The 72,089-nt window shown below is 39.8% G+C and overlaps 1 protein-coding gene and 1 non-coding gene across 2 annotated transcripts; both read right to left on the bottom strand.

Moving 5' to 3' along the window:
• Positions 1-26,007: 26,007 nt before the first annotated feature.
• Positions 26,008-26,080, bottom strand: TRNAE-CUC (transfer RNA glutamic acid (anticodon CUC)). Its single transcript has one exon. It is a non-coding gene; the product is annotated as a tRNA-Glu (tRNA).
• A 19,291-nt stretch (positions 26,081-45,371) lies between these two features.
• On the bottom strand, positions 45,372-62,647 carry MAP9 (microtubule associated protein 9). Its single transcript, XM_064710802.1, is given in 13 exon segments — positions 45,372-47,032; positions 52,840-52,972; positions 53,699-53,844; positions 54,293-54,454; positions 55,135-55,224; positions 56,310-56,475; positions 56,958-57,013; positions 57,849-58,045; positions 59,646-60,044; positions 61,286-61,403; positions 62,168-62,249; positions 62,287-62,519; positions 62,521-62,647. Coding segments are annotated over 13 exon segments (1,998 nt in total). The 5' UTR covers positions 62,614-62,647; the 3' UTR covers positions 45,372-46,909.
• Positions 62,648-72,089: the final 9,442 nt, after the last annotated feature.

Below are 72,089 nucleotides of genomic sequence, written 5' to 3'. Positions count from 1 at the left end.
AGGAGGACTAGAATAAAATTGTGTTAAGAGTATATGCTTTATAGGGGAAAGACCAAAAGTAAAGAAAGTGTGGAAAGAGATTCACTGCTTATCAAGCTGGGAGGAAGATAAAATGTGAAAACAATTGAGTGTCTGAAAGATTAGAGTATTGTCAATATTAAGAATGTGGATTAAAAAGATTAGCATAATTGACACTAATTTCACATTGTGTAAATTTGGAGTGTAAAGAATTTCAAGAGGCTATAAATGGTAAACCAGTGCTGTTAAAAGAAAAAGCATTGTCTTTCTGCCTATGTTTACTTTTCAAATAGGTTACATCAAGACATTTTCAGTGAAACACTGAGATTTTGATTAAAGCAATTTTTATAAGCTGAGGTCATTTTCTATTAAAAGAAAAAATCTAATTTTCACTGAAAACAATCTTGGGCTTTCATTATTTACAATGAAAATTATAGAGCCTCTTCAGAAAAAGAGACATATTCTGATGCAGATACCTTTGGATATCCTAGAAAGAGGCCTGCAAGTGTATTCGTGATGAAATAGCAAAGACAGGAATTGAGAGAAATGAAAGCAGCCTTGGAAAGGACATCTGTGGAAACAAAGAAAAATGAGTGTTTTAAAAAAATATTTATGCTAGGCTGATTCAAATCACATTGTGAGGCTGGTGAGTCATGGAAAGCAAGAAAATAATAGGATTAAACAGAGGGCTGCCTTGCTAGATGGCGGAAGCTCATACCCTCCACCACCCTTCCCAAAGTGATGTCCCTCAGCTCCTGGGTGACCAGGTGAGGAGGAGCCATCCCCTAGCGAGGGGCAAGCTGAGCTCTCCTCCAAGGCTGTGCTGAGGCAGAAGAGGCAATTAATGCAGGGCATTGCATGCATGTGAGCTGCCCATTTGCTTGCATCTGTTTGCCGTAATAAGCGAGCGGTGAGCGCTGGCTCCATGTACCCAACCACAGGAGCTGAAAGGACAGCACTGAGAGAAAGATTTGCAGTTAAATTGCCTGAGCAGACTAAACACAGAAAGAACATTTTAAATTAGCTGGGTTCAAATGTCGGCTCACTTCAGAAATTAGAATTAATCTGATCTATCGCTGTCTTGCGCATCTGTCAGCATGAGAAAATCACTAACTGGCAAGGAAACAGAACTGGCTGTCCAGAGCAGCAGAGCCATCAGATTTCAGGAAGCTTTTTACTTCTCTTACGGAGGGAAACTAGGGGGGAAAAGGAAATTAACTTTAAAGAGGAAACTCCTCTACCATAATGATAAGAAAGGGAACTCAAATAGCATAGAGAGAGAATATAACCATTATTAATAAGAATAGTCATCATTTACATAAAATAATTACATTCTTGTAACTGCTGCCTGTGGATTAATCCCTGGGAATACAAACATGGAATTACTCATTATATATTCCATATAGTCATTGCTAATTCATGCTTCTTTATTTTGATCAAGAACATATATTTTCTTTATTTTCTTCAAGAACATTTCCCAGTGAAGGCATGGGTCAGGGTAAGGAGAGCCCATGGTGCCCAGCTCCAGCGTGAATCACAGGGTTCATGGTTTATTCCTACCCTGTGTCAGACTGAGGGCACATATCTCAAGAGTGGCCAGAAGTACAGCACCATGGGAACACTGCTGTTTTTTCCTCTTGCTGCTGTCTGGGATGTGAACTGTTCTATTAAGTGAGGCTATGTCAAAGACTTCCATGTCAGCCCCAGGTAACTTCTTGTCTGATTCCCAAATCCAGCTGTGAGCTCAACAAGGAGCCTTCAAAAGCTGTTTCCCTTTTTCTAACAAAAAAGAATCGCTCAGAAAATGAGGCTGATGTGTGCTGGGCTGTCAGCAAGCTGCCTGGGGAGTGACACGCTGCCAGCAGTCGGCTGGCCAGACGGTCACTCTGGACACAAGCAGGAGATTATTTCTTTCCTTTATTTGTCTGAAGCTAACTTGCTGCTCAGATCTTAATTGCTCAGTGGAAAAAAGGTACGCAAGGCTCTTTTTCCCTTTCATCACAGGTAGATCAGATATATCCTGTGGTGTCTAAGCAGATGAGGAGGAAACAAAAGTGTCTGCTGGCCTGGATCCCCTTGAGGTTTTTGGCCAGGGTACAGAGAGTGATGCTGGTAGGGAGTAAATTTATGCCAAGTCCATGTGAAATGGCACAGAGGTCTAACCTCAGACATAGTACAGATTATTGGACTTCATTACTTTAAAGGTATTTTCCAATCTAAATTATCCATATACCAGCCTGGGAGTAGCAGCAATTCCCTCCCCTTGTCTTTATGAACTATTTTTCTAACTTCCCACTCATTCCTCAAGAAGCAAAGGGAAGAAGTCATTGCTGCTGAGGTGCCCCCAACCAGAGAGCCAGACCAAGAGGAGTGGGACCATCCAACATGTGAGGTGTGCAACCAGGATAGACCAATCTAGTTGTTGTTATAGACCAATATATTTAATTTATTCTTCTTGCCTTCCCCTCTGCAGTATGTGCTTACAGAAAGTAATCAATGAAAGAACAGTGGCTCCAATTACAGCCTGTTTCCCAACTTGCCCCAGGGTAATACTTAGACTGAAACAAATGGCAAAACTGTAGCTTCCCCTCAGTCTTTAAAGAACCCATCTTTTCTCACATTCAGACTAAGTATAAACTGCAATCCAGGACAATTTGGTGATGGTAGCTGATTGTCTTCAAGTGATTTTTAGCTGCTGTGCTGCATTATCACTATTTTGCATCTTGTGGCATGGAGTTAATTCTACATTATCCATGGTGTTTGGGGACAGAACAATGAGATGTGTATAGGACAAAGCAAAGCAGAAGGACATCTCCATATCAGGCTTGTGCACCAAGAAGAGAAAAGAAAGGTCAGCAGCTCTGTAGTGTATTCCAACTCCAGCAGGGGCTGATGAGAGCTGGCACACACACAAAACCTTGTGCAGTATTATGCCAAAGTATCGGTTTCTGGAAGGACAAAGATAATTCACCAGAGACCTTTACCAGTTGACTGTTTTCCTTTCTCCTTCCGTAGCCAATCACAGGATGCTCATCATTTAGCCTCCTCCCTCCTTCCCTGGTGCCTCCAGCCACGATTCCACACGATGAGCAGCAGGCGCTCATTGCGGCTCCAGCCGTGACCCCACACCTGGGTGCTTGTCCCCAGTTCCCTGCTCTGGGGCTGCCAGACAAGAGGAACCCACCTGGGGTGAGGGATCCCCCACAGCAGAGCTGATATCTTTATTCAGCATTGGTCATTTCCCCAGTCCTGTCCCTGGAGCATGGTGTATAACATTTTTGCTGTCCAGGAAGATCATGCTGTGTTCAGCATATGCCCAGTGACTTCTAGAAACAAGAAATCTTGTAAAATATTAGATATTATCATGGGACCGGCCTGAGTTATAGCAATATAAACATGCAATGATGGCTAAATTTATTTTCCAGTTTACATTAAAATCCAAACTAGCAGCTTTTTAATTTCTGCTAACTTTCAACTAACATAAAAATAATTAAATTTTTATTGTGCCCTGTTCATGAAAAATGAAAGTGCATAGTTTATGTACCAGTACTTTCAAAGCAAGCTTTCTCCAGAAGTGAACATTTGTAACTGAAGAGTTTAAATTTACAGAACTGATCTACAGCAATAACTAATCCAAGTACTTTAAAGGATGAAAAATTGCAGGGAAGAATTTGTCATCAGTAAACCTGGATGACTAAGCTACTAAGAATCTTGATTGTCATGTTCCCTAATGAGAAAATGACTCGTTTGTGGAACAAGTCCTTCATTATAGATTATTTCTTCAGCTGTGGTATTTTCTGCCTGCACTGCAGTCAGCTGTGGTCAGAATACCATGATGCCACAACCCCAAATAGCTTTGTGCAGAGACATACTAACTGCTAGTTCTGAGGTGACATTACTTTTTAACAGTGAAAAAAACCCTCAGATTGGTTAACAATGCATTTTATGGTTCATTCAGAAACAATTGCTTCCCATGCCATGGTCTCCAGTTGCTACTTTTTAAAATTAGCAACATGCAATTATCTCACATACCATATACTAAATCACAAGAAAATTATACAAATTAGAAGTACATTAGTTGAGAGGGTGGTTTGTTAGCCATAAACATTCAAATTGGTAATACTTGAGTTCTAATTGTTAACTTATGTGTTTCAATTCCCTTTATTATTGTGCTTTAACACGTTCATTTTGTCACCTCTGGGTGTTTGTTTTCTCTCCAGGGATGATTAATAATTTAAGCCAATCATGATACATAAGCCTTGAAAGGTTCACAGCTTTATATGAGCATGTGAGATTTAGAGGCACATTTAATGCTAATACAAATTATCAGCACATTATTCCCTCACAGCTTGCTACTCTCTGCCTTTCTCAGCTACTCATATTTCTAGAAGAATCTCTTCTAGCTCAATCCCTTGGTCATACAGTCACTCAGTGTTACTAGGATTTCATCTCTAACTCCAAACAAGAAAACAAGATTATTTTTTCTTTAACTCTAGTGATTTTTAAAATTTTTGCTTGATTATGCCAATTGTTATTTTTCTATAAAAAGAAGTAATTACTTCAAGGTGAAGAATTTGTAAAGGACAAGCTTTAAATGCAGGCAACAGTGCATCCCCAGAGATGATTCACTGTAACTTGAAGGGGAACTAAGAACCTGAATGCTGAGAAAGTTAATGGATTCATGTAGCCTGAGAATGGCCACAGACACAAGGAAAGGCTTTTCATAGACTACAGAAAAGTGAATAAATGGCTCATCCTTAATTACTGAAGTCCTCAGAAGCAGTAGTGCCAAGAAGAATATGAATCAGTCCACAAATTTGAAAAAACAAGCAAACAAACCCCAAAACCCCCACCAAACAAAGCCACCTCCACCCCAAAATCTCCAAACCTGCTTTTCTTCTTAGGATCAGGTTAGTCCAGTAGCAGACCTCTGGAACAAGAGGTAGAATTTAACGAGGAAACACCATAAGAACACTTAAAAACAGCATAAGAAACACATGGCTGGACACACTTAGGGGGCTGGTTTGGGTATTGACACAGGAGCACAGTAAAATGAGGACATTGTTGAAAAAATGTAACTGGTGACAAATGACTTGTGCTGCTTGAGCAGGAGCACTCAAGTGATTCACATAAGAAAAATTGTATCAGAGATCTCTGGGACATTCAGCAAAAATAAAGGCAAATGAAAAAATAACAGTGTTGTTTTAAAATTTATTTTATGCTTAAAACCCCAAACACTGTTCATAAGAAGATTTGTTAGTTGGAAAAACAATGAATCAAAAATGGTATTGAGTTGTAGAAGTTAAGGATGCAACTGTGCTATAAATACTCTCCAGGAAATAGGTTTACAAGGCTTATCTCAATGCAAAGAAGCACTTTCATTTACATAAGTGTATATGACCCCTCAGCCATTGCCTCTGGACATATTTTTCAGGTGTGTGGAAGCAGTAACCAATGTTATACTTGGTCTATTTTGTTCCCTTGAGTATGTGGATTTGCTGACCACTCTGTTCTGTCTGTAGGGTTTTTTCCTAAGTCTTGGGGGAAAAAATTTAAACATATAAGAAACTCAGAGCACTGAGGAAAATGAAAAACTTCAGTGTCTCCTGGTGATAAATATGGAAAGAGCAGAAATGAGCAGATGGCAGACTGTACACCATCATCCTTGCAGAGTATATACATATATTAAAAATATCCTTATCTCCGTAACAAAATTAAATCTGTAGCATAACTCAAATATTCTCTCCCCTAAAGATTATCTTGTTTGTTGATCCTGCAGAAACTCAGAATCTCTCTTCAGAAACAGACTGGGAATTTTTTTTAAAGTACATCATATTTTTAAATTATTAGGTGGATCACAATTTTCTTTCAGATTTAGACAACAGTTATTTTATGCTACTAATGCAGTGCAAAGACAAACCAAGTAAGCTTCAGCTGTTTACCAGTTAACTCTATCGAATATAATTAATCATCACTTTAATTCATGTGTTTAAATGGATAGAATTTTATGGTTTTACCTAATTTTCTAGTCATTGTGAAGTCTGTTATAAAGTTATGATATTTGTTTTACATTCATCTTAGCTTGGTTTATCAGTAATAGGAAATGGAACAGTGAAGCAATCTGTCTTAAAATGAAGCAAAATTTCTCCACTCTAGCTACAGTTTCAACAGGACAAACACTATCCAAAAAAGCAGTTAGGCAGCTAAAATAAATTTTAAAATTATCTGGTGGAGGTTCCTGATAGAATGGTCACAGCATTACTCTGAGAATAAAGGAACACAGAACACAGTGGGACTATGTGTAAAGCTATAAAATCCAGTCTTTCTCTTCACATTTGCATCTGGTGTCTTGGGATCTGCTATTAGATCTAAGACTTGAAATGCTAGTAAGTAATAGGAATGTTCCTAACAGAAATTATTATTGGATGAGCACAACACTGTACCCTCATATCAAAAGCAGATTTTCAAAATCCCCTCATGATATTTATGATGACCAAAATATACTTAAGCACACAACCTCACCTTTTCTTTCCAGCGATTAGGTTACCATGAAAATGTCCCTCTCAAAGCTGGAATGACAAAGCTGTGCTAAACTAGATTTTAATAGTAGAGTCTACTTATGTCTTGTTTTGCTAAGTAAGCATTTTTTTGGAACTAAAGTTAAAACCTGAAGCAGTTGTGAGATATTTAATAACTGATGCTTTTCTACTGCCTGTTTCCAAATAAAATCTTTGTGGCAAGATGCATAATCTAGCTGGTTTAGAGTCTAAATTATTCTAACATTCAGCAGAATAATAACCATTTTATCTACAGAAAAGCAATATCCAATGTATTTTTCATAGCAAAATGAGTGCAGAAAGGACAACTGTAAGAGTAAGATCCATCTCTTTAGATGCAGTACAAGACTTCAAAAGTAAAATGTGCTAAATTTTCTATTATCTGAATTCTTCTGTGGTCACAGATGTTCTCTCCACTTTCATTTTATTTATTGATGAGAGACAATCACATATTTAGCCCAGTCACTTTATTGCCTTGTTTTTATCATGAAAAATATGCTCATCTGAAGTGATTGTTTTTGAGTCTTGCCAAAAGCTGTTCCATGAAATTAGAAATAATATAAAAACCTTACTTGACCTGTCCTTCTTGAGTTATTTCATATGCAAAAGACAAAGCATAACTAGCTTTATGCTTACTATAGTGGCATGTCTCAAAGTAAGAGCTGTAGGGCTGAGTGGAGGGGCAGGATCACCTCCCTTATCTGCTGGCAATGCTGTTCCTTATGCATGTTCTCTGTTCTTCAGAAGGGTTGCCAGACAGCCAGGTGATGGGTATCATGTTAGGGAAGCTCCAAGTAAGTGTTCAAATTTATGTAGGCTTTGTTGTGCTTATAATGGGGGCTATTTATTCCAGCAGTGCTTTTATTCTGTAACCTCCTGTAATATTCTTTAATTCCCATTTCAACTTCATAATATGGAAATGCAGCCAAATTAAAACCTCACCATTAATTTTCCTCACTGAAGGAAACATGTTCTAGATAAATAGATTAGTACAAATTGAAAGTTAGCAGTGGTGCTGAAGGAGCACAACAGACCATTTTTGCAATGCTCCTAGCAATACTAATAGTAAATTCTTATTTAGAGACTTTAGTAAAAAGTCCAGGAACAGCTGGATCCTGAAGTGTAGAAACAAAATGATTTTCCAAAAATATTAAAAGAGATATACTAATGTATGAAGGAATGACAAAAACAACAGGTTCTGTGTTCCTGATAGCTTCAAAATGGTGGTTTTTGCCACATTCTGTGATTCAGAAAAGCACCTGAATGTAGCCAAAGATTGCAGGAGTTGATTAAAGGAAGCTGCTGCAGCAGTGTTTCATATACAGTCTGTTGATTGTTTCAGCAATGCTAAGGCATCCTTTGAATTCTGAAAGATTGGAAGTGCTGGGCTTGAGAGCTATATTTTATCAGGCAGAACTGTGAACTCTAAGTCTGTTGAAAAATGCATCGTCTCAGAGTCAAATGGCAGAGAAAGAAACAATCTCCTGCTCTTGGAGCTCACGGCTCCGGCTCCCCGTGGAAATGGGCAGCCAGATTATTTCTGAGTCAGGTGCTAATGCAAGAGGAACTATCCCCATAGGACCCTTAAACTGACATAGTAAGTAAAAAAAATGTTACTAGAAGAAGACTTCTGTGTGGGCCACCCACTGAAGAAGTAAATCTATTTTACTTACATGCCCCATACCGTATATTAAGAGCATCGCTTGAAGAATAGCAAGCAAATTTGAAGAATAAATAGGACTCATCACAAATTATATGATATGTCTAAGGAAATTACTATGTTCCCTTCAATCCTTAAGCTGTGTCTCAGTAGTTATTGAAAATTGCTATTCTTGAAAAGGGGAAAAAATATAGAATAATTTTCAACTCCCAAGTGGAGCTATAATTTGCTGAGATTGATTACTCTTAAATATAAAACTTAAAATTAAGTGGTCTAAGAACACAGTGAAGACTTGACTTTTTCTGTACAGAATATAAAAATGCCTCCAAGTCTATTAATATATTTTATGGCGTTAATGCATAAATATTCTGAAATGACCATTTTTCTTATGGCTTCTTAATGTTAACAATGTGTGAGCATCTGGATTAGAGCCAGGTCAATGTCAAAGTGTGTTTTAGAAAATTTTCATTTCACTAAAATGATCTGAAAGCACAATTTGGTGTTAAGTCCTTCAGAATTTAGACCATATATGTGTGCACCTATGCCAAGGTCTTGGGGAAAAATAATTGGTAAGAAGAAAGTTTTACAGACTTTTCTAGTGCTTGAAAACATCTATAATTGTACAAAAATGAAAGAATAGTATTCAGTTGCAAATGGTCTCTGAACAAAAAAATCAGTAAAAAAAATTATGTCAATTTAGTTTGGTCTCTAAGTACAGAGAAGAAAAACTGAGAAAAAAGAGGCCTCAGTAGCTTTTCAAGTACTATTACTCAGAAGATCACATCTAGAGTCAACTTCTTATACTTGAAAGAAACAGTTGCAAGTGAAAATTTGTTTTCAACAAGAAAGCTATTCATTTTACAAAAAACACAAACTCCACGGTTGAATTAAAGTAGCTCAAAAGATCCAGTCAAACAACTTAATATCAATTTCCTCTGGGCCTTCTCACTAGAGTTTGGTTGTTGGGTGGCAGAGGTCAGGGGCAGAAAGTGAGAAACTGTGTTTAGCTATCATTGAAGTTTCCTGAACAGAAGAAATCCATGAATGTTGAGGGATGTGACCACAACATCCAGAATAATGATTTCCCACATCAGCTATTGTAAAGAAAGTTATCTCAATAGTATCAGACTATTCTAAAGAATACCTCTAGTCTCTACTGTGGATTGATGAAAATATATTCACAGATTTTTCCTTTCCAGGGGGAGACAAGACCAGTATCAAGTTCAACCTTGATTCAACAAAGACACAGTTTTGGTTGCTTTGTTTTGGTCTTTTTCAAATGGCAAGTACCTTTGAACAGCAATAAAATCTTATCTTGATGAATATGTTTATTCTCAGGTAATATGCTGGATGCCCAGCCATTGTTCTGCTTCCACGCTCTGATCAAACCAGTCTGTCTTTTAAAACAATTTCATTTCATACTGTTTCTCAAAAGCTTTGCAAAATTAGTGTCATTAAAGTAAGCACATTGCATTGTTCTCATTGCTACTTACAAAAGGCACCCTTAAATTACCTTGCCCTACCTTCATATTGCTTGATCCTGCAGAAACAAGATATCCCACAAGCCAACAACTGGTCCCTGAGTTGTTGTTCTATCACTTTGGACTCTTGGGCATGTCTGGGTATGCATTGGTTACTGCACACTTCAATGAAGAGAAAAATGGGGCTCAGTCCCTACCATAACCTTGCTGGCAGGTTCTGCCCAAACAGAGAGTAGTTTTATCCTGGAACAAACAAGTGTCAAAGCAGGACGCTACAGTCATTTATCTAATCACTCCATGCAAGTGACAGCCTAGAAAATCTCCTCCAAGGCAGGGAGATTCCTCCATTGCTGGGCAAAACAAAGCATCATGTTATTTCCTTACTTAAGTAAGAAATGCAAGAAAAATGGGATTTCAACCAGCTGCGTTCACAGCTCTGCACACTTGTCAAACCAGCCTGCAGATGCTGGGAGGCAAGAAAGCCAGAGTGCAAGCTCAAATGCAAATAAATAATGTACTTGCGGGACCACCACTTGTGGTGGTCCCAGCTACATTAACACTCAACAAATGTGCACAAAACTTAGCTTTGGCATGCTATTTTCCCTCCTTTTTAAATGCCCATTTTATTAACTGGGAGGTTACAAGTGAAAGAAAAAGCAGGTTCTTAGGCAGCCACAGAGTGATTGCCATACCCATAGTTGTGTCTCACACTTGAGAGGGGGAAGCCTCGTGTCAGCAGGTACAGAAGCAGCACTTGTTTTAAGCACACTGTGAAATCATCAGCCAATGATCCTTGTTCAAAGATTTTTCTTCTCGGTCATTATCAGTACTTTTCACAAAGTGACCTTAGATGAACTACAGTCAGTTTGAGTTTCCTCACTGAAAAACCAATGATCTCCCATAGTAAGGGTACATTTCATTTTTCTTCAAAAGAAATAAGGAATGCACTGCTCCTCAGGACAGGAATTCTTTTGAATACCATGGTTCCACAACATATTTCAGTGCTCATTGTAAATAAATCAAATGCCTGAAGTCAAATATATCAAAAAGCACTCCAAGTTGGGATAAATTTATCTGCCTCAAATTTTTTCCAAAATAAAAAGCAACTCTTTCGGAAGTACCTTGTTTTCATCTGCTCCAGAGTACTATTGTAGTAATTAGTGAAATCAACTTGTTTTTGAGACCAAACTCTTTTTGGTCTCTTCTAACCTCCAGGGCAAAGGGAGGCATTTTGGGCTAATCTGTTCAGTGCAGACAAGATGAACACACAGCATTTTCGAGGTAGCTTTGACAGGAACTCAGTGTCTGATGGGAGAAAGCACTCAGAGCACTCAGCACTTCTGCACAGCTTTGGAAAACCCATGTCTAGAATTAGGGTCTAGGAATGCATTTATTTTCTTTCCCTCAGAAAACCAAATATAATCTAACCAGAAAAAATGCTACAGTCCTATGTCTTTTAGTAAAAGATGCTGTGATGCACAGAAGGGCTACTATATTTTTTCCTGGCAAAAGTTCCTTTAATGTCTTACTGGCCAGAAACAGGAGGAAGCCACTAAATCATTCTCACAGAAAAGTTATGAAAGCTTTTCCATTCCAACATCTAATTAGCTTTGGAAAAATTCGGTGCAGTGAAGTATGCAGCAAATAGAGTGCAAGGTAAAAACATCCTGTCTATGGTGGAAAAACAAGGTTGACAAATTTACACTCTCAACACATAATGCCACCACCAAAAGAGATTGGTATTTATTGTTTTCATGACAACAGATATTGAGATTGCCCCTGTATCTATACACAGCACTGCTCAGGGAATGATGTTAGAGGAGACTGCAGAGCACAGGGAAAAACCCTTTAGTCCATGAGAAAAAAAGGAAGGTGAGTGAAGGAAGACAACATTAGTCATAATTACTGAATATAAAATTTTTCAGTAAAGTTTGAGGGAATTTTTGAGTAAGTTGAGAAAAAATTTGAGAGGACAAAGTGAAAGATGTGAGCAAAGCAAGGTGGCAAATGTGTGCATGGGAAAGGTGGAAGACTGCTAACAAGGCAGCAATTCTTGTGAGCCTGCAGAGGTGATTCTGGCTTTGAGACTCACTTTTCTGGGCAGAAAACTAATTACATTCCTCATGCATTTGTCTTGTTTTGGCAGAGGTCAGTTGAGGGACCACTGCAACCCAGCTGGGTATCTCTACACTACAAAGCCACTTGAAGGAAGCTCCAGTGTCACTGAAAGAGGAGAATCCCACTGGAAATGTTGGGGCTGTGATAAGCAGTAACAAACAATCAGCAGCAGGCTCGTCAATGTGCAGGCTCCAGATGAGGAGGAAATTTCATCCCAGAACAGGCTATCATGGCAGCAGCTTCCCTGGGCCTGTCAGCAGCAACAGCTCTGCATGGGACACAGCCAGCCAAGGGCGGCAGACCAGAGCTGCCTGCAGGAAAACAGAGCTGGCCCTTGGGGTGTGTGGGAGGCAGCACTAAATGGCATGTCCATTCAAACTCACCTTGCTGGATGCCACAGCCACCAGAAAAAATGAATGCTTGGGATTAGTGCCAATTGCATAAAGAGACAGTGTCTGCACTTACACAAGCTGTAGAGATAAATCCTGATTTCTTTCATTTTGGCCATGACTATTTCCTCTCCATCTGTTCCCCAAGGTATAAGCCATTTTTCTGGAGAAGTGCTGGTCCACTGTGGGTATGAGATGGCATCACTGATGGCCCAAGTGACAGTGCTGCTCAGTCAGCAACAAACAGTATGGGAACAAATGATCTCAACAACCCCATCAGTGATGATGTGAACCAGATGAAAGTGTTAGGTAGTATGCTCATCTGCTTTCCTTTTTTCTTTAGATTTCTGACAGCACAAACAGAAAGGACAAGTAGAGTGCAAGTGCACCCACTGCACACTCTTTACAAAAGTTTATAAGAACCTCATCAAAATGTGCCTGTAAAAGACACCATTAAGGTGACTGGAGCAGAAAAAGGGAATATTCTGAGGTTGTTGTGTTTGATTCATGCATTAGACAGCATAAGGTCAGGAGAGTTCATGCCATTGTGGATCAGTCTATCAATGTCAATTAGTTACTAGTCAAAGCAGACGTAGCTTGTGCCTATATGTTTTGTCTCTGCTCAAACTCTTATCATTTGCATGGACTGAAAATTATAGATATGAAATTTTACCTTATAACTTTTTTGCATTATACACACACCACTAAAGCCTTATCTTAAATTAGCAGGTCTCTAACCCTTAAGGGAAATTCATTGCTTGAACTCTGCCTTTATACCGCTGTTAAATAAATTTTCCTTTGACAAACTGAAATAACTCTGAAGTCTGCTGGCATTGTAATTCATATGTGATTTTTATGCCTTCTGAAGTTATCCTCTCAAGGTTTTTGTCTCTTGCTGAAGGGAAAATTCACACTTCTCACCAAAGAGTCTCTTCAAACTGAAAAACCAACGATGCTTGAATTAGGGGACCCATAACATACATCAGACAATTCCTGAACAATCTAGGACTAGATTTGTTTCATATGGATATAGTTACTGTATTCATTCCATAGAACTCTAAACAATTACTAACACTGCAGTCCAATGCTCTACATCACTGACACTTGTCAGTGTTGCTGAGCTGTGAGTTGCCTTCCTAGGCACCACTGAAAAAGGAAGATGAACAAGAGATTAATCCGTAAATTAATCCAGGCAACCAAATACAAGTGTCTCCTTAAAGACTAAAGACCTGCTCTTATGCTTCCACCTCTGTCTCAAAATCCAACTACAAACAGGTTCCCCACTATTTGATTTAGAGGGATTAACAACTGAGTGACTTTATAATTCACTTCAAGAAGACTGGGAAAACAGATCAATAAATCTTGTCTTTTATCCACCCTCTTGTTCTGCACTCTGTTCTGCACCTATGAATGATTAGCATGAAGTGTAAAATAGTTCCCTGAGGGTTGCTACTGGCAAGTCTCATTCATTTCCCATAGGTGAGCCCCTGAATCTTTGAGGGAAAAAAAGTTATTTATGTGTAGTGGGGCATTAAGAACAAGTACTGCACATGTACTAAAAATGCAAATCACACCCCTGAATCTTTAAGCTTGGCCACATTTGACAGCAGCAGCATGAAAAGGAGCATATTTGCAATGCTGCTATGACCTTTCAGCTGTCTTGGTCGTCTTGATCATATATCAGCTTCCAGTCACTTGCAGCAGTGTGGGAAGAGCTGACATCAGCTGAGGACCTTTGGGAAAGTTATATTAACTGTAATTATTACTGCAGTATACAAAATGAAACTCTCTCCTCTTATCACCAGATGCCAGACTGGGTTACTGGCTTAATCATAGGGTCTGTCAAGAGGACTGCATAGCAGACCTTAGGGAGTGAGAAAAAAGCTTTATGGGCTGCTTCTTCCCTGATTTGTTAGATGCTTATACAGGCAGTCCAGGTAGTTTAGCTGCCAATGACAAGGATTGCCTGAGGCATCAGAGAGGAGCACAAATTAGGACCATCTCATTTTTACAAGGATTTTCTTCAGTGTCTAGGCTCCAAACAGCAGCTTTTCTAATAATGGAGGCTACGTCTCCCCATGTGACAACATTTGTGGGTTTTATCTGTAAACAAATTGGAACAACTGCAGGAACAGCAATTCCTTCCATACCTGCAAATGCTGGCATGAGGATGACTTTTATAAGCCAACTCCTTAGTGAGGCGTAGGGAACTTATTCATCCTAACTTCCAATATCTGGTAGTTGCAACTCTTTTATGCTTTTAATTTCTTTTCTCCTTTTTGGATGAGGACAACTGTGGTACATAAGCACAAACTAAGTTTTACCAACTTTTTCTAGTGATAATGAGATAAAATGTGTCCAAAACCTTGCCACATTGTGAAGCTGCCTGTGAATGTGATGAAGCATTAAGTGAAGATACCACTACAGATCTTTTGATCAATAACAAAACCCTTTAGTGAATCTCAAATCAACAAATATTTTTTGTTAAAATCTGCCAGGGGAAAAAAAACATTTTTGTTGTACTATATCTACAGAAATGTTTTCTCTCTCCATAAGATCTCCTTGGGAAAAGTTTCAATATCCACTCATTACTGTAGGCATGTTTATTTATACCAATCCAGGGCAGATAAAGAGAAGATGGGCAACAGCAGAGCAAGAAAACACTTTAGCAGAATATCTAAAGTTTAAGAGTAGTGACTGGCATTTATTCTAAAAGCAAAAGACACTTTTTTAGCAGGACTGATCAACACTGGGTACTTAATCAGAATTAATGGCTAGCACAGAGTATTTTTTGTTAATATCGTTTCAGATTGTATGTTGAGAACTGTTATAGAGGATTACTGGGTCAAAAAAAGACTTGCTCACTTGCTTGAACAGTCCCTCAAAGTTGCTCTCCATTTCAGCTGGTCTGTGCTACCATGTCACAGCTGGCATGGGTGACCTGTGTGTTTCTATTTTTGCCCTTCCCTGCTGCTCCAAAAATTCCACTTATACACAGACTCAGTTCTGGTCAGATATTTAGGCTGCAGGACTTCAAGGACTTCATCTAAACTACCCTCTCAGCCCTACTGAATTTTTAGTTCTACATTGGTGAACATAGCTACTTTTTTTTTTTTTTTTGTTTCTATTCATAAGCAGTATCAGCTGCTTTTAATAAGGAAATAGTTATTTTCTGAGTACAGAATTTTGTTCAAAAAAATCCAGAGCCCTGAGCTCTGAGCTCGTGGCTGAGACTGGATCAGGAATTTTCAAGAACACACTCATGTGAAGAAATTGCACAAAGAATGTGCAATTTACCTGTAGTATGTTTTGAGAGATAGTAATATAAAATAAATACCTACAATTGTTCATTGTTCCTGTATTCCCTTTTTGCTCTTGAGCAGTTGTAAGAGCAGTTTGAAAGAAAAGCAATTTGGTGAACCTGGAGCTGAATTAAACTTAGAATTGAGAAAAATGGATTACTATATGAAATGCAGAATACCCCCTAGAGAAGTAGTGAATGTAAAACTATTGTTTCAAGCTTCACATTATAAATGCTAGCAGCAAACCTTGCAGCCACTTGCTTGAAACAGTCCAGAAAGATTCTTTCACTTTCTGAGGCAGGGTCAGAAGGTAAGGAGGTCTACTTCCAAAACTCTAGGACTATTGTACACAATAGGGGGTTATGATATTACAGAGCATTCTGCTGCACCAAATGAAAAGTCAATTGACATTCACTCCCTAGTCAGAAAATAGTTCAGAACAGACTGACCAGGTAACAACAAAGAACATGAAACAGAAACACAGCATTTCATTGCACAGGAAGACATTTGAAATTTCACACACTGTTCTCATCTTTAACTTGGAAGGCTGTGACAAAGAGCAGGCTATTAAAAATAAGTGTGTAGTGCTAGGGTTTTACATTTAATTAAAAACCCTGAAAAAGGACACTCAGATTTTGATTTTCATGGTACTGTGCTCATGTCCGTGAAAATGCTATAAACAGGTTGGATTTCCAAACATGAAGAACCAATTGGTATTCATAATTCATACATTTTTTGAGGCTTCTAGCTTCTGTATTCAAATGAATTTAGATGAAGGCCAGTATTAGGAACATTTCAGCAATAATCCTAATTTATTAGAGGATCCTTATTGTCAGGTATGTGCAGCAGGATGCTCTGCCCTGGGTTGTGGGCAAGCAGGTTGGACAATGCTCTATTTACAAGGCTGTTGGAGGTGGACTGACAGGGGCATCATGCTGGTTCTGGTGTTGAATTATGCTAAAGGCAGTCTGGCACAACAACCCCAAATTAACATTTGGGCAAGGATTTGGCAGATAAACTGCTAAGCTGATCTGGAGACATATGACTGGCATATGACTATAGAAGTCCAGTCCACTTTCATATGGTCAGGTTCTTCTAACACATCCCTTCCTGGAGTGTGTATGAAGATTCCTCCTTTGGGTGGGGATGCCCCTCAAAATTTCTCCTCAAGGCTGAGCAAAATAGGTGTCTTTTGGTGGCCCTAGATGTTGGCATGGATGAGTTACATCAATCCCTACTGTAGTAAGTGTTTCTTTTTGCTAGCTCTATTACAATTGCTTTAATATGATTACTTTGATAATGTGCACTTCCTGTAATACTTTACTTTTCTGTACTGTCTAGTAAATAATTCTGATTAAGATCTTTTTGTCTAATCATTGACCATAATAAATCATTATTTTTTATTTGAATATATCTGATTTGCCATCATTAATCCAGAAGCTGTACAAAGGTTCAATCACAATCTATAATTTCTTAGACTTGAACTGTTGAGACTCTGAATTTAAGACTGGGTCCAGCCCTTCCTAGGCTCCTCTCAGAGAAGGAGTTTAGAAAGCAAGGGGGTCCTTTCTGCACCTTGTGACTCAGAGGGAAGGCTTCTCTAACAAACTTTGTCTGGAGCTCCCACTCTCTCCCATGACACTGTGTTCCCTAGCACGAGGTTAGCTGGCATGCTGAGAGCAGTGGAGTGTCTCCCTGCTCTGAAAAAACACAGATTAAGTGCTATTCAGTAAAGATTTAGACACCTCTGAAGTGTCTACAGAGGAATGCAAATTTTCAGTTTCATGCTCTATTTTAAAAATCAGAACCATTTCATTTTCATCTCACCTTCAGTGACCTACATATCTTCTCATCACTCAAAACTGCAAATTTCTCAGCTACATTTCTCCTGGAAAAACAAAGAATAGAATGAGCCTGGTTTTATAAGCCATGTAGAGACATGCAGGAGAACTCTTCCAGACAATAAGTATTTCATAAAACCAAATCTAGCTGGAGGTAAGAAGCTGGAAAAATTTCTTCTCACTAGATAAAATGTCAAGCCATAGAAGAGACCAGAATCTCTGTATAACAAAAAAATGGTGTTCTTGTGTAAATATGCAGCTCCAGTTAAATCCCATTTAAAGATACTTGGAGTCTGGCTGACTAAGCACTGGGCTGATTATATCTTCAGCGCTTATTGGACAGAAGAAAACATTTATTATTCAGTTACAAAGGAATATATCTTCAGATGTGAAAAACAGATCACTGATGTGCAGAGTGCCTGTGTGCTCAGGGAATAAATGCCCACATTGGCACATTCCCATCTGCCTGCTCCCTATTGTCACTAGAGCCTTGCACTGACCATTCCACACATGACCATGATGCACAGGATGCATCCCTGAGGGTGCCAACAGCCTCACCAATTCCACACCAGTTTGGGCTGGAGGAATTCTTTATATCCACAGGACCACAGATTACTTCAGACTTCTTCCTGTGTCCCTTTTGAATCTGCAGGCACAAATGAGCATTTGTATTTTACATATGATGTAAAATACAGACATCACGTACCATGTCTGTATTTTAAACTGTTGAAATCGAGGAATATGTGGGCTTTTTTCCACTGAAATTTATTGTCAAGACCCTGAAATGTTTGTTTCCTTTATATTTCAAGAATGGAAACACATGTGAGAGAGAGCAGTATGAAAACTGTAGCTCTGACTGAAACTTGGCTGCACTTACATAGATTGTAGGTGTCTTGCTATGTAGCAAGACCTTTATCTTCATGTTTTCTTGACAGTCATTGTAGCACATTTCTTCCACAGAACACATGTGATCTGTAAACACTCCAGTGAGTCTGTTGGTGCTATTGAGTATCTATGAGTAACTGAAACGATGCATTTAATTTTTATTTTCTAGAATCACTTCAATGATTGATCTCACCTTCCTTGACTTTAACATTTTTGGGATTATTTCTTTGCCTTGATAAAGGCCAAAGTAAAATTCATTATGATCTACATCCCATCAGTAGTCTTGGGCAGAACAAGATATCAGAGTCAGCTGTTAACACTAAGTAGAAGTTCACATTCCTCAAAAGATGTGCATGAGTGTTCACAAGCTACTAAAACTTAGTGAACTTATTCTCAAACAGCCCCAGATGGGTTAGCTCACAATAAGTACCTTGTCATTCTAGTTACAAATTTGTGCCTGAGACCATTGTGCCACTGGCTTTGCCTGAAAGTACAAAGCAGATTGTACTGACAGAGCTCTGGCAGCAGCATTGGACCTACTCTTGTGCGAGGTGTGTGTCTGTCTAGACAGAAGTGGAGCACACAGCAGTTCAGCTACGCACATGCAATGAACAGAAAACACTGCCTCAACACTGCTACAGTGTCTGATTTTAGTCTCAATACAAGGCATTTTTTGGAAAGACTAAAAGCATCTCACTGAAGATGAAGAACCATCCTCCGTTATCCTCTGTCATTCCCACACAAAGAGTTCCTGCTCTCTTGCCTATTAGAACAAAAACTATAAAAGCTCAGTAAAGATTACATGCTTCTGAAATATTACCACTGCTAAACATTTGACCAGACGACAGAAATAAATAGACACAAGTTCAAATACTATAAACAGGGTGCCAAGCATGTTTTGACCCAGCATGTGATGTTAATAGAGTTGACGCAGGTTCTGTATTATTTAAAGCATGATATCAGACACTAAGATATAAAACTGTAAGGGCTTTATCTGCTATTGTTACAAATGAAATCCAAGATGACTGAGAGGGAAAGTGATCAGAGAGAGTGTTTCTTTTTTCAGCTTATTTACTCAGTATGCTTGACAATACTTTCTGTACAGTCAGATTCTTCACGCTGGAAAAGATGAGCTTGTACAGATGCACAATCATTATGATAAAGTTTCAGCCAACACAGCTTAGGCTCTGTGCATAACTCCTGCTCTCTTTTTATTTGCCTCCAACCCCATTTAAGGACATGATTCCAAGTAGCCTGAAGTCACATTAATTTGGTCATGCTCTAGTCCTGAATGCTGAACTGGTGGAATTCATGCAAATTTGCTATAGGGGTGAGGTTAAAACATGACAGCTGTTAAAAACATAACAGCTGTTACTCACTAGTTTTCCATGAAGGAATTTCACTCCACTTTAAATTCATGGATGAATAGGGTTCCTCAAGCCAAAATCTTGCCTGTAAGAGCCTTTGGAGAACCAGCAAACCCTCAAGAAAATGCCCAACTTCACCTCGTCACACAAATGACCCCAGTAGCACTTACCACAGAAACCAACGTGTCTCCAGGCAGAACACATTGCTCTCATTTTGGGAGTTCTCCTGATTTTGGGGGTTCTCCTGATGTGACCAGTCAGAACCATGGCTTTTCACAGGCTGCTCTCTCCCCTCTGGGTGGCCAGAAACCCCCCTGTGCTCTGCCACTGCCTGCATTTCTAGCTCCACTCCTTGCATGCCACAAAGCAGCTTGCACTGACTTCAGACCCAGAGCTCTCTTGCTCCACTCACACCTTGCTGGCCCACTTTGACTTGCTCATGGGTTTAAAAAGTAGCTTTTCTGGTAGCAATGAACTGTTGGCACACCAATCCAGCCTAAATTCAGCTCACAAATAATTTAGGCGAAAACTTGTTCCCATTTCATATTAATTTTCCTTGAAATCTGTATTATGCCACTTTGTTCCTTGGCAATACACCAGGAAAGATGCCCAGTACCTGTGGGAGTAAAGGCAGCCAAGTAGCTGTTGTTGGAAACCACAAGCTTTTTCTCAATAACACAGCAACCCACACTTGTTCATCTAATAAAAATCTCACTAACTGTCAGCTCTGACAGATAAATTATCAATAGGTCTGAGTAGATTTATCTGCAATAAAGGGTTTTAATATTTTCCATTTAAATCACAATATTAATACTTAGAACCACAGGAAGGAAAAGTACAAAATTCAAATAATTACCTTTAAAATGAAGGGGCAAGGAGAACCAGTTCTTGAGTTTTATTACTAAAACCTAAAAAATACTAGAGGTATTTCTATAGCATGACATCATGGAGGATAAGACCCACGAGAATTTGCTGTTTTGAATCTCCCAGCCTTCTGCCTGTTTTTTTAAGAAAAATAAAACTAAAATATATGAATTCACTAATGTCACTACTCTTTTATGAAAATGTGTTCCAATGGTAAAAAGGTCTGTCTTACATGCATTTTAAGAAACATATTTTACTACTCTGCTACTGTTGTATTCATGCACCTTATTCACCAATTTATGTCCATACTTGCAACATTAAACATTATATTCTCTCAAGAGAGAAAAAGCAGAGTTCACTTTCTTGAGTCATTAATCCCAGGTCTTGACCAGTTACTCTCTTCAAAAAGACAAGATTTATATTAGCTTCAAGTAATTCGTTACTGCAATGCCTAATAGCAGGTGACCCTGGTTTCTCTTCTCAAACATAAATCCTGACTCTAGAAGGAACAATGAAAATCTCAGAAGTCGCTACTTGCAAGCAAGAAACTTCTCTCAGTAAAATACTTTACCCCACATGAACTTAGAAATGAAGCATGGAGAAATAATGTGATTATGATAGAACACTTACTCAGTTGCTTCATAATCACTTAGACAGTTCCCAGAGAACATTTAAAAAAAACATTGTTAATAAAGCCCCCAAAAAACAACTAGAAATATTCATTACCCTGCTAGAAAAAAAAAAAGTTTCACTTTTGGAACTTCTAATTGTTCTTGTTAAACATTGTAGAAGAGGACAGGAGAAAGCTGTGTAACTTTCCCCTTTGAAAGTTTCAGAGGTTACAATAACGTTTGTGATTATGTATTTTACTAATATTAGAAATATTACCCTAATATTGGGTAACTCATTAGTACCACCAGATATCTAGGCATTTTTATAGATGCACCTCTACTGGGAAGCAAAAAAATTCTTCTGTTAATTTTCAAAGCACAATCAATGAACCTGTCAACTGTAATGCAATCCATGAAGATATTTAAATTCAGAGCATCTACTTACACACCCTTAGTGTCTTTGGAAGATAGCACAGTGATCACACAGTTATTTAAACAACTGCTCACCTGCCTCATCGCCAATAGCTCAATGCCTGTGCATTTTGATTCTGTAATTCTATAACGTTTCCTAAAAGCAGTCTGTGGCCAAATTTTCCAGCTGTGGTACCATTAAAAATGTTTGAATCACCTGTTTCAGATGAAGTCCAGCAAAGTGTTGCACTTGGTTACATCAGCTGGCAATCTAACCAGCTTTAGTCAATACCTACACTTCTAGTTAGAATTGTTATGCCATAGTGATTGGGCCTTCGTTAAAGGTCAAGATTTGGTGTGTGCTAGTCTTAAAAAGGAAAGGAATCTGATGAGCCAGTGCTGGCTTTGCAATAAGAGTTCTGCTATCACTCACTGCTGATGATTTCATCAAGAAAACAAATTCCTCAGAAATAGTTTTCCCAGTCTGTCTACCATTGTGGTACATTGATGAAAATATTTTCATCAGCATTCTCTATGGAAGCCTCATTTCTAGCTAAACTTGTTTATGACAAAACCAAGGTTTGCTTTCTGCTCTTCCACAGGAGGAATTCAGTGCAAATAGATGGCAAAGGATGACAAATGGCACTGGGTAGCCAAAGCCCAGCATTCAAAGAGCAGGATCAGACAGAACACTGATTCTTAGCACCCACATAAACACAGTGAGAATACAAAGAGAGTGATCAACAAGCCAAAAGGCTAAAATAGCTGCACATACTTTTCTGTGTATGCCCCTTAAACTGGTGGTTACTCTCAGCCTACCTGAGAACAAGTGCACTGCAGATTGCTGCAAAAGACATTCCTCACAGTTTTGTTCTATTCACTCACCTATGGAAATCTCAGGCTAGGATGATTGCTTTGTCTTGGCCTTTATGGCTACTGCTTGTCTGTGTTCATAGGTAAAAAATAGTACACTTAACAAATATATACATCCAAAAGACTTTATCAGATAAATCTGAGCAAGAGTACGTTTCTTTCCATTCCTCACATTATGTTAAGGGAAAGAGCAATTTAAGCAGCTTGTGATATTGATATGGTTTAGAGATAATATTCCTAACTTCCTACTGAATAAGCTACTTTATTAACCCACTTTGACCTGAGTAGTTACTGATGCTATAGAACTTGAATGTATGACATTATATTACTGGTGCCACTCCTCATTCAGTAGAAATCTTCCTACCACTTTGGGCTGCCTTTTTCAGGCCTTGCTTCATCCCTTAGAAATTTTTTTCAGTTCCCCCAAAATGAAAGGATCAGTATTAGATACAGACAATGATAACTGCAGAAAAAATGTTAGTAAGTCACCATCTCCCTGACCCTCTCTTTCCAAAACAGCAGATTCTATGCTTTGAAAAACTATTTATTACCTAAAGAGTGAGTTATTATTTCACTGCATTAGTCATTGGACACAGGTTAGAATGCAGGAATGTGGCACCTCTGGATGAGAAGGTATTTAGACATCTACAGAGATTTCTTCAAGTTTTTATAATGACCCAGTTTTTCTACAAAAGTAGAGCATACAGATTTAGTATTAGTGAGGACTGAGCAACACAATCACCTTAAGCAAAGTGTTTGATCTTGATACAATACGTGTATATTTTGAAAGGAGAAAAAATTTGCTTAAATATTTAAAGCGATTCATGTATAACTGCTGGAATTTAAGCTTTCAAGCAGACATTGTCAGAAATATTGTGCCACAATTATATCCCTTTCCAGCACTAACTCCCTTTTTGTACTGGTTCTTAAAGTGTTTTACCTATATTTGGGTCCATTGTTTTCAATTTGCTTCAGGTTTGTTCCATTTCCCTAGGGAAAAAATTAGTGGACCTAGCACATAACTTGCCCGCATAATTCAATAACATCTTAGCATATTTTACTATGGAAAAGGCTTCACAGAAATTGTAATGGCAGAAATGGACCCCACAATATTAGTTAACCTATCTTCTGGCCCAGAGGGAGAATTGTCATCCCTAAAATTACTCATAGACTCACAAAATATTCTGAGCTGGAAGGGATCCATTTGCATCATCAAAGCCTAGCTCTTGGCCCTGCACAGGGGAGCCTCAAGAATCACACTCTGTGCCTATTCCTTGAGTCTGTTTTTAAACAAACTTCCCAGACTGAAATGCTCTAATCTCACCATTACCCATCCAACATCAGTGTTAGAGTGCTTTTCTTATTTTTCCTAGTGAAGTCTGCTTGCTATCATTGAAGTCCCTTACTACTTGCCCTAACTGCAGCACGTGGCAGGGAATTTAATTCTGTTTATGACACTGTTTGATGTAAGTAAAGACTTTGATCTCCTCAGTATTCTCATCACTAAATTTGAAGTTACTGTTCTCTCACCATTCTGGGTCCTGACATTTGATGTACATCCCTCCTGGTCTGCAGAATTCTGTGCTAAATAGGGTTGGATACTCCTATTTCAAGACTCTGTTTTTGATGATGCATCCACTCTGGTGTGTGTCACTCCAGCAGCATGACATATTGAGTCATATTTAGTTTGCAATCCTCTATAATGCTTAAATCCTTTCCTGCAATTCTGCTGCTCAGGCAGTCTTGCCCCTCTAAAGTTGGCATTCATTTCAAATGAACTGTTAGATAATTCCTCAAGAGTCTGATAACCTGATCATGTCTGATCATGTTTACAGCCTTTTGAATAAATACATTCTGCGTAGGTAGAACATTATTCCTACATTGAAATCACTGATAAATGTAATGAATAGTGCTAGACTCAAGAAAGGTCTTTGAATCATGCTTGATATATATTTTTTTGCCTTTTGATTTGATATTAAAGCACTAATTTTCTATTCTAGAGTAGATTTTTCTTACCAATTCTGCATTTTCTGATAGTCTCACCCACTACATATTTCCTAGTTCTTAGATACAGTCAAGGAGCATAAAAATCTGTAAAAGTCAAATTATTTGACTTCTATTGCTTCTCCCTTATTCATTCTGTCAGAGAAAAAAATTAAATCAGTTTGACATGACTTGTTCCTTGTACATCCATGCTGGTTCTTACTCATCTCCTTATCATTTTCTAGGTGCCTATAAATTGCTTTTTCTGAGTATATTCTGGTCCTTTTTTCAGGCTCAAAGTTGCAATGACATCTGCTGAATTCTGTGGCTGATATTTTTTGCTGTCTGTCGTGGTTTGACCAGGAAGGAGTGGGAATTCTGGGAAGCTGTGGTCAAACCAATGAAGGTTTTGGGTTTGAGACTGGCGTCCGGTGTGGCCAGTGGGGTTTGGACACACCTCCGAGAATACACAGGGGTTAAAAGCAAGGCACTGCCCTTGGCACTTCCTCTTTTGGACATCGCGGCGAAGAGTTCAGATCTCTCTCCCCCGCCCAGCCTGCTGCTGCTGGGCGGGGGAGGGGCCGGCCATGCGGTAGGCCCGGGGCCTGGACAGAGATGGGGTTGAGGGGGCTTCGGGGGGGGCTTCGAGGATGGAAGGGTGGAAGATCCCAGAGAGTCAGCCCTCGGGCAGCCAGCCCCCCCCCCAGGAGAGCAGCCAGCCAGGAGGAGAAGGAGGGAGAGTGCCCGGCCGGAGCGGCAGCGTGTGGGCAGCGTGCGTGGGAGTCGCTCCGGACCGACAGAGACTGAAAACTTTTAACCCTTTCTTGCATGATTGGGGCCTTGCAAAAATGCTAATCCTCCTCGAAGCTGAATAAGAAGGGAGATGAGAGATGAGATGACCTGGCCCGAAGAATGTGGAGATGATTGGATGGGGAGAGATGATTTGGAGTGGCCTTTTGGCTGGACTTTTCTCGTGGCTATGGACTCAGTTGTTCCTGTGACACAGACTGCATTTAGGGGGAGGCAGTGCCTCAAAACCAGGAAGGTTCTTCGTGAGGACCCCCCGGCCCCAGGGGGTTGGAAAAATATGGGGGGACAGATGTCCCAAAGGCAGAGACTGTGCCTTTTTGGAGTGAGACAAGGCATCCTTGAAAGACAACCCTAAAAGCAGCTCTGGCCATGCGCAGTGGTGAGAGCACTGGGCATGGAAGGAAAATGTCACAAGCGGCAGAAGGACTTTTTTTTTCCGGGCGGTGCCGAAGTGACAAAGAAGCACACGAGGTTTCAGTGTGTTTCCCGGAGAAGCCTATGGAACGAGAAGGACTCCTTTCCTCTTCATGAACTGCAGTTTGAGTATACTAACGTGTGGGGCCAAGGCTGGGCAGTTGTTTTGGGAGAATGTATTGGATTGGGAAAGTCAGGTGGTGGGGGAGGAGGAAAATGGTTTTTTGTAAGGTTTTCAATTTTTTCTTTTTTCTTATAGTCTTTCCCTATTTTTCCTGTAGTTTTAGGTAATAAAGTGTTCTTTATGTTTAAGTTGGAGCCTGTTTTGCTTATTCCTGGTCACATCTCACAGCAGACACCAGGGTGAGGCATTTTCATGGGGGCACTGGCTCTGTGCCAGGCTCAAACCATGACATTTTTTGGTTCCCTGACCTGGAAATCGAACCCGGGCCGCGGCGGTGAGAGCGCCGAATCCTAACCACTAGACCACCAGGGAAATGTCTACCAAATGACTACCAAAAAATGTCATGGTTTGAGCCTGGCACAGAGCCAGTGCCCCCCATGAAAATGCTTCACCCTGGTGTCTGCTGTGAGATGTGACCAGGAATAAGCAAAACAGGCTCCAACTTAAACATAAAGAACACTTTATTACCTAAAACTACAGGAAAAATAGGGAAAGACTATAAGAAAAAAGAAAAAATTGAAAACCTTACAAAAAACCATTTTCCTCCTCCCCCACCACCTGACTTTCCCAATCCAATACATTCTCCCAAAACAACTGCCCAGCCTTGGCCCCACACGTTAGTATACTCAAACTGCAGTTCATGAAGAGGAAAGGAGTCCTTCTCGTTCCATAGGCTTCTCCTGGAAACACACTGAAACCTCGTGTGCTTCTTTGTCACTTCGGCACCGCCCGGAAAAAAAAGTCCCTTTGCCGCTTGTGACATTTTCCTTCCATGCCCAGTGCTCTCACCACTGCGCATGGCCAGAGCTGCTTTTAGGGTTGTCTTTCAAGGATGCCTTGTCTCACTCCAAAAAGGCACAGTCTCTGCCTTTGGGACATCTGTCCCCCCCATATTTTTCCAACCCCCTGGGGCCGGGGGGTCCTCACGAAGAACCTTCCTGGTTTTGAGGCACTGCCTCCCCTAAATGCAGTCTGTGTCACAGGAACAACTGAGTCCATAGCCACGAGAAAAGTCCAGCCAAAAGGCCACTCCAAATCATCTCTCCCCATCCAATCATCTCCACATTCTTCGGGCCAGGTCATCTCATCTCTCATCTCCCTTCTTATTCAGCTTCGAGGAGGATTAGCATTTTTGCAAGGCCCCAATCATGCAAGAAAGGGTTAAAAGTTTTCAGTCTCTGTCGGTCCGGAGCGACTCCCACGCACGCTGCCCACACGCTGCCGCTCCGGCCGGGCACTCTCCCTCCTTCTCCTCCTGGCTGGCTGCTCTCCTGGGGGGGGGGAGCTGGCTGCCCGAGGGCTGACTCTCTGGGATCTTCCACCCTTCCATCCTCGAAGCCCCCCCGAAGCCCCCTCAACCCCATCTCTGTCCAGGCCCCGGGCCTACCGCATGGCCGGCCCCTCCCCTGCCCAGCAGCAACAGGCTGGGCGGGGGAGAGAGATCTGAACTCTTCGCCGTGATGTCCAAAAGAGGAAGTGCCAAGGGCAGTGCCTTGCTTTTAACCCCTGTGTATTCTCGGAGGTGTGTCCAAACCCCACTGGCCACACCGGACGCCAGTCTCAAACCCAAAACCTTCATTGGTTTGACCACGCTTCCCAGAATTCCCACTCCTTCCTGGTCAAACCACGACACTGTCTCAGCAGAGGTGCCTCCACAGCAGTGCTGGCCACGACTGCCCTGGGCTCCCTGAGTCACCACAGACCCACGTGGCAGTGAGGGAGGTCGCAGGGCAGGCTGGTGTGTGAGGGAATTCTGCCTCCAAAGCGGGGCTGAGGGGAGGGGGAGGAACCAGGGATGGACACAGCGAGGCACAGCCCAGCTCTGGCAAAGCTCACCTCCAAACCAGGGATCCTGATGGATGCTGGTCCTGGTCTTGAGGGCAGAGCTTGTCACATTTCATCCCCCTTCGTGAAAGCCAGCAGAAAGGTTCTCAGACTTACAGAATTCAGCATTACAACAATTAAGGAGTGATTAAGGAGTAGATCTGAAGAAAATAATCAATTCTCTATTTCACCTTTCTCTGAGGCAGATAAACTTCTGTGGTAAGAAAGTAATTAGTATGCAGGTAACCACAAACATCCTCTTAGACAGACAGATTTACTGTTGCTTTCCTAGAAGCCACATTTATCCGATTCATATTTATTAATGTTGCCAACAACTGATTTAACTACATTTTGCCTGCAAAAGAAAAACGTAAGAATTTAGCTTAGAAAGATGCTGCAGCAGAAGATTCTATCACAGATGCACAGACAAACTTGACAGATAACAAATCTCATCTTTCACTGACTCTTCCTACTTTGTTATTTCTTTAGCAAGTCTTTGGAAACTCCAAATCAAATTGCATAACACCCTGCAGTCTTTCCAAGTCTACAAAGATGGAATCAACTTCACTTTATTATTTACTAAAAAAATCTTGTTACCCGCCTGCTTTAAGCAACTGGTCTCAAAACCAACAAAATACCTTACTTCACACCAAGTTCAACCTTACTTATAGGCTGCAGAGATCTTGTCATGCTATTTGCATTTTTATTAGTGTGTTGTGTAATATAGGAATGAGGCAGAAATGTATATAATCTCTGACTTACTTTCCTAACTGTGGTTGAGTGTCAAAAACAAATCTGGACTGTTCCAAACATCTGACAGATATGCTGAATATCCATTTGATGGAGTAACAGTCACTGTATGTCTCTAGAAATTAATGTAAAATTGGAATTTTAAATGTTATTCCAGACATCAAAAGATAACATTATGTCATCTGCTCCATCAAAGCTTTAAAAGCTCTGTTGGATAAATTAAGGAATACATCCTATTTAATTTAATACCTCCTATGATCACACAACTGTGTGATATGATACCACTAAAATAACTTCTCAAGCAATGAAAACACTCCACCATGTTAGAACTCAGCAGTAATAAATGTTAATGATTCAACTTGCTACATATGTTGGATGTTAAGCAACACAGAGCACAGCTCTGCGTAGCGTCAGAGAAAGAGCACACATGACAAAAATGCAATTTTCACTCTTCTAAACAGTTCTGATTAACTTTTTTTTAAAAGGTGAAAAAGCTACTTCTGACAGTAGATTTGTGTTTTATTTAATCCTAAAATTCCTCTCTAGTAAGACCCCTCTAGAACTTTTTCAGATCATGCTTTAGGCTGCAATAAACCTGATTGCTATTACAAATCAAGCAAATAATTTGGAAGGTACACTTCATTTAGCTGCCATAATCTGTCCCCTTTCATCTTTCTGTGTCACACCAGGTACTAGCCACCAGGGCAAGTGCAGTACAAGTCCTTAGACTCAATGTACCATGAAAGATCCTTTGTTTAGGATTATCCCTCAGAACAGATCCGAGCAACCACATAATACAACTGCATTCTTGTCACAGAACATATGCTTACCAACAGCTAGTGATGCCTCCCCTGCATCATCCTTTCTGCATTTAGGAAGTGTGGTGCTAGATTTGTATTTAAATGAAACAAAGGTGTCAGGCAAGTATAAAAAATTAGTGTAAACAAAAAATGGATTGATGGTTGAGTGCCAGCTGAACCATCTGAAGGAGATTATTTTCCTTACATTAAGGTAATAATGTGTTTATAAGCTATTAGGTATCAAGGCATAAGAAAGTTCTGTTTTCCATCTCGAAAGAATGTGCTTATGTTTACATATGTCAAATAGTGTATTTCCTAAGGCCTTTAAAATCACTGTTTCTGATTTAGGAGTTAAAATCACAGGTGCTTAAATGATGAGAATTCAGGCTAGGTGGTGAACAAAAAGAAGGCAAGGAAAAAGAAGAGTTTAAGAGGTCAGAATCTAACTTAGTGTTTTCAAAATATTTTAATGGCAAAGGGAAGACCAGAAAAACCATTGGCCTTTTACTCGATGAAGATGGGCATCTCACAAACAGAGACACATAGCAGAGATATCAAATTCTTTCTCTGCCTCAGCTGTCGACACTGATGATAGGCTCAGGGGGACCTCAGCAGCAGGACCATGACTGCAAGAATGATAAACACACAGTCAACCCTGAATTTGTGGGATTTGTTGCTCCAGCTGGATCTCTGTACATTTATGGGGCCTGACTGGTTTCATCCCAGACTGCTCAAAGACCTGTCTGAGTCATTGCAAGTCCTCTCTCAATGCTTTTTTAACAGTTTTGGGAATCTGGAAAGGTCCCTGTTGACTGGAAGCTGGTAAATATTGTCACAATTTTCAAGAATGGTGAGAAAGTTGAGCCTGGTAACTGCAGCCTGTCAGTCTCATTTCAGTGTCTTGTAAAACCAGGGAGAAGATTGGGAGGTATTGAAAAACACCTGGAAGACAGCACAGCCATTGGTCAAATTCAGCACACAGGGTGATTATTGAGGCTGTCCTGTGCAAGGCCAAAAGGTGGACCTGATGATCCTCGTGGGTCCCTTCTGACTCAGGATATTCCATGATTTTATGATTCATCAGATAAAGCTCCAACCAGAATGGGAGGTTTGCCTAAGTACCTAATGTTCTGCAGATCTCTATGTATCTGGATAAATGAGGATAGATGTTTCTTGGAACTGATATGAAATATACACAGATTAGACATGCTGATATTTTTCTATCCTTCTGTAAACCTAGGGAGTGTGTTGCTATGCTGCTGAAATGAGAAGATGTGGTTAAGTATACAAAACTGTTTTCTATTGAATGAAAGAAGATGTATGTATAATCTGGATATGCAGTTATAATGGATTGCCTCAATATAGATTATGCATGTTATGCATAATCAATTATGCATAATATAGATCATAAATAACTATTTATGACATATTATGCATAATACAGACCATGCATGTTCTGCTTTGCTACTGAAGGTTGAATGTGGAACACTTAGTTAATGTTTTACAGCCAATTAAGCAAGAAATCATTTGACAGTAGCTTTAAATGATGCATATGTTCTCAATCCTAATTTTTTGGGAATAAATGTTATCTTTCCAGATTTCTATCTTAAAACTTCAAAGAATTTGATTTTTTATTAATGTATAGTTCAATCCTTTTATATTTGTGACTGTGAAATATGCCAAACGTGGCATATGACAAACTGATTGTTCGCATTGCTACAGAAAACACAGAGGAGTATATATTTTTAACCACTTCTCCTGTTCACTCTAATCTATACCCCAGAAACATTACATTTTATGTGAACACAGAATTTTAGAAACTCCTGTCCAACTATGGTAGTACAGAAGAGAATTTGTCTGGATGGGAAAAGCTCAGTCTCCGTGCACAGTCAGGGTTTCAGCTCTTTACCAAAACTCAGTAAAACCATCCAGCCAACACAATAAACACCCCAATAAGGTTTCCATCTGGAAACCTCTCTGCAAGACATGAGACTAAGGAAAACAAAACTTATCTTGCATATATATACAGCAGTGAATGTTGCCAATATGAAGAAATATAGCAAGAAAGAATAGGGACACCTAGGAGTCAGTCACTATAACATCTAATGTTTAGGATCACAATTAATACTGTGGGGTTTGCAAGCTGTACTGGAAGCCTAGGTCAACACATGATGGCAAGCTGGTATCTCACCCAGGAATTTTATACAGACATCATGCTGAAAAATTGTCATCTGGATACATGGAAATCTACAGGTTATAGGAAATACAGATCTTGCAACCACTCTAGTGTATCCTAAAGTTCAACAACAGTGCTGGAAGGTTGTGTCTGCTTGTTTAACAGTAAGGAAACACAGCTGAAGTATGGGATGCTGAGAGGGAAAACCTGGCCAGTATTTAACCTACTCCCTCCATATTCCCAACACTCAGTACTCTGAGGGCACTTCACTGCCCATGGCTTCACAGAACCAGCAACTTCAGCATCACCTCCTGGAGTTGCAAGCGCCAGTTTTGAGCTCAGCATCCCACAGGAGTCAGGAGGCCGTTCTCCGTCTCTGCTCCGAGGTGCGTGGGATGGCTCTGAGCAAGCCGAGCTTTGAAGGATGAGACTGGACTCTTCAGTTTTCAATCTTCAAGTGGTTTATTATTTCTTATCTACAAAGTTTTTCCTTCTGCCCAGCTGAGGTCTGACCAGCAAGGCAGCCAAGGGCACTCTGACTGCCCCAGAGGTGGTGGCGTCTCTATATACTACAAACTACATATATCATATTTACTTTTATGTCCCAATACCTATCACCCATATTAGAAAGTGCACTTTTACTTTAAACCAATCCTCAGGTGCCAACATCATGACAGAAAATGGATGGCATGAAGAAGAAAGAAGAAAGACGAGACACACTGATTCCTCCATCTTGTCTCCATGACCCCCCTGTACCAAAACCCTAAAATCCATATTTCACTCTGTAAACATACCATTCCTGCACCATTCAAACCTGAGTGCCTCTCATATCCTCATACACAGATGGCACATCTCTAGATGGATCTAAGTCAAGACACCAGGTGCTTCTGGCAACATTCCAGGCCTTCCAAGCCCCCCAGGAGGGTTCTCGGCAACTCTGGACATCCGGAGTGATGTGCTGAGTTCCCACACACAGGCACAGATATTTTTCTCTAGAGGCACTTCACTTTAACAGAGTAATCTATTGATGACTATGTGCCTTTTTTTTTATTCCCTCACTTAGACCTGTGAGGTTCTTCTGGAGCTGCCTGTCTTTAGTACAGAATTTAACTACCCAAAGGAGTCAAAACACTCATTAACTAGAAAGAAAGTTTTAGGCAGCATAACAGAAAAATGTTGATGCTTAGTAGTTGGGACACGTACTAGGGTAAGACCTGGTTTCTGTCTGGAATTTGTTTAAAGTCCTTTGGTATCTGGCTGAATGCAGCCTGTTTCAATTTCAGCAGAATTTGTAATAAAAATGTAGTCCCATTATCAGTGCACCAAGCCATTTACTTACTCCCACACACAAGTCAGATGCATGGCAAATCAGTTTACCGAGATCATTTAATCACTCGTGAGTGCACCTTGGGCAATATATCCTAATTCTCATAAATTATCTACAGTTTCTAATGTTTATTCAGAAGAGAAACATTTCAGAAGGTCAGAAAGGATTATTCATCAGAGGCTTAGAAATTGCTCCTCTGTCAGTTTTACATACAGTAAAGCAGTACATAGTAATTTTCAGACTTGCACCAGCTTTTATTATTCTTCTTATAATGGGCTGGGGTTTTTTTCCACAGAAAGAATAAATTCTCATTTAAAGGGTTTGTGATCTAGTATTTTCTTTCATATTTAATCTAGTACCAAACATCATTTTATGCAATTATCCTAGGACTGTGAATAAAAATATTTTTTACCTATCCTGACACTCAGAATTTGATTACTTTTGTATGGCTACATTTTATTGAAATGTACATAATGTGCCTCCCCCTAAACATGAGAAATGAAAACAAGCCACATTAAATTTTGGACGTTCAGGAAGATTCACACAATTACCCTGTACATAAAGAGAACCTCATTTTCAGCATTTTACTCCAGCCAATTTAGAATGGTTCTATTTACAAGGACAGAGATGTTTCCATATGGAGGAGAGAAGTGAGGTGGAGCTCTTTGCCTTGCCCCTCCATGCAGGTGTGCCATGCAGGAAGGAGAGCTGTGTTCTCACCGTGCTGGGGAGCAGCCCCAGACTCAGGGCCCATCAGCACAGAGCATCCAGTCACTCCAGTGAGGGCAGCACAGCCAGGGAGCAGCACCAGAGCCACTGGGAAACCCCTGAGATCCTGCCCCTCTACCAACTCCTCCTTCTCCTCTCACTTCCCTGCTACAGCTCCGCAAAGCCCCAGGAACACATGAAGCTCCCTGCCAGGCAGAGAAGGCAGAGGGGGAGAGGCAGCATGGCCCAGCATGGGCTGCAGGAGAAAATCAGACTCTGCTACAGCTGACACCTTACAGAGGGCAAGGTCTGCCCAAAGGCCTCCTTTGTATAACTGGTAGGCATTGATTTTAATGCCATGACTCACTTATTGTATCTCTCTCTATAACTAAAAGATGCAATAATAATGATTGCAGTCCATTCAGCGGCCAAATTCAGAGCTGTGGTGTTCTAAAAGGCTGTCATAGACAAAGATTCTTTGGCTCGGAACATGTTTTAAATCTTCCCATCTCCCAGGAAACATTTATGACCTGCTTAACACACTACTGTAAATGCAAGTCTTTCTAAAGTCAGAATTATAGATGCAGATAGGGTGTAACTTACTATATCTCTACTTTCCTACAAATAGATTGAAAAATGACTGCAGTTAAAATTTGCCTTGCTTAGTTAAAAAAAAAATATTCTGAAGCCTAAGATAAACATGAATGTAAGTTTAACCATTCAGATTCCTGAATGGTTAAACTGAAAAAAAAAACCAAAACCCAAAACTGGTGAAATATGAACTCCTGACAATAAAAAAGCATTTGGAAAAGAGACAATGAAGATGAATAAAAATTGAAATGGGAGCACCAAAACCAGGACAGAAGCCATTGTGGCTCTTCCCAACCACAGCACCAACAACTGTGAGGGCAGCCTGAATATCTGCATAGCTCCATAATTCTGTGCCATGTGCAAAGCCTGTGGAAGCTCTGGGAAGCTGCCTGCTCTATGGATTGCTTGTCAGTGCTGATCAGCGCTGCTGAGTGCTTATCTGCTGGTGCCAGGGATATCAAATGACCTGAACCTAAGAGCAATGGGCTCTAATCTGCAGATAAATTTAAAGACCCCAATTCCCTGCTGACTTGAAAGGGAATTCAAGAATCTCTCCAGGTTCAGACATTTGCCAGTAAGAAACATCAAGGCAGAGGAATTAGGGAATATTCCTTGCAGTAAGCGCAAGCTCACTGTAACCTTCTATCAGTCAGAAGATCCTGGGTAGCCTTAAACACCCTGCAGAAATAGACAGCTTTGTGGCACAATGGCATTTGCATTTGAACAAAACATACTTTTAAGCATCTCAGCTTCTGATTTATACTTCTCCTCTTCAAATCACCCTAATAATACAGATACAATTTTCAGAGGTAAAAAAATTTAAAGTTGCCCTGTAGAAAGAGCTTCCCAATTTTTTCATATACTGAGTCCTTTCTCTAGACTCACATTCTTTATAATTTCTACTACTGCAGTTTGAACAGCTTTCCATAAAATTAATGACTGTACTCCAAGCCTTTAATCTTGTCTTTTTTTGACTGATTAGAAACAAATAGAGCATGAGCTACAAAGGAAGTACTTTTCTTCTTCAGCTGACAGAAGGCAAGTTACCCTCAAACTCCCAAATATGAACCTACTGGTTTATAAATAACTTCCAGACAGTCAGTCAGCTACATCTAAGCCTCCCTAAAAGAGAACTGAGAGGAAAAAACATGTTTGGACAAAATTCCTGTTCTGGACAATTTAATCATTAAATTGAGGCAGGAATAAATTATTAGGCTACACTGTATAGGAATACTTGGGCAATATCTTTTGTATCAGGAAACTGGACACAATTACCCCTCTTGCATTTTTTTTTATCACAGAATCACAAAATTGCTTGCAATTGCATTGGAAGGGACCTTAAAGAAGATCATATAGTTCCACCCCCCAGACCCTTACCTGGGACACCAACCACTAGATCAGGTTGCTCAGGGCCCCATCCAACCTGATCTTGAACATTTCTAGGGATGGAGCATCCCTTGGCATTACTTCCAATTCACCTGGATTGAAAATCCTTTTAGTATTTTACTTGCACACTCCTGATGCCTTTAATATCAAACAAGCAGTGTAACAAGTAGGAAGGTGTGAGGAACATGCCTTGGTGCCCTTGCAGGGTGACATCACACCCACCTGTGCTGCACTGAGAATTGACACTTGCATTAATTTCACTTCCTGCTGCTTTAACACAGAAAATGCAAGCACCAAGAAGTTCTTGTGCAGCAATATTCAAGGAGGTACACGTTATTTCATGCTAAGCATCAGGACCAGTGACCTTACCAGCCTGTAACTGTGCTCAGCAGGAGGGTGATGGGCAGGGAAGATGATAACAAAGTCAAGAACAACACGAATATAGCTGACTGAAGATGCTGGCAGAGACTGGCAGAAAATTTACTTGAACTGCTCTAAATGAAAAGCGTGACTGAAATCAACACCTTCACCATCAGGAAGGAATGTGCTTAGGTGCACTGAGCCTTAGCAATTCCCACCTGAAAACCATCCTGCCCATTCTGTGCTGAATATCTCCAAGAAGATACAGGGCAGGAGGGAGAGGAGCACCTCGAAAAGGGCAGATTCTCAGTTTGCATCCCCGTGCCTACACAGCACCATTCCTAATATTGCTTCCATACCAAAGTGGGCATACACACAGGAGCCACACAGCAGGAGATGCAATTATGACTGATGTGATTACACATTAAAAGATCAGTGTGCAGCTTCCAAGGTGCTTTGAAGAGCTAAAGGAAAAAGGAGAGCAGAGATGCTTGTTTCCACAGGGCTCTGCTCAGGCCTCTTCACTGATGCAGCCAGAACATACCCCTCAATCTAGGGCACATCTCCAGCGAAGATCTTGAAGCTTACCATTTCTTCACAGGATATCCCTGTTTGCTAAGGTATCCACTGGAGTAAAAAAAAAAAAACACTTCAAAGCAGGAACATGTCTCTTGGGCCATGTTTTACAAAATACTTCACACAGATGCACATAACTTCCGCTGACTGAAAATTCTTTAACCTTTCTGATATTAAAGATTTCTATTAAACAACACTTAAGTGAGTGAGAATCTATTTTCAAGGGACAGTGCCAGTTTCCAGGGTGCCATGTTTTAATTTAACAGTGCCAAGTACTAGCTTGAATTTTAAAGCATGCTTTTAGCAGTTTGAACTGCATTTTCCACAAAACTCTTTCAGCACAGATGCTCTGACTTTGCTGTTACACAGTTGAAGAGCCATGCTTTTGAGAACATTTAAACATCACAATCAAATCATGACTGCCTGATAGCATCACACTTGCTGTACCATGTCTAACAAAAACAGATTATGGAATGTCATACAATTAGCAAAATAATCTTACAATAATACAGTTTCTGGAAAGCAGACATAAACATTCAGAGTCATTATCTTCAGCTCCTCCAGAAAGAATAAGCAAGCCAAATTTTCCCCAAGACTTTTTGTTCTTGAGTGGATAACTCCAACAAACCTTTTCTTAGCTGTGTTTAGTCCCTTTTCTGTCCCCTTTTAATTACAGTAATGTTTTTATCTTAAATTTTTCTTCATGCTTTTGTTTAGGTGCCAGAATTCAGCTTTTCTCTCACTTGCTCTGTATTTTCATTTAATTAAATCTTCCTTTGTTGCTACATATTTGTTTCTAACTTTTGTATTTTCATGGCAAGTACTCCCTCTGGCAAAGCTTACTGCAGGAGTTACTGCACCATATTTCTTTCCCAGCACTTGCCAGGTATTTACCATGGCTTGTTTGTCCCTTTCCCACCTGTGTGCTTCCTTTTTGAAATATGGGAATTACAACAAAAGTGCACTGAATAGATAATAAATAATAACAACAACAGTAATAATAATGATTATATTTATTCAGGGGGAATCTGAGTCTCACTGCCTTTCTGCAATAATGTATAAAGAATCACTTCCCATCAGGGAAAGCTATGTAGAAATACAAGGCTGTTGCTGATTACAATGGCCGAATACACAGCGCTAATGCTGGCAAAAGTGTCCGGGAGTAAAGAAAACAGATGGGAGTGGATAGAAAGGACTTCTGACTGCCATTCCACTCTTTCCACCCATGCTGCCTATCCCACTCCTTAGCAGCCTCTCCTCATTTCTCATTTCTCATTTCTGTGTGCAGCATGGCATCACCCACACTCCCTGGGTTTTGTCCATTCTGATTTCCTCCTCTCCCAGTGCCTCCCATATCAGGCAACATCCCAGAGGCAAGTCAGGAGTGATCAGGATCTGCACCACAAAACCCCAAGCATGAGGAGTGGAACTCAGGGTTAGAGTGCACCTGGAAATACACTTGAAAAGGTCCTGTTATTCCACAGTTCCCACAGCTGAAATATTGGTCAGGACGCTGCCACAGGTTCCCCATCTTCTGAATTTCCTTTCTAGCGACACCCTCCTTCCCAAGTTCCTGCTCCTCCTTTACATATGTGAATCCTCGAGCCAAATTTGAGGCCCATGGCCCCATAAGGCACGTCCGGGTGAGCTCCCCTACCTGTGCTGCAGCCAGGCTCTGAGGGCCCCATGGTGGAGGCAGCTGGCAGAGCACGGGGGGCTTGGTGTGAGGGATTCAGGGGGTGATGCTGAGCATCAGCGTGCCCACTGCTTCACCAGGCCCTGTCAGCAGCACCCTGAAGGCAGCTCCAGACCTCTCAAGTGCTGCTGCTGTAAATCACACATGGGCCTGCCTGACAACCCCTCCCTCCCTCTCAGATAAGCACTTTCAGCCAGCTTGGTGCTCGCTAGCATTTTAGCAAGGGCACAGGGCACATGAGTACAAGAGATGAGTTATACTACACCACAAGCCAGTTAGGTGAAGGTGTGAGCATTTTGGACACATCTAGAATATTTTCAGTGCAGTAATAAAAGTTCTGTCTCTAGTTTCCCTACTGTTTTCAGCAAGTTTCTTTGCTGTAAGAAAACAGCAACACCTATATTTTCAACAAATCAAAATAAAGCATGAATGAAGAAAAATAAGGAGTTCCTGATGCCCTACACAAACTCAGTGACAAATACATGTGTGCACTTGTGCTCAAGGGACATGACATCAGGTTTTCAAGGTCTACCCATGCCAAAGCTCCTTTGGTAAAACATTCATGCCACCTTCTCTGTGTGTTACTGCTGTCAAGAAGAGAGCTGAATATAAGTGAGCAGGCTGTCCCTGTGGGATCAGGCTGGTAAAAGGAGACCCTCAGGGTAAAGAGCGATTCTCTGCTCGCTGGGTGCAGATGAGGCTGAGTGGGATCCCTCCTGGCTGCTCTCCAGGGGCATGGCAATGCACCATCTGTGTCCTGTTGTTGCTACTGCCATTTAATGCAGCCTCCTTCATTAGCTGGCAAAGTGAATCTCAGCTGAAAATCAGCTTCCCAAGGGCAGTGAAGGGAGGAGAGCAGCATTTATCCCAGGTTGTAAGGCAACAAAAATAACACATTTCCAAAGCTTTCTCACTTAGAAAAGTAAACTAAGCTATTTTGAGAGTTTCAGTCAAAACAGACATTCTCTACCCATAATTGAACATGGGATTTGGGTTTGCTGAGCTGCCCAAAGTGCTTTGTTGCTCGCTGTGTGAGCAGCAGCCAGCAGCAGCACTTAGCCCTGTCTGAGCCGCCGCCTGGGAGAGCTGCTGGCCCTATCTGCCCTGGCAGCCCTGGTCCCTGGTCACGCAAGGTTCTGTGTAATGGACTGCATGCCATACAACTGAAATATTTATCATAATCATATTTACAAGAGGCTTGGCTCCCAGAAGGGACTGGAGGCCTGAATACCACAGCAGAAGTGAAATAACGTGTAGTGAAGTTTGTTGGGGCTTCTGTTTATCAATTGCATTCAAAAGGTTTGGAGCCAGAAAAAAAACCTGGTTTGCTGGGGTCAGTGGCCACAAGAAATACTTGAACATGTCTGATGAGAATCATAAAAAAAAGTAACTGAGCAGAAGTAATGCTTATCAGCAAAAGCCTCTCTGTTGGCAGCAGGCTCCACGAAGCCCCGTGCCACCTCTCCCTGCTGCAGTATTGTTTGCTCTATCCCCATCCATCCCAGAGGTACAGCCACACCAGCAGCTGCAGCAGGGCAGAGTTATAAATGTGTAATGAATGCTTTTAAGGCTCCCCAGCAGGTGTGCATCTTGTGAGTCCATGCTGTGATCTTGGGTGGCTGGTAGGCTGTGGGGCTATGGAGAGTGGCAGTGGGCAGATGTAGGAGCAGGCCAGGCAGGAACACAGCAGGTGGCACAGCTGTGGCAGGGCATCCAGCATCCCGAACTCCAAAAGCAGCAGACGGAAGTTTCTACACCACCTGGAGCTTAAAAGCTACAGAAAGGCAAAGATGTAATGTTTTTGCTAAAGCTTTTGCCCATGTGCAGCACTAGGGGCAGGTCAGGTGCTGATCACAGGAGACACCCTGGTGTCCATCCTACAACTGTGGTAAGGGATTGTGCTTCCTGTCTTCATGGAGCACTGTCTGTAAAAGGCTGTGTGCTCTCATGTGATTAGGTGGAGGGGAGCTTCAGGCTATGACTTCGTGGCTACAGCTTGTTGCCTCTTCCCCTCAATCACTTTAATACATACTTCAACACAGAATGTATTCATGGTGCTTCAATAGTCTCCTCTACTCATGTCCAGGTACTTCCTATTTCTCAGCTTTTCCCTCAAGTCTCAGTGTGGGTCTGTCTAGCCAGTCACACTAGCATTAGTCCATTGGAATGAACAGTTTTGGGGTTTCTGTACTTGAAATGCTTGAGCTTTGTCTCCACACTTCTTTTCCACGAAAACTCCCACGAGCTGGTGTTGTGAGCCGCAGTAGAGCATGACACATGTGTCACCTTCAGCTAGCCTGGTGGATCTGCAACACACTGAGTGCTAATGTTCAGGCACTGAATTTTCTCCTAAACATGGGTGATAGAGGCTACTGGCAACACTACCAGCATTTGGGTCTTAGAGCATCTTTCAAGGCACATTGGGATGGTTGCTGAGCTTTGTTCAGTGACTATATGTAGCTCTTCAATGTTTTGCACTATAATTATCTAAAATATAAGCCTCATTTCTTCTCAACAACCAAAGAGTATGTGTGATGGATGGAGAAGGAGGGGACACAGTTTAATGTGGCAGAAGCGGAAGCCTTTACGAGGACCTTTGCACAGCTAAAACTTTGTAGGAAAAGCAGCAACATCTCCAGGGAACAATACAGATCTGGGAGTTAAGGAAGTGTGTGCTCTGACCCCTGATTTTGTCGTGACTCAGGGTTGACAAGCCACATTTGTCTAACACAAGTCTTACCTCTTCTCATGGGACATTGGGAGCGTCTCTTTAATGATTACCCTGACACACTAGCTGTGTGCTCTAATTTATTCTAGGTATGGCTGGACCTGAACACAAGCAAAATCTCTGGGAAGTTCAGATGCTTAGCCCCTGAAAATCTTACTTTGTTGTACAGAGCTAGAGTTCAGTATTCATGTGGCAAAATAGATCTGTCCTTCAGCTACTAAAATTTTATGTGAGGCTAAAACAGCAACCCTTGCTTTTCCCCTTAAATATTCTTTTCTCTATTCCAGTGCAATCTAGGCCTCATAGAAAAGCCACAAATATGTGTGTGCTTATTCTTAGCTGCCAAATTTGCTAAAGATGAGTAAGACTCACTTATTGCCCATTGAGTATTTTATTGTGGCAACAGCTTATTCATTTTTTAAAGGAATTATATATTTAAACTGATGAAAACAAAGCCTTGCCAGCTATGACTATGATACATTCTACTCATAGTAAATCCTGCTCTGGCATGTGTGGGCAGAAGCTTGTTCAGGGCATCTTCCCAAACATTGTCAGGTCAGAACAGGGACATTCAGCCTCTCTGAAAGACTGAAATCTGCACAAAACCCCACTGGCCAGTCTTGTCCTTGCTCTGTTTTACCTATCAGTGGTGAGATAATGCAAGAGCTTGGGATGTCATTGCAGCCCTGTGGCAGGGCCCCACAAACCTGATGGGTTTTTGGCACAAACCTGATGGCAAAGATGTGCTGAAAGTGGCAGCTGGGAACCAGACCCAGTGGCATCCAGTGCAGGGGCTCTGAGACTGGACTGCAGGCTAGCAGACTTCCTTCCTTCATGGCAGTACTTTTGAGTGGTACAGTCTTGCTAGTTCAATTCCATTAACCAACTTATGTTTTGCATCCATTCCCATTTCATAATTGTACTTCTACATGTACCTCTGACTGGCAGCAAGAATTTTACATAGATAAAAACTCTCCCCACTCTTTCTCTTATGAGTGCTCTAAATGCTGCACAGGATTATTTAAAATATCTGCGTGAGAAATTGGGAAAGTGAATCACAGAGAAAAATGTAAAGGATATTTAAGTTGCAAATCAGCAGAAAGTCTTTGTGAAACACTTAATGTGCACTTGCTGTTAATTAATCTTGTTTGTTTCCTCTTGTAATCGTCCTGACTTATTTGCACATAACCTCTCTTTCTAGTGATACTTCATGATCCAAACCCTTGAAAATTTGGGGTCATTATCAAGAGCCCTTGCTTTGGATAGGTTTCAAATGCATAGCCATTTGCAAAGAATTTTCCTCCAATGCAGCATTCCTACATTTTATTGATTCACGTGAGGAATAGAAACTTTAGACAGAATGTCAATTTTGTTGCAGTGAAATTTAACAGCTCGATGCACTACCATCTGTTTAAGGGAAAATAAGAATCAAGCTGATGTTAGGGTTTAATGCTATAACAATTCTTTAAATTGCACAGCAATACTGATGGCAGATTCATCCTTTGAGCAGATTGATCTCTTTTGGAGACACTGTATAGCAGCAAGAATGGACAGAATTATTTGAACTCTTAAGCAGGAAAGGCAGGAAACTTGGTACATGAGAAGAGAGGTAGCCAGAGAGAGGCTGCTTAACCACATAGTCAGCAGAAGAGTCAAGGGAAAACCAGCACATTGGCTTTCCTGCTGAAGGCAAGATAGCAAGCAAGGACAGTAGCTGGTGGACTGTGAAACCAAAGTGCCAGGAGCTGTGACAGTTGTACAACAGCTGCTGTGCAGGAAGGGATGCTGCCTTCCTCGCTCTCCTTGTGCTTTTGACTAAATCTCTTTGCATGTTTTCTGGGATGGGGAGCCTTCTGTGGCAAGTCATCTTTACATTTTGCTTGTGCAGTATCCAGAATCATGTTCATAACCACTAATGCCTCTACAAATGATAAACTGAATAATGACAGTACTGTTTGCCTTTATTTTCTCGCTGCTATTCATTTGGCTTGCTGATCTCTTGCATAAAATCTTTCTGGCTCCCATTTCAACAAAGAACATAGTCCAGCAGCTAGGCTCAGTGCTAAATCACCTCTGCAGATCCTCATTATACTTCAGTATTAGAAGTGCTAAGAAGAATAGAGGAATTCAGGGTAGCTAAGAAAGTTTTTTCTCAAAGAATCATTTATTTGCAATGATTCTCCAGATGCTTCTTCAAGAAAGTGAAATAGATAGAGGACAGCTAAAATATTTCCCCTTTGTCTATATTATTTTTCCTGTTGTTTTTCCCTCATGGAAAAAAATGGTTTGGATAGAAATCAGCATATGGGAATGGGTGCTCAATGTATTACAGCATGTTAAAAGGCGCAAAGGAAAATAAAAGTTAACCAGCATATTGTTAATATGATGCTCCACCTGGACATTACAACAGTTAAAAGCTGAAAGTTACTGATGTTATCCTTCTATCATTTACTGTCATCAAGGACCAGCCAAGCAATTTTATAATTCGAAGAACTCGAGCAATTTTAATATTCAATGAATATGAATACATATTTATTATGTATTCCTATTCATGAAAAATTATTATCATACAATGGGAGTTCTTGCTGCTTCCTTAAACGAAAAATTATATGAAAGAACTTTCAATTGTTCTAGTCAGAAGCTATCCAGAAATAAAGCATCCCAGTGAAAGAGAATTCATAAATTTAGGAAGTAGTAGTAAAAGAGAAACATACCTTGCAGTACTAAAGACTTTTCTTAGAACTTTTCCTCTGAGTGTAGGGGCTAAATTAATGTTCTATGTCGAAAACAGCTCAACTGCCTGAATGCAATGTGCTAATAAGAGCAGACTTCCCCATGCCCCAGGTTGAAATAATCAGGTAAGAATTTTGCAATTACTTTATTACCCATCAGGGGAAAATCTAACTAATAAAGGCTATTAAAATCTGAGAAATTGCTCTTTAAAAGCCAACAGGTCTGTAGAGATCTGGAGGTGGAAGTGTTGATGCTCTAAGAGAAGCCTGGGACTTGACCTTAGCTATTGGATGGTTACAGGAATGAACTGGTCTGGCTTGGGAAAGCTGATGATCTCCTGACTGCCCTAAGCCTGAGACTGTGAAACTTCTAATCATGTAAGAAGCAGTAAAGGAAATAGAACCACAGCCTTGGCTTGAGGAGGGAAGATGATGGCTTATTTAGGGATCTGTTTGGCAGGATCTCACAGGAGGCTGCCCTGGGAAGCAAAGGGACCCAGGAATGCTAGCTGAGCTTCAGTGACATCCCCATCAAATAACAAGTCCATTCTGCCATGTGTGTAGTCAGACAAGAGGGGCAGGCAGCCAGCAGGAAGGCACAGGCTCTCCTGCTGGAGTTCAGAGTAGGCAAGACAGAGATGGTGGAGAGTACTTGCACCATGGACCAAAACAGAGACATTACTCTGCATTGACTACAACAGGGAAGCATTTACTAAAGACAAAGCTCAGCAAGAGTTAAAGCTTATATGGGACTCAAAGGTGCTTCTGGAAGTACATGGGCAGACAGAAAAATGGGATCCTGCTCCTCAGGGGCCAGGTGACTTAGTGACACAGGACATGGAAAAAGCCGAGATGCTTCATGTCCTTTTCTGCCTTTTTTTTTTTAATGGATGAGGTCTTGCCTCAGACACTGAAGCACTGAAGAAACAGACAGAACAGGGAGCACTTCAGTTGCTTGGACACAGCTAAATCCATGGAGCCAAGCAAGGTGTTTGCCAGGAAGTGGGAGAAGGGGGTGGTGGGAACCTTTAAGGTCAACAAAGACAAACTAAGTCCTGCATCTGGGGTGAAGTTACCTCATTTCAACAGTACAGCCTGAGCTCCAGTAGTCAAAAAGCAGCTTTGCAGGAAAATACCCAGAGGTGCCAGAGGAAAAGCAGCAGAGCATAAGCCAGGCATGGGCTCTCACAGCAGGGAATGCCAATGACACTGTGGGCTGTATTAGTATGAGTGTGCTCAGCAGGTGGATGGAAGGGATTGTTCCCCTCTGTTTGGCATGTGTGACACTGCAGCTGGGAGCGAGACAGCATCTGGAGCATCATGTTCAGTTTTGGGCTCCCCAGTGCAAGAAAGATATAGACACACTGGAGCAAGTCCAGGTTTTGATGTGCAGCCAAGGCTGCCATCGGTGTTTCCATCTCAGAAAAGTTTATCTCTGTTAGTCTGAGTCAAGTAACTCAGTTAAACACACAATTAAGCAAGTGAAACACAGCAGTCCATGATATACAGACCACGTAAGATGAACTCCTATTTTGTGAACATAAAAGAAAAAAAGATACAATGGAAAACAGCATGCAATTTTTCTTACCCAGAATGAGACTTGAAACAGAAAATCATTTATCATCAGCCTGTGCCTTTAGCACCAAAGGAGCAACTTAATGCCTAAATTAAATACTTTGGAAAAAAATTAGAGATACTAACCATCTTCTAGTTTAGAAACCATGTTCCTTAAATGAATGTTTGCATTGGTGTGTCAGCAAGCGTCAGGGAGCTGGAGGAGACAGCTGGAATACTGTAGAAGCTTGCCTTCAGTGGGATACAGTTCCCTATCTACTTGTCACGTTAACAATGACACCTTGTGCTTAGAGTCACTGCCTAGTTAATTTCTATATATTAAAGCTTTAAATAAGGATCTGTATTCCAAAACCCAGTTAAAATATTGAGGCTCATTGTACTAAAATATACTTTATTAATACAAAATATTTTCTGTCATCAATAAACATATAGATAGGATCTATACAGATATATGTATATTCTTATACATTAATGAACATATTTATATATTTCTCAGCTCTAATTCTCCTATCACATTTGTGTTATGCTGTCACATGCACAAATTTTTACAATATAACATTAAATGAAGCTCCCCAAATTTTATTATAACAGTTAAACATATCAACTAACTGGTTTCCCTTGTCTACAGACTTCAGCATCTTTTCCTAATTGAGAAGTTGTCAATTTGTGAGCTTCTCCTCATTCCTCTGAAAGATGTCACCCACATCTTCTCACTTCTGTCTTCTGTCAAAACCTTTTATCCAGTTATAGCAAGGCTTAAAGTCAGTGAGGATGCAGCATTCAGCTCAGGAACAGGCACCTGACAAACTCTCTTTATCTCTGCCACTAACTCTACCACACTTTTCATTTCCATCCCTCAAGTCAGCATAGGGACCTTCCTTGTTTCCTCTAGGTGGACACTGCAAAAATAAAGATCCAGATCTTTCTCACAGGCTGCCTTGTCTCAGACTCTTCAGGTCTGCTATACAATAAACTCTGGTGCCTGCTACAAATTTCATCCTCCCATTATACTACAGTTGGAGTTTCTCAACAGACTAAACTCAGATTCAAGACTCCAAGTGCTAAAAGGCCAGAGCATCAATGATGGACATCACTACCCAATCTGAAGGCCTGAAGTAATTTAGTATTTTCTCAAAAAATCCAGGTGTGCCACTTTTGAACTGGCAATTCTTTTGCATTCTGCCAGGGCTGCAGTCATCTCTCCTGCTGCAGTCTGTAAGTTTACTCTGCCTCGTACATGGGCCACTGAAGCTGCTTCTCAGCAACTTGAAAGTTTCTGCTGGCAGTAGATTCTTTCTCTTTTCTCAACTACTACTGGAAAAATGACTGGCCTACCCTGAGGTAACAGCCAGAGCCAGACCTGGAGCTTATGAAAGCCCTGTATTCACCTATCTGCAATATATATTTTCTCTGTATCTTATACACTACTGTATGAAAATGGCATTCTGCTTCCATACTCCTAGTGTTTTTTCATCTACCACCGCAAGAGAGCCAATATCTCCTTACCATCATCCTTACCCCACAGCCTCCTCATATAATTTCTTCAAGAATTAACTCCTTAGGAGTGTGGTCTAGTAACTTAAAAATAACCTTTCTGCTACTTATGGGGAGAAAAAAAAAATGCCTGAGTCCAGCTTTATGTGTCCTGGATATAAATTTTCACCAAAAAGGTATGACATACCATGGCATTTGGCAAAAGTAATTTAAATGTGTAATTAGAAAAATTATTACATTTTCTAAAGCAATGCAAATGAGTAACAGGTTTATTTAAACTGCAGATCTCAATTAAACTAAAAAAGAAATAATTTAACACCTATAATAGATTCAGTGAAAATCAGCTGATAACAAAAGAGCTACCGGCTATTGACAGAACTTTGTAAACTATCTGTTCTTTGGGAAGGCAATAAACTCCTTAGTAATTACTAGAATATGTGACTTTGCCAGGTGGTCTCCAGGGAGGACTCATTTCATTCCCATGGACAGCCTGAAACTTCTTTTGGCTCTTCTCAAGCTGTTCTCTCCTCATTTTGTTTTCCTGAGAATAAAAAGATGTGTGAAAAAAAGCCCAAACCAAAACCAACCCACTGCCCCTCAACAACAATTATACAAACAGAAAAGTTACATTATTGTTATGCCTTTCTTGTGTAGAATGAAAAGAAAACATGCAATGGAAATCTGCCTTTTGGAGCTCAGCACATCCCTTTTGCAGGTTCAGTCACGGACTTTGCACAATGCAACCAGCAAAAGAGACTACACATTGGAAGTCACTTACAATTAGGGTGTCTGTCTCAAGGATGGGCTGGGTTTGTGCACTGTCTAAACAAAAAGCCCAACAGAAAGCCTACTGGACTAGGTATTGGTCTAGCATGTAATTAGTCTCACATTAATTACTTCATGTCTTTAGGAGGATACCTAAATCACAATGCAAAATATGTTGTTCTCATATAATGAGAACACTGATGCATCATTGTAACTTTCTGTACTTATTAAATCACACTTGCCATGTATTAGAACAAACTGGTAATTAAACAATTTAATTTTAAACAAAGACCTATCTAATTCATGTTATAAGCACTGCAAGATTCCAATTCTATTTTCTGTTGTTTCAAACAGCAGTGGGGCAATTAGGATGATGAAGATTGCAAGATACTTGCTACACTCTTTTTGTGTCTCATTAACTAATGATTTTCAAGAGACCTGTCATTCAAAAATTAAGTTGCAATTATTAATAATCATTTTTGAATTTCTAATCAGTTCTATTATTCATAAGCATTCTTCTTTGCAAAGATGACTGCCATTTCACCCTCAAGAGAACCAGCATCTAAAGGTGCATCAGCATTAGCAGTTTAGTACACTGGCAAGCTCTCTATGGGTGCAAGTTTTCCTTGCAGGTTTGTGGTGCATATGGGTGCAGATTTCTTACTGACTTAAAAGCAGTTTCTTTCTGGGTGGAACCAAGGTTGGCCATATAGACCACAGCACAATTCACAGTGCCCCCTGTGATGGGTGGATAAAAGTCCTTGAGCAGCTGCCTTTCTCACACACGAACAGTACACTCACTCCCAAGACCAACAACTGGCAAACACATCCCTGGTAGTAAAGATGCAATGTGAATATGCCCACTTAAAACCATCATCAGCTGTGCCACATCCAGCCCTGGTTCTTTCATTGTTTGCAGCCCATCAGCCAGCATTTTGAAGCATCCATAGAAGTTTTGTATTTTCACATGTATGAACTGCACTGCAGTGGAAGTACTGCTCTTTGAGGACAGCTGTAAGATAACTGGTACTCTCATATAACCCATGATCCTCTTCTCTGATGGATGCCATATATCCACAAATGCCCAAAATGCTGGCAGTGTTTGTCTGTTACTCATATGTGAGCAGGGCAATAGTGAGGTAACTGTGGCTGAGGCAGTAGACTGAAAAACGGGTGTGGAAGCATTACTGTGAGAAAGACAGCTTGAGTGAAGTTTTCTCCTGTTTTACACATATGTGTCCAAAAATTGTAGAATGCAAAGCAACACACAGCAATATCAACCCTATCAATATGATTTTAATCTGTGCCCTTCAGCTCTTTGTAAACATAAACCTGAAGATCCAATTCAGTCAGGAACATCTGGTCTGGCTAAACAAACATGCAATAATTTCATGTCGTTACTAGTAAGGCTGATTAAAAGCAAGGCAAGGTTTGCATGGAAAAGGAATGCCCTTTGCTAAAATAAGCAATACAAAAGTTCCTCACAGTCTAATAAAAAGTACTATCTCTCTGTAAAAACTATATTTTTCTGATCACATGGAGCAATTGAGACAAACTAGGCTTGCAGTATTGTAACATTCTGACTCCTCTCATCCCTCATTTTTGCCTTCTTTCTCCCTCCACAGAGATTTCGTCAGATGAACACAACTAATGGCTTTGGGTCTTTAGAAAAAATTCAAGATATCCTAAAATTGTTCAAGGGAACTGTTTAGTACCCTAAGAGAGAAGTAGTCTTCATTATAAGTGATGTTTTTCAAAAAAAGGTATGTGAAGCAGTACAGATGAGCTAGGGAAGAACATGCTCTAAAGGAATACATTTAAGATACATGCTCGTGGATCTATAATCATAGAATTATATTGTACAAAGATATGTATGCCATCAGGACAGGTAAGTGAAAACTTATTAAAACATTAAAAGTAACACTTATTGTAGCAGTATTGCAAGCATTAGAGAAACTGCATGCTACAAAGAAATGTGCATATTTTGTGTTTATCAAGCACTCTCTACTGACTAGATGTTACACAACAGACTCAAGTATGAAAAACCACAACCAAAAATAAAGCATAAACCCACCCAGGAAAGGAACAGAAGTTGCTCTGGATTTTTAAATTGTGCTTCAGTTTAGAGTGTTTGGGTTTGAGATCCAGTTTGCATTAATGAATCCAAGTGGCAAGGAAAGCGTCTTAAACTAATTTAACTGTTTTTAAAAGATTAAATTCAAAGTGAAGATCTACTTGCCTCCTTCCTGTCTTCAACACACAAAGTTTTATGTTCTTGTAACTCTTGTCGTAAAGTGCAAATTCTCACAAGACATAACTAATATAAATATTCCACAGAATAATGAACAAGATGTTATTTGCAGTAATTGAAGTAGAGTAACAGAAACAGTGAAAGGTTAAATCAATAATTGTACCTTGTCTTGCACTAGATCAAGTCAACTGTGTGGCTTCATTTCTGTGGAAGTTTCCTACTCAATAGCCTAGTAAGATGAATCTATTTTTCACTTATGAAATTCTGGGAAGAGCACATTCTTTACCAGTATGACTGCCACATAGAAATTGAATTTTAGGTATTACAGAAGACTGACAACATTTGAGAGGAGTAACAATAGCAGTCTTATTTCCAGCCTATTGCAATGACAGGCCATGAAAATTGCGATTTAGAAAGAATTTTCAGAGATCATATGAAATTAATGAATACATGAAATTAACAACCCACTTCAGCTATTTCTAACCCCGAAAAGCAACAAATCCATGGGACTTATCCAGTATATCCTTTCTTGATGTTTTTAAACAGCTTTAGAACACCAAAAATAGATATTGCAAATGGTCAAATACAAGGTAAAATGTCAAACTTCTTCTAAGGCTTTCAACATTACTGTGATGGTCTTTGAGAACTATTTGAGAGCAGCATTTCTTCTCAGAAGCTCATGGTAGGTTGATGTTTATCAAAGATAATGGACAACATTAACTCATCTGGAGCTGATATTCACTTCTATCTACAGTAAACAAGTATCAAGATTAGTATGTCAGAAATAATGGCAACGAAAGTGATCAGTCATTAGCAACTTTCTACATAATTCTTGTCCATATTCCGCTCCTCAGAATAGGTGCATAGCAATGACAAGTGTCTGGCATTATACAGTAAGTAAAAAATGATCATTTATCAAGATAGATTGGCTTGAAGAGTTCTTGGTGAGTAGCAAGAAGCAAATGATCAGAAGAAACAAAATAATCAGAAGCTTGAATTTCCAGCTTCTAAAGCATCTCATCTCAAGATTATCCTATTTATGCCAGTATTTTACAAGTGTTAATAGCCTTTTCCAGGGCATTTATTTCCAGGCTTAAAAAGTAATCTTCTCTATGCTCTTATGCTATCAAACATTCACACAATGACCTCTAAAAGCAGAAGTAATTCAGCATTGCCATTAACATAAAAGCAGAATGTTTCTTCTATTTTAGAAGAACTACAATGAGATTTTTATGGCTGTTTTATCCATGCATTATGGTCAACACCTGCTTCAGGAAAGCTGAGGATGAATGTACACATTTCTTTCTGATGAATGTTAATGGAAACATATTAGACTTCCCACTATATCACTACTATTTTATTTCCATTTAAAAAATAATTGTAGTTGAAAGAATACTTTTAAAAGGCTTCCAAATTCTACCCTCAGTCTGATGCATATCCACCTGCAGGCAGACGTCACCTGAGTTCCCTTGGTAATGCAATGACAACTTTACAGTGTTTCTCTCGGGCAGTTCACTACTGTCTGTATTTTTTTCTGCAACTGTACAAAGTGAGGCAATATTCTGGCCTAAAATTATGACAGAGCCATTTCCCAATGTGCTTTCTCAAATAAAGATGTGGAAGTTGCAAAAATACAGCACAAATTCTGAAAGTAAAAAATGTGAAGACTGGGCACGAGACACATCAGTCAACACTTGCACACTGACACTGAAAATGGGATCATTTCAGAGGCAACTCTGCCAACCAGTTCAGTACTTATCCCATCCTATACTTGCTTATTTCACATATATATCTAGTTAGATCTGGTCATTCCTCCAACACTAAAATTTTCATTAATAATCCCATTGAAGTGATCACCTCAGGAGTTCACACACAATTTGAATGGGAGAGCCTCTGCTAGGCAGCAACCTTCACTCCCGAAGAAAAGGGATATTTTTTTTACCTTCATACAGAATCCAGGACAGGAAGAAAGTCAAATATAAAATGAGAAGTAACACTCTTGCTTTGGTACAACTAAGTTGATTAGGATAGTCTCACTGAGCAGACCATAGCAGGGCAGTGGATTAGTTACTGCTCAAAGCACAGAACTCCCTACCTTGGCAATCAGGAGTGTTGTTCAAGCAAGAAATCACCTAAGATCAGACATTAATCATTTGCTAAACTGAGCTGATAATCTCTTGACAATGGGGACCAGAAAAAAACCTTATCAGTGATTACAGAAATGAGAGGTATTTCAACAGGTCAAACATCTTAAAAGATATAAACCTAAGATTAAAAAAGTTTGCAAACAGAGAGAAGGGAAAAATGTGCACGCTCTTGCTGTTTTTTGCAACTGTGTATTTCTGAGTTAGCCAAGTAAAGAATGATTGTCCTCTCTAAACCTGTCCCACACCTCTACAGCTGCCTGACTCAGTTTTCATCTATCTGCCTCTCCGTCCTAAAGAAAAAGAAAAAAAAATTTAAGCTATTGACACTAAAGAAGGATTCCTGTAAGGACCATAATCCAGCTGGGTTGCAAGATCTTATTCTTAAAAATGGCAACACAGACCATACGTACAAGGCATGCCAGAAATCACATGGAAGAACAGAAGAAACATTTTCTAATTAAAAAAAACTTGACAGGCAGTATGAAGGAAGACTGTCACAGGGTGGGGAATTAAAACAGGTTCTTCTTTAACTGACAAGTCACACATCTTTAAGAAAACAACATGCTAAGAATATTAGTGATCTCTCTTCTAGTTTGTCTTTCTGCAGCATGGAAAAATAACCTGCCTTATTGTTGGTACTAGAGCACTGGATTAATTTACTGCTTTACAACAAGGACGCTGCTGTGAGAAAAATATAATTGGGAGCATCAGAGTTCCACCCTTTCTTGCAAATGGAAATTATCATAAACTCCATTACAAGTCCTTTTATCAATTGTGAGGTCTGCAAGTCTCCATTTTAAATGCTTCCTTGAATGTACATGCGCTGACTGCTGCAGCTGGCAATGCTTTTTGACTTTGCAGGTTTTGTGCTCTGGCTAAATGGCCCTTCAGAGACGGTTGCTCCTGACATGAAATGGCAAAAAATGAAGCCTTAGGGAAACTGAAAATTCTGTGTAGGTAGGGAGAATGTATTTTCCATGTATGCCAGATATCAAGTGCACTGTACTTTAGCAACATTTTGCTCACACATTCAAGGGGGACAAGCAATGTAATGTTGCCATCATCTGGCCTCTCTCGTAACAGCAAAACAGCCCATGAGTACTACAATACTCAAGTGCTCACACTACACCAAATGTTCTGGCTTTGACAAAAGGCAAAGAAAACCCCAAACCAAATCAAACATACCAGCCATCTTTCATATTCCTCCATAGCCTTTTCACTTTTTTCTTCCTTCTTTGCCTGTTGCATTTCTCGCTTTTTTTTCTCCAGGAACTTTTCTACTTTTTTCTTTTTGATATATTCCTTCTTCTTTTCATTCCTGCATAGTGAGAGGGAAGAGCAAGAGGTCTTAACGTACAGACCAAAAGCTGCATCTGTGACCAATTAAGTAAATTGAGTCAAAATAGGTATTATACACTTTAAATAAAAGATTGAGAATAAGTATTTAAAATCTTCCATGTCCATTTTTATACGTCACCAAGGTATAAATGAATCTACTACTCTACCTATTATGGCATCACCTTTTCTGTACTTTTTTAGAATAATAATAAAAAAAAAAACATTCTGAACTTCTGTACGTAACCTTAAGTAGTGCATTTTTTGTGAAAACTCTTGGCTTATAAAACTAATAAAGAATATCTCCAGCAGATACATCTCATTTCCTTCTTCCTACATCTGCATTCCTATACTGTATTCCATGAAACTTAAAAGATTTACCTTCCTTCCTCTGGCTTAGTAATGAAGCATGAAAATAACTATGTAAGACACAATACTACTACACAGTGAATTTTATCATTTGCAGTATCTCTGTCTGGGCTTAGTTAATATCCTCTTGGGGAGGAAAGTAACTAAATTAATAAACTGAAGGGAGCTGCACAGCTGGTTTGCACTGTTAGACTTTGTCTCCATTGGGAATGAAGAGTCTGATCCCAAGCAATCCATTGTCTACCAATTACAAGCACATCAAGCATTCACAGAAGACCTATTACATTTATAAGCGAGGATTTTGGAAGCTATGATATAAAAAAACACAGTGGAGAAGTACCATTTTTCAACTGCTGATACACTGACTCTCCTCTTCTCTGCAACTAGGTCCTCTTCTATCTTCTTCCTCATTCTTTCAGACTGTTTTTCCTTCTTATTTTGCTCTCTTAAATATTCCACTTTTCTTTCTTTCCATTTTTTGAATGCCTAAAGACAACCACAGATCTATAAAAAAATCTTACCTCTCACTTTCTGTCAATACTCCACTAGTCTAATCTGCATTATTATTTTTTGTAATTTCTACACATTCTAATTTTAGAATATTTGCTTGAAGAATTGCTCAGAAGTGGGTATCACTATATCTAAAAAGAATCTTATTTTTCCAGTAGGTAATAGTTAATTGCTAATGTATTTGTATAAAGTTTATTTTACGCTCAGTTAATAGACTCCAAATATAGAAACCTGTTTGTCTGCAAGTGTAAATGTTACACATTTCTTACAGAACAAAGCCTAGTACAAGCTTCCTTCAAAAACTAAGCATGTCTAGATTTTAAGATTCTAGTTCATTTTCATCTCATTCTGGATTAATCAAAATTATTTTTACCAGCTCCTGAACCACATTCAAATACACACTCAGGTACATATTTCACATCACCGCTTGTGCTGCTTCTGTTTTTTCCTTATTCTGTTCTGCTGGTTTCTTTTCCTCAAGTTCCTCATGCTTTTTTCTTTCACTTAACTTCCTTGCTTCTTTCTCTTTCTTTTTTTTCCAGGCTTCATAACATGCAATTGATTCTTCTCTTTTAAGTGCTTCTTTCTAGATTAGAAATAAAAGTCTACATTTAAATCAATTTCAGTGTGAAATTTTAAGTGAAATAGTAAGCTGTAAACTTATTGCTAAATGGAGCAAAAAAGAAACACATTGATTTGCTGACAACATTGCAAGTATTACAATTAAATTTTAAGCATATATACGGTTTTTATCTATGCCCATTTTTAATTTACTTGAATGAGACTAACTGCTCCCACAAAATATGTGCAGAAGGATATGAAATGCATGCTAAATGCTTAGAAGTGAAACATATTACATAGTTAAAAGCCAATTCAAAGAATGTGCATGATACTATTCAAGCCAGAGCGCTCTCTACGTAAGCATCTCTTGAGGCGGGGAGTGAATGCATGTTCTTATGCATAAAACAAAACAAAACTTGGCACTTTAAGAATTAAGCATCCCAAGGTCTTTGCAAACTAACTCAGAAATTAATCTGGGAAGCACATTTCTAACACACCTTATGTAAATGTGTAGGGAAGCATTGGACAGACACTGCTTACCACAACCCTAACAAGCAGGACATGCCATTTATTATTTCACATGACCTTGTGCTATTTGGAGAAAACCAGATACCTCTCAACAGCAGAGGGATGTACTCAGGCAGGAAGAACACTTCAAAGAGTCATAGTTTGTCAACTTCTTTTTAAACAACAATGTAAACAAACCTTTTCAGTATTGTTCCTTAGAATTTCAGCTTTTTCTTTTTCACTTCTCTTTAATTCCAGTAGAAGGAGCTTTTTCCTTTCCAACCAGTTCTGAAAGAATCATTAAAATATTTTTAAAGTCCTTTTAAGGTATAAGTAAAGAACAGCACCAATATAATGACCACCAAAATTACTCTCAGTTTTTCCAAGTTAAATAAGCATTCTATATGGAAAACTAAGATGTCATCATATGAACATTGTGATCAAAAAAATTTAAGGTTCTAAAATCACAGCTACAAAATCTAAAAAAGCTCAAAGATCTTCTAAAAAGCATCTTCCTAGAAATGCCAACAAAAATGTCAGCACTAATCAAAATTAAATAGAAGAATGTAATAAAGGTTCTTATTATTTGGTATATAGGAATATGATTTACATTTGTTGTCTCTCTCGAAAATACACACAATAAAAGAGAATAAAATCCTGCTGGGAGAAGTGAGACTTCAGGCAGCCATAAAAGGTTATGAGCCATCTGCAGAATCAGGCTTAAATTTTCAAGAATTAACTGTATATTTGGTATGCAGCTCAAAGATAATAGTGTCCTAAATGAAAACTATTCTACTCTCAAAAACTGTGGATCCAATATAAATATGGATTTGAGGGTCTAACATTTCTTTTAGGGCCATAAAAAGTATTAAAACCACATTCCAATATAAACAGTGCCTGTTAATGAGAGTTGTTCTCAAACAGATAAGGAAAAATTTGTTTAAACCCAGAAAATAATTGTGAAATTCTACAAGGAATTTACATATATTATTCTTCAAGAAAGAGTACAAGATTTTTTATCACTTCTCCTGAATGCTGTTTGAATAGAATGTATCAGGGAAATAACCAAAGAACTGTAAGTAGACACTTACTTATGTTAAGGATGAAGTAGAAATAAAGGAAAATATGTGCCTGAAAATAGTCTGAAACAATAAAGTATCAACCACATAACAACATTATGTCCCTTTCATTGAGCTTTTTGTTCATAATATGAGGAAAAGGCATAGCCAACAGAATAAAAGGATTACTATACTGTAAGCCAATAAAAAGAATATAGCAAAAAATATTGATTGCAAGAAAAAATGAGGTCTAGAGCCCTGTATCAGGACCTTTATGTGCACAATTTTTTTTGTTGTTCATTTTTTCAAATCTACCTGATAAACAGCTGCCCTTAAATTATCTACTTTGTTGAATTCTGGACTTGTCTTCTGCATGCATTTATCATCCAACATCTTCAATGACCCCAGATACTGAGAAGAAACAGGGGAAGTTGATGCAACAGCTTTCCCCTTTCTCTTTAAATGCACAGAAGTTGTAGACCTAGGAAAATACCAGGACACAAACACATTAATGACCTTTCCTTTTACTGTAGCTCATACTGTATTATGAGCTGGGTATGAGCAGTGTTCCTTTTATTTCAGTGCATACCAAAAGTTACTGTGATTTTTTTGTATGCACTTGACTGGGACCTGGGGACTGGGGAAAGGAAAAGGAGAAAAAAAATACCTCTTGTAAATTTACAAATTACTTACACTTTCATCTAAGAAACAGCTTAGAGCCTGTAAAGACTCCAGTAACACACTCACCACGGACACTGGCAAAAGATCTGGGAGTCTGATCTGACAAAAACCTGAGCAAGGGTCATAACAACATGTCACATGCACTCGGCTGTTTTCCACAGATGGTCAGAGGTTGTCAGCAGCAAAGATAATGCTGACAGAAAATGAGAGGAGAGCAGCATTGTCGGGGCGCTTACAGGTATCTTAAATGGCTCAGAACAACATTTGGCATTCTCCTCTTACCTGTCAGATAAAGAAGCCTTTGGGTTCTCAACTCTCTCCTTTGTTTCACTTGGTTTCTAAGAAACACAGAGAAAAATTAAAGTTATAGAGTCTCTTCAACAACAGATCAGGATGAAACAGGTTTTTAAAAGATAACAAGGGCACTGAGAATTGGACTCAGCCCTTATGAATCTCTTCAAAGTCAAGATATTCCATGGTCTCATGATGTTACAAAAACAGGCAAGAAAGACACCCTAATAAAGAGATGGTATAGTACAGAGTAAGGAAGTAAGGAGAGAAAAAAACCAAAAAACTAACCAAAGAAAGTCCCCAAACCAACCAACCAACCATTCAGAATGCCTGTATCACTTTGGAATGGCAGCTAGGAATGTTCATTTGTATTATGTAAAAATACAGTCAATAGTTTAGAAATAGTAAAAAGTGAAAAGCACACAGCTGGTTTATTCTATAAACACTCTTTTAAGTCTTTTGATTACTTAGCTTCAATAATTACATGCAGCTACATATTTTCTTTTTAGGAGAAAGTGTAGAGCGCTCTGCATCCTATCCATTATTCAGGTCACACATGGATTCCATCCTCTGCCAACACACATTGCTCACTGCTATTCAGCTATCCTCACAACAGACATCTGACATTTTCACTTTGAAAAGGGTACTTTCTTAAGGCTGGAAAACACATTTCAATACCTTTATCTGACTTCAATAATTTGTGGAAAAGGTATTCCTTACATCTTTCATAAAGCTATACAGAATTTACAAGAGCCTCGTCTCTAGAAACCAGATCTAAATTGTCAGCTTTACACACTTAAGATACCAACAGCAACATTACAAAACTCCACTGTGCTTCCAGGACATTGTTCCAAACAATGGTAAACTGTGTATGAGCAATACCTTGACAGAGTTCTTTGATGTGTTTTTTGCCTCCCCATGCTGAGATTGATCATTCATTGACACCTCCTGCATTGCATCAGCTATTTTTTGCTCTTCTGTTATTTTCATCATTCCATCTGAACTGTCAACAGAAGGCGATTTCATACCATTGTCCTCCAGTTTCAAGTCACTGGTGTTGACAGTCTTCTGATCTTTCTCTAAAGGGAGAAAAAAGATTGAGAGGACACATTAAAAAGAACCTCATTGTTTTTGAGTATTGTTTTTTTTCTGTACAAAATGTAGTTGTAGAAAAACCATCCATCTATGAAAGTTGTTACTAGATTTTATACAGTACAATGTATTTTCTGTAGGCCTCCTTCTGAGAACTATATACGAATAAGAGCAGCATTCACTTGTATTTTCATATAAGACTGGAGTAGCAACTGAAGCCTGAATGTCAGAGAATGTAGGAGCAAGACAAAGGGAAAACTTTCATCTGCCTTATGTGGCTCTAGTGCAGAAACCAAAAGCAAGAGTCAATGTAGTCACAGCAAGATCTCTTCTGACATCTGGCCGACTTCTAATGAAGTATGCCAGCTAACACTCTGGGTAACAAATACTGCTTTCATTGTGTAGTGTTCTTCAGGGGTGTGGGACACATGAAGGAATAACTGAAAAATTCCACAGTGGGGATTTAAAGAAAACATCACCTCAATCTGCATAAATGCCTAAATGGTGAAGCCGTTATTTACAAAACACATTATTAGTAAGACTTAAAAGCCATTTTCATCAGATTTCAACTTCCAGTAATGCAGAGATCTAAATCTGTAAAACAATTCAGACAGAAACCAAAAAATGCCCAAGTAAAATAAAATTAAAAATAGTTTACAAATTTCTGATGGAATTCTTTAGAAGAATTGATTTTTTGGATGACAAATTAACTCCAAATTACCTGAAGAAAGGAACATCAATGCCCATAATTGAAGAAATTTACTCTAAATTTACAGTGATGAAGGTACATTCAAGGTGACAAGAATTCTGAATTTCCTGAATTTTAACCAATATTGCAGTGTGTCACTGCGCTACTTTAATTCACATGAAGAAATGGAGTAGTTAAACTTCTTTTCTGCCAGTCTAAAACTACACTGGCACACCAGTCAGGAAGAGGTGTCTGCACATTCAAAAGCCTTTGATGGCACTTTGGTGCCATCATGTGGAAAGGAAAACTGAAGCTGATACCTTTAATTGTGCTCTACCAATTTCAAAGTTCCAATATTCCATCAAAGGTAATGACCAGCCATAAACTTATCTCAACATCAAGCAGGACAAATTCCTGTCATATTAGGAATTCCATAAAAAATAGTCTTTTGATACATATATTGATTGGCAGAATTCCAAGTTCTGCATTGCATATTAAAAATGAATCGACTATTCTTATACTGAAGCATTCGAGTTTGGGGGGGTTTATGTGTTTGACTACACATCCAAACCGCGCCAGTGGACACTATGTGAATGCAGCTTTCTGCGCCATGCACACACTGAGGGGCATCTCAGCAGCCCCCTCACGCCTTCCATGCACATGCACCAATGGAGAGCTGGACTTTAGGGACCTAAACAGCTGTCTTTCATCTTTTGAAAGGAAAAGGCAAGCAGGAACCTCCTGCTTTTGGCCCACACTGGTTCAGTTCACCCCCTGGCATACAGATTTCATGTATCTTTAGAAGATAATCATTAACATAGAAAATAACCCAAATTAAAACACTTTAAAATACTGTAAAATGTTTAAGTAGTAACAACATTAAAATATTTTCTTTTTACCTGGTGCTGAAGCATTTCGTTTTTTGCGCACCTGAGGCTTTGCTTTTGGTTGGTTTTCCTCTTGATTTCTTTTTTCATGTAGTTTGTTAATAGGCAAGTCATCACTTTCACTATTATCACACAGTACTTCTCCATTATTTTTTCTGTTGTTATCCTCATTTTGACCTTCCAAACATCCTTCTTTGCCATCTTTTCTGTCATTCTGTATGGGCTCACCTTCTAAAACCATTATTTGCTGAAGCTTCTTTTCATGAAAGGATAAATTCAAGTCATCAGGAGCTTCATTTTCCAAATCTACTACTTTTTGAAAAGCATCATCATTCAAGAGAGGACTCCCAGCAAGAGATCTCTCAGTGCTTGTAGAACCTGAATTACTTTCAGCACGTTCTTCACCAATATCTGCAAAGAGCAAACTTGTATTTGATACAAGTGGAAAAAAATGCAACACAGAACCTGTATCTTCTATAACTTAACACTATTTTTCATGTAACACCCTCCTGACTTAAGTTTCTGAGCATTTCTCTTTCTGAGCCTCTGATCTCTGCAAAGCCACCAAACTACAGACTTATTCTACTTCTTTTCCTGTCATCTATTTTCATGAACCCAATCAAAGAAAAATATTCACTCATTTATTATTTTCTGCCATGCAATTTAAAGTCCTTCTGAAAATAAATGTGTCAATGCTATAGAAAGTGGAAGCAAGTTATCAACAACAAAGCTGGGCACATTTTGTATTGGAACCCATCCTCCCTTCTCATCACTTCTGCCCCATTTAAAGTTAACTAGAAGATACTCAAAAGGAAGTATCTTCTACAATGCCAAGATTCACATGTTTACCAAACTTATTTATCTTCTTCTAGCCTGTTATTGCTAATTGACCTAATTTTGGAGCTTGAATGCTTGAACAAGTTGACAAAAGAATGCCATGATAGTGGGATAATGCATTAACTGCTGGAGAGATGTTTTCCTAATTCTTATCCACAAAGGGAAATCAAAGCATCCCACAAACTGTTAAAAGATGCTTCAGGTGAGAATGAAAACAGGCTGTAGAGGAAGTCCTTTAAAAATACATGATCATATTTAATATTCCTACTTTCCTTAACATTTAGTGCCATACCAGCAGGAAGAAGAGTCTTTTGGCCAATCTGGTTAGACTAAGCATAAACATTATCAAACAACAAATGCATCCTGCTCCAAGAAAAACAGACAGATCAAACTTATTTCTGGTTTACGTAGTCTGCCAGGGAATTCTGTTCTGCAGCCCTTATTCACTGATTGTCCAGGCGGGGAAACCAGTAAGAAAAAAACACTGCCTTTTTCTCTGCCCATGTCCACTTTCATTTACAGCACAGTGCACTACTGTCTGAACCAGGTGTCAAGTAAACAAGAGACTGTGGAGGAGAACTGGGGACCACACTGGTAGGGACCAGTACAGGCTGTGTGTGGTCTAGCAGGCTGGCACATCTGTTGATTTCATTGGGAATTCTGCTGGTAACTTCGCAGAGGAAGACAGCGCTTTAGAAGTTGTTAAAATATGAAATCTTGTAACACTAAATTATATCGACACATAAAGATTGTCTAGGATCTAGTAATGAGTTAAGAAAGGAAAAACACAAGGAAAAATATTTAATTTTTTTTACCACTTAACATGCCATCTTCATCACTTTCAAAGTCGTCTGGATATTCATCTTTTTCCTTGCTTGTTGCATGATCCGAAATTGCCTCCTGTAGCCCATCCTGAAATGGCTTCACAAATAACTTTTACAAAAAAGGGAGGATTCACTTGTCCAAGCTCAGCTTTAATTCTCCCCTCCCACACATATGTAAGCCAAACTGAGATAAGCCTATTTAATTGATAGTTATGCTGAAGCATAGTGCATCCATTCTATCTCCATTCCCCTAGCATATCTGAATCAAAAAAAGACTCCGAATCTCCATGTATTTATTTATATTTCTTCATCATAAGAAATCTATCTTGCAAGTCCCTCTTTCATTTTTGGGCACTTATGATGTGTCATCATGTGACACTTCTCCTCTTTTGTATGTTTTGATCGGGAAGAACACAAGACGAGGATCTAACGAGAAGAGGTGCAGCAAGACAGGAGCCTGAAGCAGGCGGCAGGCCCAAACCAATGGAAGAACTCCACATATTTTGGACTCTCTGCTGCAGGACATAACGGACACAATACATTCTCATGATTCTGAGGGGCACTGGTCTTAATTACAGATTGTAAACCCATAAAGAAATGCACCAGTAACTCGATATTCCGGACCTCCGGCTGCTCCTACAGCGCGGCTGTCAGAGACGGGGCAGCGGGTCTGCTCCCAGCCCAGGCACGGGCCGCAGCTCCCGCTGTCCTCACCGCAGGCAGCCTGCTTCCATTTTCAAAACAACGCGGATTTTTGTGTGTGTGCTGCCTGTAACAGCGAATTAACGTATTCCCAATGGCAGAAACCTGCTCGCAGGCCCCGCTCCCCAGCGTCGGCTTTCCCTTGCCCCTGCCCCGGCCGCCGCCGCTCACCTGCAGCCCGCAGCCGGCGGTGCCTCCCCCCGCCATGGCGGACGCGTCTCGCTGCCGCCTCGCAGCGCCCGCGGCCGCCGCCGTGTCCTCCGAGAGCCCTGGCAAAGAACCTCGGGAAGAATCCCCGGCGGAGAGCCCCGGGAAAAATCCCCGGCGGAGAGCCCCGGGAAGGAGCCCTGGGAAGGAGCCCCGGGAAAGAGCCGCGGGCCGGGCCCGGCCGGTCCCGCTCGGTCGCCCGGCAACGGCCGCGCCGGCGATCGCCTTCTTTAGTCGGGAATCGCCTCACGTCGCGGCAGCGCCACTTCCTCAGCCGGGCCAAAGCCGCGCTGCCAGGAGGGATTATCGATGCCGGGATTTATTATCGATGCCCGTGCTCTGCCGGGATTTATTGTCGATGTCCCTGTCCTGCAAATAACCCCGTTCCCACAAGGAGCGCATCCATACATCCATGGCACTCGTACCAGGGCTGACACACATTCGTCAGCCCCACTCTTGCAGTCAGGTAATTGTACAAAACCTTCCTACTTGAAATGTGAGTGCTTTCCGTATGAAACATACTCACTTTAGTGCTTTCTGGAATACAGATCTCATAGCCCCTGTGTGTTAGTTTAAATCAGATTTTAGGCCTCGAGAAATTACAGTGGCACAGAAGTAAATCTCCTGGTGCTTACACCTCCTGACACTCCAATTTTTATTTCCCCAAAGAGTGCTTGTGCGATCCACCAGGCGAGCACCAGGCCCTGGTGACCAGACACTTCGCCAAGCAGCACACGTCCCTGCAGAGCTGGTGTCCTAGAGATCACCTGGTGTCCAAGAGGTCATCTGGTGTCCTAGAGGTCATCTGGTGTCCTAGAAGTGTCCTAGAGGTCACCTGGTGTCCTACAGGTCACCTGTCCCCTGTGGGCCACGATGAAGGCACCCGAATCCCAGGGGACTCCCAATCCCATGCATCAAAGGAAAGCTGTCCACTTCAGGACCATTTACAGACACAGACATTTCTATTCTTCCTCTAGTTTAAAAGCTTCTGATCTTGCCTTTCTAAAATAAGACTAGTGCTCCAGTTGTCTTAGTGATAACAAAGAACTTCTGACATGTTCTCTATACTGGTGTTATATTTATTTATATTAACGTTCCCCAAAATGCATTGCATTTTTGTAAGTTGTGCAGAAGAAAATCTCTCTGACAGAAACAGGGAGAGGGTATGTGGGACAGAGCCCAGAGCCTTAGGACTTGTTTTCCTCCTGTTTATTTATGTAGGGTTAGATTTTAAAAGCAATGCAGTTATGCAAAGGCCACAATGCACCTGGGGGGAAGAGGCCCTGAGTTCTAACATGTAATTGCATTGCATTTAAACTAACAATTATTTGTCAGTAATTAGTTTATATTTAGGTATCATCTGTAAGCAGCTGCTTTCTTTGTTTGCCTATATTTATTTATGGCCAAATAATGCTTGATCTGCTGTCTAATCATGGCATTTATTGAGAGTTATGCTTGATGCATCTATTTTTTTGCTATATTTTCTTCACATGCGAAAGCCTTAAATTTGAATCTATGCTATTCCATCTCTCTGTGAAGGTGAAAGGTGAAACTCAACATACTTGTTTAAAATTTTAAAATGAAGGAAGAAGAAATGCAGATATACTTTCTCTAATAATGTGATTGCTGTTGAAGGCTAAATTATTTATCCCTGTTACAAACCACTGAGATGCACATTTTATTAAATTCCAAAAGGTGGCAGCAAAATATTCTAAAATTGAACAATTGGATCTTTTTTTTCTCAAATGTCCAGTTTATTCTAGTTTCTTTTATATTATTGGCAATGTTTATGGGTTTTTTTGAGAAAGACTGTATTCATTTAGCATTGCATACACTGTAGAGAAGGAAGATTTGGTTTAAATTACTGTGTTATTTACATGAGTCAGACAATGAGTCCTCGTGTCACCTGTATTATTAAATATTCAAGGCACTGAGTTGGTTGAATGCAGGAAAAAAATATCAATACTGTCAGCACTGAAAACCTCAAAATGTGTGAAGATGTTTTTGTCAAAACACATGAACATCAGGTCTGCATCTTCTAGTCTTACCTGGGGCAAAAATCCCATCGAGACCCAGTGAGGTGGATGGGCCTTAAGCCTAAATATGAATCTAGTGCTCTGGGTATAAGAGACTTATTTAAAAAAAAACCCTGCATAACAACAAAAACAATAAAAACTGACAAATGAACAAAACACAACCTCCGACCAACCAAAAAACCAAAACCCCAAACATGGAGGTTTATTGAGGACAAAACCCAGAAGATTTTATGGTATGAAAATGAGCATTAACATCTGCTTTTTAATTAGTAACTGACTAACATATCACAAATGTAAACTGTAAAACTTCTTCTCTTGAGTAGACATGGAGCATTGAGAATAAGGCTGTAAATGATCCTGGCAATTATATTAATTTGGATTAAAATAAACTTAGAGGTAACATTTTATTCTGCTGACCAAATGTGTGTGAGTCTCTGCCATGCCCAGAGCCTTAAAAAAGCACTTTTTAAAACAAGCATCATGATGCAGTGTGATTACCATCTGCAAGAATGATGTTATATTCAGAAAGCAGTCAAGTATGACAAGATTTTTGGATGGCTACCTTATATGCATATAAACAACTTCCTTAGATGGTTTATTTTATCAATATGTTTAGAGTTTGTAAGGCAGGTTTTTCCTTCTGAAACATGACACATAGATCAAGACAAAATGTATAAAACCCCTTACTGGAGGGAAATGTTGTTCTGCTTGCTTAGGTTTTCCCTCCCAAAGTCAAAAGTTACACTTGAAAGGAAATGTAATGCCATGACAAAATCTCTGAATTGGTGTACATTCCTGTAGAAAGTGATTTTTATGTTGGTTGCCAGGGTCTCAGCTCATAAAGGACTATTCCTGTTCTTGACATCAGTGGGAATCAGACATCATCTGCAAGTGCATCTGGCTCTTGGCCCTTGCACATGGATTGTTTTAGCACAGTAACAAGTAGCTTCAATTCTGAACATCAAAGAACTCTTCTATCTAGGGGTCACCATCACAGACCTTCTTAAGTACAAACATTACAAATTATTATTCTCACATTTTTCTCCCAGTTCATATGAAATAGTCTATTACAATGTGCCATGTTTTGCAGGGCTATGCCTGTCCTGCAAAATATACTGTTCTTCTTATGCTTGTCTTGATATAAAACCAGAAGTACAATCAACTTTGAGCATCAGATGGAAATCCCCATTGTCATCAAATTCAACCTCTCACTTTTACATCTTGACCTGACTTGTAAGTAGGTAGAGAAGATGCTCTCAGGGTAAGAAGGTATGCAACCTTAACTTAGTAGATTGTTCTTAGGCATTCAGCCAGGAAAGTTGAATTGGATAAAATTAATACATACAAAAACATAGGAAAACATTGTAGGAACAGACTGTAAAAATGGAGCAAAAAAAGAATAAACTAGGATGAATAATTTCACAACTACATCACTTACATGGCAGTTTATGAATACATGTGTTCTGGACTGGTTAATTTATTCCCGAGCGTTAGACTTAGAAGTAGCAGATGGAGGTAGATATTGCAAAAGAAAAAAAAAATGTATCCTTGACTTTTTAAAGTTATTTTCAGCTTTATTTTTTTAAGCTGTCTTTTTTTGTAAATAGTACTTGATGTGATTTTAAGGAAAAGCATTGGAACGCAGAGGAATGAAACAGCTGTCTCGGTGTTGTGCTTGGTCATAGTAACAAGGCAATGAACTTTTCAAACAGACAAAGCTTGTTTGTGTTGGTGGCAGCAGATTAGACTTCCTGTAAGGGGAGTCAGAAAATGCAAACCTTTTCACGTCAAGTGGAGTCATTTTGTGTGCAAATGACTCAAGCTACTGCTGTTGCTTGTATATGGATACATTCTTTTTAAGTTTTGCAGCTGTGAGCTCCGGTTAAATAAACACCTTTGAGAGAAACCTCGCAGACCTGCAATTGCTTAAAAACATCTCTCACTCTCAAAATATCTCTATGTCTGATGTTGTATTAATGCTGTCAGGAGAAGCCAACAGCTGTTAAATGCTGAGCAGTAACTCACTTTAATGCTGTGGCACATTTCACAGAGAGAGGAACCACGCTTGTCAGATTATCACCTGCACATTTGAGAAGTGTCAGGACTCCAAGCTGCTGGCACCTGAAAGATCACCAGAGAGCCAGAGACAGGGCCTTGGGTTAAAGACTTGCATAATGTCCTGCAAACTTCCAGCCCCTGGGGACGAGAAGTCTGACATCATAAAAATTAATCAGAGAAAATGGATGCAGCAAAAGGCCAAGTTAAATTGCTTTGTGGTTAGAAAGATTGGCTAGCTAATTCTCACTGACAATAAAAATGGCTTCTTCTGCTCTTTACATCTATATTCCTCCCTTGTCTCCTTTTAATTTTTGGTGCTATTCTAGTTGCAGTATGACAGGAAGATCTAAAGGAGAATAACGCTGCCAGGTCTGATTTTTCTACCATTATCCTAATGAAGATAGAGCTTTACAGTGCAAGTAGCTTCAGCAAGTAAAGATGAATGATTAGCTTACTCCAGTGTAGCAAAATAAAGGCCCATTGGAAACACACTGAATGTATCACTTATTCTTTTTAGATTTATAATTTACCATACAAGATATTATCTTTTTATATCTTTTGAACGTATTGATTTATCTATCAGTACACTTTCCATATCTGAGCACTGCCTAGTCTTGAAGGGAGTTGTCAGCTTTCCCTGCTAGGCTGCTGAGACAGAATTATTATTCCCATTTTTTATACGTAGAGAGAAGACTCAAAAGCTGTGCTAGTGACACAAAGGCATGCAAAAATTCGGTGGTGGTGTAACTGTGGAGGATTTCTATCATGCCTGTTTTGCACTAACTTATACTTTTAACCAATGGAGAAAACTCAGACATCACATGATGACTTGTACCCATTAGAGGCAGTGATGCAGAAGATGAAGAATCTCAAGAACATGAGTGGTATTTCAGTGCTTGATAAAAGGTTTAGGCATTTGCTAACAGTTGCCCTTTGTGGTTCCCTTCTTTTAGTAAAAGAACTGTTGGAGAGCATTTTCCTTTCAGCTTACCCTAGAGACAAGGCAAGATTCTAAGATAACATAGCAGAAAAAGCTATAACATCAGACCCACACCTGAATAAATATATGGACAAGTGTAGCATCTAGCTGGGTGTTTTCTATTGTTTCTTTAGCTCATAAATGGATAGGTCACTGTTATCTCATAGATTGGAGCCCTGGTTTCCTCAGCTTCAAATTCACTTACTCAGCTGCTCCTTTAAAGAGAGTGGTGGGAAGGGAGCAAACTTACATACCCTTTCCCCCTTTCTGGGCCCTCCAGCACGCCCACTGCTCAGGGCCAGGGCTGCAGATTGAGCAGCCTCTGTGTAACACCAGTTACACAGAGAACTGTGTTATACAAAATACAAACTCCAGATTTTGTGCAGTTCCTATGGAGACCATGATACATTAGGGTATTTTTATTGTGGATTAAAGACTATATTGACTTTCCCATTATTAATACTTCTGTGTACTCTTATGTCATCTCTGCAAGGGCTATGGAAAGAACATTTCATTCAGACTTGCGAATGGAAAGCGTTGATTAATCCCAGCACTTGGGAACAAATAATCCAAGTTAGTAATCTGGAACATCAAAGCAAACTGTATTTGCAAAGGAAGCTTAACAGTTCATCTTTTCTGGTTCTCCATGTTTCCTTCCTTCCGTCTTGTGACTTAGTTTATAGCCTCTGCAACTGATTTGAAATTTTGCAGCTGCTGAGATGATTTGGCTTCAGTTTAACAGCAATGTCATCAACCCAAATCTGGGCTTTATGTGATCTTTCTTTCCATTTCCTATTTCTTTTCAAATTGATTAGTTGCCAGTTTAGGCGATTATCCAAAGCTACCCTAAGACTGGTCTCTGTGCCAGGGCTCTTCAGCCTGTTTTGTCAGAGGAAAATCCTAAACAAAAGCTAATGGGCATGCCAGAAACATGTGAAGGTTGGGAGAGGGTCTGAGTGTCAAGAGGGACTCTTGTGTAGTGCGGGAGGGAGTCAGAGAGAAAGAGACACCATCCTAGTGCAGAAAGCACTGGGCCGGACACGGTGAGGAGGAGACAGTGCAGGGGGGGCAATGGGATAACTGAGCTTTTGTCAGAGTATTTTTGACTGTGTACTCTTCAGTAATGGTGCCTCCTCTAAGTACATTTTGTGCACACATAGTGTGAAATTGTGCTTTCAGTTACATAGGTCTGCCCAGGCTGTTTGGAGAAGTGGGAAGGAGAGCTGTTCCACTTCAGGACTGTAGGATCACACTAACAGCTGTGCTGTTTCCATTCCTGAACTAAACTCAGCCATAGTGCTGGTATCCCTTGCCACCAATACCTCATGCCATTGAGATATGTTCTAAATGTCTGATGTACATGCAGACATTTCTAGGTACAAACCCAGCCATTGAAGCACTGCAGAAAAAGACTAATACTTGAAAAATTTATTTTAAAATCGATTCTGGAAAATCATTTGTAACATGAACTTTCATCATCTATTTAATTTCTTTCTTAGTACCAGTGTTTGAAACTTCAAAGGGACAGTGGCTGATGCTGAGTCACAGAATCTCAGAGTGGCTTAGAGTGGAAGGGACCTGAAAGATCATCTTGATCCAATACCCTCTCTGTGGGCAAGAAAATCTTCCATGAGACCAGGCAACTCAAAGCCCCATCCCACTCAGCCTTGAACACTTCTGAGCATGGGGCATCCACAACTTCTCCAGGCAATCCTTTTCTGAAGTTAAAACTTACTGTTTAAATCAAGGTGTTTAAAAATTGCTTGCAGCCACACAAGCAGCCCATGCATATGTTTGCAGTTTATATTGCAAAATCTACCTCAGCACCTGAGGGCCTACCTGTCTTCTTGGTCATTGACTGTCTATATTGAAAACAGGAATACTTCCTGAGAGGAACCAACATGGTCCTTTTCATCTGTTGCCTATGAATTATCCATAGCACAGCAACTGCGCTTCCCATCAATGACATTTTCTGAAGCTTTATAGTTCTATAACATTGGCAAGCTTTAGATGCAAAATTAACAGTCAGCATCAACAAAGCAAAATGTATTTACCCAGCTGCTGAGAATCTTTTCCTGATAATAGAGCTGTGAGCTATGAAAGCTATTTCATGACAAAATACAGCTGGGAACTGCATTTTGTCTTGTATCAAAACATTTTTTTAATGTGTAGATGAATAATGGAAACCAGATAAGAGAGTGATCACATGCTGATCTTTTTCTGCAGTGTTTCAAAGTTGAAATGTTTTATAGAAACTCTTCTTGCTAATGATGTGAGACCCAATTATATTACAGCAAATTGATAAATGGATTGTGCAGTGCTTTTCTTAGATGTGATTTTTGCCTCTTTTTCTTTTCTGTGTTTTTTTTTTCAAACAGACAGCTATTTACCTCATAATTCACATTAAATATATCAACTGTATATCCAGATCATCTAGGGAAACAGATGATTTCTGCATGCAGCTCAGCCACTGCTAATAAGATGCACAGTTCACACTGACAGATGCTGATGGCTTACTGCACAGGAGTATCTACTATTGATCTAGTGGGATTTTCTCTAGGATTACCTTCTTAGCTATGTTTCTCATTTTCTCCTTAAAATCACAAAGGAATCCTTGGAAATCAGTGGGAATATACCAAGAACAATCTATATTCTTCTTGTTCTAATTTGTGTGACCTGCTACTGAAAGAATGCCCTGATATAAAAGTCCTGGATTTTTAGTCATTTTGATGCAATCCAGTTAGCGTTCAGCTCGTCGGAGAAGAAAAAAAAAACAAAAAAAAGGGAAAAATCTCCAGCAATGCAGTGTCCATTAGTCCATTATACATGCTTAAGCAAACTGGAGTCAGTGCCAAAGCAGGCAGTGGCTTTCCTGTGTGCTAATCCATGCACTCAGGATATTCGGTGGATATTCACAGTGTGCTGTTCACTCGAGGTGTTCACTGGTGGCCTAATTCTGCACCATTCGTATTAGCAGCAGGACTGGAATGATTTGTGAAGGAGCAATGCTGAGAGTTTTTCTAATTCTTTACTGCTGCATTATCTCATTGAGAGCACTCTTCTGGCGTTGAGCTGCTGTCTTTTATCTGTGCCTTAGTGCTGTGTAATGAATGGCTTTAGCCAGGTCTGGATTTAGCCCAGCAAAGTTGTTAAGTGAAACAGAAAGGTGCTAAGTGAGCCTCCACAAAGAGCCAAGCTGTGCCCTTGCACAATTCAGCACCTCCTCTGCGTGCTATCATAGCTTGCTTTAATCTTACCTAATACGGGTAAAAAACACTGATGGAATCTGGGCTGCAGAGACTTCCCTGCGTGTTGTACAAATCCTGTTGATAACACTACATATGTATTACAGCTGACCTCTGCTAAAGGAGAAGCTGGCTGGCTAGAGAAGGCTACTCTGTGCTGTAGTCAAATGAAACACATAGGAAAAAGAAAAAACCAGAAAGCCCCAAATCAATGGAGTAAAGCTCCTGAGTATGATTGCAAGTGGGAGAATGCGGTGGTTGTGTTTTCTTTTTTTTTTTTGAACTGGGGCTAAATGCATTAGTTTGAATAAAGCTGGAGTAATCTTGCAATGCCTTGTAATGAGAATCCTCCCTGAAAGTTATGATGCCACCCTACTTGATCTGGAGAGATAATAGCCAAGCAGAGAGAAATAAAGCTAAACAATAAATCAGAATGCAAATTAGATGTGAGCTCCCAGTCTTCAAAGGGGGGAAAAAATGATCCTGATTTTATTTTTAGGTTGTGCCTTTCTCTCCCCATAATAATAGTACTGGTGTCACTATAGAGAATTTCACTTGTTCAAAGTGTTGCCATTAATGAATGATTTTTACAGACGCCCAAGTGAAGTAGCAGAAAGTAAATACTACCTGCTTTTTAAATAAGGGAAAATGAAACTTGCACCAGAGTCCTGTGATGAACATTTCAATATAAACTGTCTAGTACAGTACTTAGCCTCAGAAACACGCAGAGATTGGATGTTTCTTTGTTCTTGTAGTGTTTTTTGGTTTTTTTTTCTTTTGCCTGAACATGCTTACTGCTGAAGAAAGCAGAAAAAAAAAATTGGTGTGCCACCCATTTTTCCAAGTGCATGAACCATAGAAGCTACTGTTCACTATGATTGTTGAAACTAGTCTTTCAAAGTGAATGTTCAATCAGCCTGGCTTGCACATGTGGAAGTGACTGAACCACTTCTATGCTACAGGTTCTTGGGTGTGCATTGGATCTGTAGGCTTTTGTCATAGCTTCTGTTCATGGACATTTTTGTGTTACCTTCTGGAGAAGTTTCTCTTCAGAAGATTATTTGCATGTTTTTCCCTCTGCCTTTATTTCACTGTCTCATACACACAGAGACATAATAATGTGTATAGTTATATATTATTTTTTGTAAGATTGCTATGTCTGTAGGTTGCCAAATGCCCATTATATTTACAGGTATAAAATACCGGATACAATGCATTCACCAGCCTCTGTAATAGAAATTATACTTGCAGCACTGCTATGCTGCTGTATCATGCTGTGTGCACTGGTTTTGCACAGATACTGTGAGTGGGCATTTGAAGGTATTACATATTGAGCTAATGCTCTCATTCTAATACACACTTCTGTGGGTGGTGATTTATGCCCTTGGCTATGAATTCTTGTGAAATGCACTTTTTGAAAATTTTATTATATCTTCTTATCCTAAGATAAACAACTATTACACGTATCATTTTGTTGTAACAGAAGAGTCTACACTAACAGACCCATAGCTGTTAATTTGCAGATGTGAGAATTCAGCAGTGCAAAGCTTGATTTATTTGCTTGCCCA

This window comes from Zonotrichia leucophrys, chromosome 4 (assembly GCF_028769735.1).
Source record: "Zonotrichia leucophrys gambelii isolate GWCS_2022_RI chromosome 4, RI_Zleu_2.0, whole genome shotgun sequence".
NCBI lineage: Eukaryota > Metazoa > Chordata > Aves > Passeriformes > Passerellidae > Zonotrichia > Zonotrichia leucophrys.
The sequence above is the reverse complement of the archived record's forward strand: the minus strand, read 5'-3'. Positions and strand labels throughout refer to the sequence as shown.